General features: G+C 44.4%; 1 protein-coding gene across 1 annotated transcript; it reads right to left on the minus strand.

Moving 5' to 3' along the window:
• Positions 1-11,011: 11,011 nt before the first annotated feature.
• Positions 11,012-32,775, minus strand: CDC42EP3 (CDC42 effector protein 3). Its single transcript, XM_054727986.1, has 2 exons — positions 32,490-32,775; positions 11,012-13,053 (listed from the first exon to the last, which is right to left on the minus strand). Exon 2 carries the CDS (start codon positions 12,816-12,818, stop codon positions 12,048-12,050), a length of 771 nt encoding a protein of 256 aa, XP_054583961.1. The 5' UTR covers positions 12,819-13,053; positions 32,490-32,775; the 3' UTR covers positions 11,012-12,047.
• Between the last annotated feature and the right edge of the window lie 39,314 nt (positions 32,776-72,089).

Genomic DNA, 72,089 nt, shown 5'->3' on the forward strand with positions numbered 1-72,089 from the left:
ACATGTTGGGTCCATGTGTTGGCTATCACCCCTCCATGTTCCATTATATGATAGTCCCTGGTCTATAGCACCCCAAGGCAGCAAAAGTGGCATCATACACCCTTTATCCTGCTCACCATCCATGACTGGCACCAGAATGGTCAAACCCCTTACCTAAGCAGTCCTCCAGAGGTGGCCAGACCCTTCTCCTCAGAGAGCTTTTGAGCATGACTCTGTGAATGCCAGCAGACCCTTCTGACTAACGCATTGTGTAGGTGCCAATCTATGTGTTGACACTGAACTCCATGTTTAAGACAAGTGGGTGAGAGATGGATATTCCTTGCATAATGGGGCCACTCTCCTTTGTTTGCACCCCTCCCTGTGATGGGGTTTGTGGAAGGCAGAGGTGCTGTCAGTGTTGAAAGAAATCACATTCTAGGAATTCAGTGATTACCCAAAGGAGTTCTATAGAAGATATGGTTGGAAAACGTGCTGTTCTGTGTTTATTCTACAAAATTTCAAACAGTGCATTTCACATAATCAGAAAGTGAATTAACATTCACTTTTCCCTTCATGCTCTGGGTAAGGCTTGCCTTTCTGACCATCATCCATGATGCCAGTAACAAGCCTGGAGAGAGTCATTGGAAGCTGGGATTCATGGCGGCAGGATGGATAATGAGGCATCATGAGCGATGACATAACCAGCATTAAATAAATGGTGTTAGGGAAATGCAGAGGCAAGATCTATGTTGTTTCAATACACAAATGTTCTGAAGAGCCATAGTGTTGTGAGTGTTAATTATAGTGTTGTCACCCGTTTCTCCCAGTGGGAAGGTGAAATGGACACATCTAACAGCAGAGAACACAGATGGTTCTGACACCTGCACAGGGAACGATGGTGCCTAGACACAATGAAGAATCTTCACTTAACACTGATTGGACAATGAACAAATATGAAAATACCTCTTCCCTACCCATTATCCTAAATCTTCATTGATAAATCATTATGCCTCATGTATGCCCATGAATTTTGTAAAACATTTAAAAAATCAAATTGTTTATGTTGTCAGGGACCCAGCAAAAAATATTTGCCCAGTACATACCCCAGGGACAAGCCTGCTTGTGGTCATCTTGTTTTCTTTCCTCTTAAGTTACTCTTACTTTCATTTGTAGTTTCTTCTCTCTGTTTTCAGGTTTGTATTTCCTTGTACGTTTTCCACTCATTTAGGTTGCTCTTTCTCTGTTGTCTCCTTTTCAAAAGTCAATGTATGCTTTGTAATATTGTGTACTCCTCAGCTCCTTTCCAAGCAGATAATTGCCACGCTTTCTCTCTGTCTCTTTGATCATCTGCCTGTCTTAGTCAGCCAGGCGTTTGTTCTCTCTCTCTCTCTTTCTCTCTCTCTCTCTCTCTCACACACACACACACATACACACACACACCACTATGCACACATACACACAGCCGATGCACATAATGCCTTAATATATAGGCAACATGTTGGCATAGAATTTGTTCCTTGCTTTAGGAACTATGAAACTCATGATATAAAGAGACCCATATTAACATAGAAAAGAGAGTCAGGATCATTCTCAGACCTGGCATCTGGACAATCAGGTCATAGTATGCTGAGAATGCCAAGATGCCCAGGATGGCACAAGTGGAAATTCTTTGAGATGTCCTGTTGTGTGCGCTCCTGTCTGTGGTTAGAACTTGGCTCTTTAAAGCTTTGGTTGCCTGTTGGATCAAGTGTCCTGAGACTGGTGACAGCTGCCGTGTTGGATGAGATAATGGAGTGTTATGTATAACTCATGCCTATGTGTCTATATTTTTACCATAGAAAGCTAGTAAAGTAAAATCACATTAAAAAAATATTTGGATAGCCTAAGATGCAATTTTTGCCTTCAACCAGGAGCCAATATGGGCAATTTTTATATGTTGTTCCTCTTTGTTATTATGAATAATTTATATGTCATTATTCCTGATACTATTTGGCTACCCTAGAAATGACCAATGCCACCATTTAGGACATAAAATCAGTTGCTGCCAACGTACTGCCTTCCTGTGTGTTCATGTAGCAGTGGGGTAGGGCATTTGAAACACATTTGGTTTAGCTCATTTAGATAATGTCTGGTAAAGGTGACAGGCTTGGGTGCTGTTGTTTTTTTGCCAACTTCTACATTAGTGTCTCTTAAGTGGCAGATTAAAAATGTCATAAAGCACTAACGCTGATTAAAAATGTGTGTTTAGGCTTGTTCAGGACTCTAAGTGCTTACAGGCTCCAAAGCACATTCCTGTCCTTTATTAAACCAACGGCATTTTTAAAGCTGTAATGGTTCTATCTTATTTAGCAAACAATAATACGTTCCTACAGGGCTATATTCTTTTATAAGGTAAATAACAAAAATGTGTAAACATGAAAAGCAATCCACATCCATGGAGACATTTGCAAGTATATACATGTATATATTTGAAAGGATTCAGTCTTATTAGTCTCAATATCCTTTCAGTACATTGGAGACATGCATTGTACCTTGTTTTCTTTTCCTCAAAAATTCTTTCATAGAATTTATGGCATCTCTTGCATCTCTGGTCAAGGCTCCTGAGATGTCTTAACTTCTTGTGGATTAATGTGTTGTGGGCCCATAAATCAATTCTTCTTTGGTGAGTATTAATTTTAGTGTCTACTCTTTATCCATTGATTCATTCTTTCATCTTTTCCTTCATTCAACAATAACTCTGTGCCTGGCTGAGAGCCGAGTCTGAGGACTGTGCTGTGGCATTAGGAGGGTGGACGTGGTTATAACACCATGGGAGAGTTACTGTGTCAAGTGTGTTGGGGCCAAAAAGAAGATAACAACTGATTCGAATGCAGGCTTCCCAGAGGAGGCAGAAGTGGGTTCAGAATAGAGAAGCTCCCGCAAAGACATACAAAGAACTGGAGACAGGTGTAAACTACCCTGTGAAGGCTGAGCGTGGGCCAGGGGTTCGAGGCAGGGCTCCCTGGGTTTCAGTGGGAGAGACTGGAGCGCATTCTCTGCACCACGTTCTTCAATAGTCACTGACATTGATAGACTGTTTTAGCCACGGAGGTCAGAGGCCAAGTCACAGTTCTGCCCTTCCTGTCCGAAGGAAGATTTTGGCTACTTTGTTATTTCTTAACTCATTAGATGGCTCCTGGGCCTCCCAGGCTCTCGGTCCTGGGTGCATTTCCTGCCCACTGTCACAAGTGATGGGTTTGCCCTGCCCTGCTGCGGCCGCCACCACTGCCACGTGGCACTCAGGCCTCGCCTGGTGGGTATCACTTTCTCCAAAGGTATCATTTTCTCCTTCACCTGTTTGTGTCACATTGGGTTGCAGGACTCTGGTTCCTCTGAAGAGCTCAGGATAGTCCCATAAATGTTAGGGGGCCAGTGAGATGATGAGTGTTCTGGGTGAGACTTCCCACAATGCAATGGTTGGACATTAAATGCCTAACAAGGGCCCGGAGGTATTGAACCCTCGGCCCCAGGAGCGGGTAGGTGGGGCTATGTCAGCCATAACAGCCCTTTCATTTCCCCAGGTGTCCTCCAAATATCTCCCTTCCCTTTGGCTGGCTCCGCCTCCAGCACCCTGGCTGCTCCTGGGACTCAGTGAGCCCTCTGGCCTCTTCTTTGATTTGCCCTCCGCATCCCGGGCAGGCTGATTTCACTGTGCCCGGACTGGTGTGGGAAGGGACACTTCTGAGGCAAAAGCTGCTGAAGAGTATCCCCAGCCACAGCCCAGGGCCCCAGCAGTCTTCTCGGCTTTCCTCTGGTTGCTATCTGGATGACAGGGCTAATCTGGCCCCTGCCCACATCAAATGCTGTCTGGGGCTGGAAACAAGCCTCAAAACATGTTTCAAATTTTTTGTTTCCCTCCATCTCCCCCAAGGTGGCCCACCATGGACACACTTGACTTGCGTTACACCAGCAACAATCAGTTGTGAGTGACAGTGACAGGTCAGCCTGGAGGGAGCCGCTCAGCTCCCACGGGCAGAGGTATCACACCTGTGTCTGATTAGACACTGCGTTGCCCGCCTTGGACATGAGGCACATGGAAGCTGCTCTCTCTCGTGCACTTGTAGGGGACGCTTTCTGGAAAAGCTACTGCAGGGCTAGACGTTGTTCCAGTGGATCTCCTGCCTGCAATGTTCTCTTCTACCTCAACACCAGCCAGAGCGCCCCTGAATCAGTGTCAACTCCTCATCTAACAGTGAAGGCTGAGGTCCAGGGAGGTGGGCCATCCTGGTCTTATCTCCTTAAAGAACCCAACTCTTCAAGGAGGTGTTCTTTATGAACTCTCTGTATTGGCCTGCTGGAGCCGCTATAACAAAATACCACAGACCGGCTGGCACCTTCGTGCTGTGTACTCATGGCTCTTTCTCTGTGTATGTGGAGAGAGAGAGAGAGAGAGAGAGAGAGAGAGAGAGAGAGATATTGATTCTCTTTCTCTTCCTTTAAGGCCACTGGCCCTACTGGATTAGGGTCTACCCTTATGACCTGATCTTATTTAACCTTAATTACCGTAACGCCGGAAAATACGGTACACACACACACACACACACACACACATACATATACCGTATTTTCTGGCGTATAAGACAACTTTTCAACCCAGGAAAATCTTATACGCCCAGTCGTCTTATACGCCAGAAAATACGATACATCTTTAAAGGCCTTATCTCTAGATACAGTTACACTGGAGGTTGTTTTCAACAGAGGAATAGAACATAAGGAGAACATAATTCAACCCATAGCATTTTCCATCCTTAAAATATTCCACTTTTTCTGATTTTTCTCCAATGCTTAGGCATTGCATTATTTTCTTACGGCTGCTTTAACAAATGCCTACAGATTTGGTGGCTTAAAAGAACAGGAATGTATTCTCTCACCGTTCTAAGGCCAGAAGCCCCCAGTCAGCTGACATCACTGGGCGAATGTCAGGCTGTCAGGAGGGTCACACTCCTTCTGGAGGCTCTAAGCGCTAAGGGAGAATCTATCTGTCCCTTCTCTCCTCCAGCGTGACCTGTGGCCACATCACAGCAACCGCTGCCTCTGTAGTTTGTTTCCTCTTCTGTGTGTCGGCTTTTTCTTTACCCCTCTCCTAAGGACAACTGCCATTGCATTTAAGGACCACCCAGATAATCCAGAATAACTCCCCATCTCAATTATGTCTGTAAAGATACTTTTTCCCAAATCACGTAACATGTTTAGATTCCAGGGATCAGGACCTGATAGTTTTGGAGACCATGATGCAACCTACCGCAGGTACACTGTTCATATGCTATCATACGGTGTTATAATAGTGACCTCAACCTTGGAGAGGAGCCCTTGTTGGAAGGGCAAGAGACCCGGAGGAGTCTTTCCTGGTCATGTCCAGGCAGGATCACACCCTTCCAACCATTCTCCAGATGGGCTGGCTCCTTCCTTTCCCATGACCTTCTCCTTGGACCTGCAGGGAGGAGTGAGGTCTGGGAAGCCAAGGAGTCTCCTGGGGAGGAGACACTCGGATGGTCAGGGACAGGAAGAAAGGAGAGTGTGGAGAGTGTCTCTAGGCATTCCTATTTGGTGGCTGGTTAGAGGGGTGGGTACCTCACTCCTGAAAGCCATTTCACTGGCAATCCTTTGAGCAACATCCAGGAGTGGGGTCTTGGATAGGAAGACTTGCTTCCCCTTCTCTTATACAACAAGGCCTGACCCTCTCTGTGTCCTCTTATCATGACACTTACAACTTTTTCTCTCAATTACCTAGAACACCTAATGAATTTTAATGTGCTTATGAAGTCCAGAGAGCCAACTGTGTTGAAAATGAGCAATTTAAATCAACAGTGAAACCACCACTTGAAGCAGAAGTTACTGCTGAGCGAATCTTCACAGACAGTGCTTTATTAGGTCAGAGGGGCCGTGGTCCGCTTCGAGAATGGGAGAACTTCATTGGATCCTAATCTAATATCTAAGATTGTGTTCATCTGCTCTTCCTTCTTGCCATTTATGGTGAAAAAATGTGAGGCCAGTGCACCATAAAGTGTTTTGCTTCTCATTTCTAGTCCCATCCCAATTTTATTTTCGTGCCATGAGAGTAGAGGTTAAAAGATAATTAGCAAATTTCTTCTCCCACAGTGAGCAACGCCTCTGCTTACTTTACAAAGATCTGCCTGAACATTACTGCTTACTCTGAAAAAACTCAATATGTAGTATTAAAGCTGTCTCAGGCTTTTCAAAGTTTCATGTGTTTCTGGGACATGGTTATTTACCTTAGAATGCAGAAAAACTATCAGAAAAATGTCTTCAGGATAAAATGATAATCTCTTCAAGGAAACTGTGTCACTCAGATACCATAGTTAAGCGGTGGGGTGGGGGAGCTAGAGGGTAGGTTAGACAGAGATTTAAAAATATCACCATTTGGCATGGAGCCATAATTAATGCCTTGATACTTTGTGGCCTGAAGGGAGAGTGGGATCAAGTCAATCACTGAGGGGTGGATATTAACCTTCTCTTGTACTATCTAATGTGTGTTGATTCAAAAGTAGATTTGATTTCAATGGTTGCATGGACTCCTCTGGCACCAGGGAGATCAGCCAACTACAACCTTCCTTATCTCCTCTGGTGAAGGCCACCTTTGGGGACAGGTAAATCTCTTAGAGAAGCCGCTCTTTCCACCCCATTATTTTGGGTCCCCGGCAAAATTTTGCATTAAGTGAACGCACTCTTCAAGCTTTTCCTGGTCTCACTTACTCTCTGTGCCTCCCTTGTCCCAGTCCCCTTGCTAGAGGCTGTGCTCTTAGAGTAGGCATCTGGTGAGTTCACATTCTGTTGTTGATGGCTTTAAGATGCTGCTGCTCCTAGGAGTATTCTAAGGGGACTCCATCCAAAGGAACCCATCTCTAAGGGTGGATATTTTGGCTCTGGGGCAGCTACATAGAGAAGAAATTGTTCTCAGCAGGTTTGTTTTTCCAGGGTCAGTCAGTGACCCTGAAGACAGGGTCCCAGTTCTTTCAGACCTGGAACCAAGGCGCTGCCTACTTCACTTGTAAATAGGGCTGCTCATGATATGGGACATCCTTTGGGGGTTTTAATGTGCATTTATTGTGACTCATATTAACCACAGAATTTTCCATGGAAGTGGTACCTCAAGGACCTCTTTGTTCAAGGCCCAAATGTAATGAAAGGATCTTCCCACTTCTCAGTGTGGGTATTTGCAGTGTAAATGTTGGAGACTTCGTGCCTTTGTGCTGCGATGGCCAGTTTCCTGATGTCCTTGTAGGGTAAGGGCTCATCCTAAGAGTGAACGTGGTCTTCCCTGAAGGGTGAGCGGCCCAGTAGTCACCCCTGGGAGGAGGCAGATCCTCATAGAGGAAACGGGACTCTGGAAGCTGGGGACTTCTAAATCCCTCTGGGCTCGTTTTGTGAGTTTGGAATTCAAGGAGAATGTCAGGGGCTATATGCTTCTACTTCATTGAGTTCGTTTTCCTGAGATTCTTCTGTGACATTTTGACTTCCTTTTTTGTGTCCTAGGGTGCTTTCTCCTTTAATCCTGGGAGTGCTCAATCAGAAATTACAACCCAGCCAGGGGGTTAGGTAGGGGAGTGGGTTGAGAGGGGGTGTGAGGAAACCACTGGTGGGAGAGCTGTCCAAGGGTGTTCAGACCGGACTGTATTATGAACTTGCTTCATTCAGGGCTGTTTCAGGAGATACCTGTTCCTCTCACTTCTTTCATCATCACAAATGACCGTCCCTGCACACCCACTCACTGAGGCAGTGTCCCCAGTCTGCCGGCAGGCTACACTGCAGGCACCATTGAATAGGCAAGAGCCTACACAACATGGTGGCTTATTGCATACCCATCTCTAACCCTGGGAACCACCAGTTCAGCAGCCTCAGATTCCAGTCTCTTACTCCACTGGGAGAGCCTTCTCAGGCATGGGCCCAATTCTTTCAGGCCTGGCACCTAGCCTTTTCTACTTTAATTCCTGTTCCCAGACTATTTTGAGTAGAAACCCTACTAGGACGCAGTGTATCCTTTTGTTTGCTCATAATCTTCTTCCCCCTGAGTATGCCCCTCTCCCTAAAAGAATTTTACCTCACCAGTCCTCTGAGCTCCCTGTTGGGTCCTCCTCTTCCATGAAGTCACCCCAAATCTTTCCCTCCCCAGAACTCAAAGCGCTTTTCCCCTGATGAATTTTTGGTAATGAATCACGCATGCCTAATGACTTACTCCAATAATCATTTCATGGTGAGGGTAATACCCACTTCACTTAGCCTTGCGGGGCAGATATCTGTCTGCAGATAAGTCTCTGGAATATTAACTCTATTCTGCATAGTGGCTTTGATTTGGGCAGATATTTTTATCTATCTATCACCCATGTCAAATGCTTCCCATGAGGAAATCTGGCTGACCTTCAAAGGATGAAGAGCACAGAGCTCCCTTGGAAGCCAATGGAAGTGAATTTACTATCAGATTTTTTTTTAAAGTAAAAATGGGAGATAAATACAGTGTAGTTGTAAAACATATTTCATTGTGTTCTACATCATTTCATAAAATAAGCATAGTTCCCATTCTTCCATATGAATTTGTAACATTTTTGACTTCCTGATAACTCATGTAAGAAATGTTCAGGCCTACGACTTAATAAGCACTTGTTCTAAGAATAAGGTGAAAATGAAACACTCTCAGATGAAATGCTGCGCCATCAGAATAAAGCATGTGACATTCCAGGTACCGTCAGATGAAACAAACATGCAAAAAATCTGTCAGGGAGACCATCTTCTTTTTGAGAAAACAAATGCATTGCCTACCCAGAACCAGTAAGTTAGTGTGTGAATATAGTTTTGAATGTTGTGACATAAGAGTCCTGCACAACCAAACAAACCAGAAGTCTATGCATCTGAGTCAAAGGTAGCTTATCATTCGGCATCTGGAAATGTCTTATTTTGCTGAATCTGACCCCAAAGTATGGGAGGAGACACAGGGCAGCACCCAATAACCCTATTTATATAGCTTATTGACTTATCTAAGAAAAAAAAGCAAGTTACTCATTCATATTAGTCTGGTGGACTAATTCTAAAATCTGAGAATTTTGTTTATTCTGACTATTATATTTGGGACAAGGCTGGTAACATAATTTCCAAAGGAGAAACTCTTATTGGAGAGAAATAGAATGCATCATATGTTTATGCATTCTATTGTTTATATAATTTATAGTAAAAATGATTGTCTCTCTAGGTTCCGTATTAGGAGCATCAGAACCATCACCTAATAGGTAATTTTATTTTGTCTGATTTAAAATATTTATCAAATGAATTCACATACTCATGGACTTCCTCCAGTCCATGACTTCAAGTGTTTCATGGGGAGACTTGAGAAAAAAATGGTACATTTCAATAACATAAAAAAGGAATAGACTGTGATTCTAGAGCCCTGGGTTCTCTTTTCAGTTCAACCAGGTGGTCTTTTGTGTTGACAGTGACATTTTGACACACTGAAATGTGATCATTAATGACATTGTATTTGTGAAGAACGAAGTACTCTGATGTGTTTATCTTTTTAAGCAGATGATTTTAGCTGTAACATGAAGGGTCTCAACTTACACAAATTGCATGGTCTCTTTCCTGGTCACTGGGTCACAGGTGGCTTGCCATTTTGAGTTTGCAAATAAAGTGCATCTTGATAATTAGGTTAAAAGTAGACTGATCGCAGGCTGAGAGCACAAATTCAGCTCTCAGCAGGTGCCATCAAGAGTGCCCTTTTGCAGGAGAAAGCCACCAGCTTTGCACCTGCTCCCCACTCCCCCCGCCCCCCCCCCCAAGAGGAACCAGGTATTTGAAAGGCTGCCACAGAACTGACTCAACGAAATTGTTCACAAACCGGATGTGGCTTTGTTTCCTCTCTACTAGGGGCATGTATGTTGCCATCTCAACTGTACCTAACCTAACAGTAGAGACTGTATGTGAAAGGGCTCAGAGGAGCCCTTTTTAATAGCCAAGTGCCTGCAAGGATGCATTATTGCTTGAATTCTATCAGCAAACCCAATGCTGGCAGAACTGTTCTCCATATGTCACAGAGGGAGCAGAGGAAATGCAGACATCCCTCATCATTTTACCTAATAGTTCAATCTTTTCCTTGAGGTAATGCTGCGTTTGAGAAGTAAAACAAGAGAATGACTATAATCAATCATAAGATGGGGACAGTTGAGAGTCTGGCTAAAAATTATGAGCTACATCAGACTCTTCCTCATTCACAAAATGGAGAAATGGCTGGGAAGTCTATTTGGAACGGTGAACTGTGAGCGGGGTGTGGTCGACGGAAAAAGAACTCTGAAAATTATGGGACAGAAATACACCTGGGAAATTAAGGCAGGCACTCAATGTGCTAAACAAACAGGTTTCCTCTTCTCCTTAGTCATCCTGCTGTGGTTGGCCTGCAGTTCAAAGGTTCCTTCAGATGATCAGATGATACGTAGAATTGCAACAACTCCAAATCCTGAGAATCACTGAAGGGTTTGGGAGAGGAAGTGATTTCAGGGCTAGAAATGCAAGTTATTGTGTGCAAGGGTTGGTCTTTGAAGGGGAAAGGGTGGTTAACAAAGGGCCCGGAATTAGTGTGTGCATTTCCCGTTCTTACTTCCTTAAGTGACACCCTCAGGGCATCTCTGGCTGCTTGGGGCGCAAGTGCTCTCTTTTTAGCCTCCTTAATCTTGTCTACATGGCACCTGCCTCATGGAAACACCTGTCCTGTAGAGATGGGCTTGGGGTGGTAAGGTTTGCTGTAGAGTGTGTTAAAGTGAGGGAGAAGAACCAACGAAATGAGTTTTCAGAGATTGGCATCAGTAGGGGCCCCGTTTGGGGGATCAGAAACCTTTGGGAAATAATTAAAATTACAGACTGAATGGAAGTCACTTCTTATCTTATTTTAAAGACTCATGTACATTTAGCAAAGCAGTTTTTCTAGCTCTGGACTATATAATAAGAAAATATTATTACTCTTTTGTTTGTTTATTACTATAAGCATGCAAGGTCATTTTAACATTGACTCTTTATTGTGTTGTATGAAGTACCTATGTAATGCAGGTATGTACTGTACTAAAATACCCATATTTCCAAAGAACATTACGTGGTGTAGCCCACAGTCTCTGCAGAAGCGCCATGAGGCACCTGTGCCTTTACACTTGACCATCCATGGTTGGCTGCTACGAAGAGTTTAACAGGGGAAGAAAAGAGAAAATAAAGCTAAGGTATGAATACACTTTTCCAGACATACACATATGCAGCTTACAAGGGAACCACAATGGAAACAAGTCAAATGACAACATTCGATGTAGTATCTATAAAATGCAGACTCTGCAATAAAAAAGCCAAAGGCACATAAAAATATATTTTAACTTTAAAAATAACTTAGTTACAGTAATACTTTGCTTGTCCTACCAACATGTAGCTGACAGTCAAAATTCTGCAATATTGACATAATATATAGGTGTATATATAAGAGCTACAAGAAAACCCCACAAACCCATAAAGTTGTTCAAATGTGAAAACAGAACAGTTTTAACACTGAAGAATCTGCTACGGTGAGCCCAAACAACAGAATATAGAAAAGAGTCTAGAAACAAAAGGCTTAGGTGTTAAATAAAATGTTGACGACTTCTCGCTCAGAAAATGCCGAGTGCTGTAAAGTCCCCCCTGTGACTGCAGCCCTTGGTGGCTGGTGCCATCCTGGCCGAGCCAGATTCCTATGTGTCTACAAACGAAACCTGTGAGCTGAACATCAGCCATGCCTGCCGAAACGGGTTCTCACTGACTCACTTCCTCTTTTGGCCAGGGCAGGTCTTTTTTTTTTCTTTCCTTCTTTTTTTTTTTTTTTTTATAACTGTTTTTGCAAACAGGGCATAACAAGTAAAAAAATACTCTGTAGGAACATTATTTTAGAAAACCCATCACATAACTGCAAATATAGCCAGTGAAGCTCTTCTCCTCGACTGTGGCTTGTTGTTGTGGTTTGATTGTTGTTGTTTCTGGATACCTTTCATCCCAAAGGAATCGCTGGAGGTGTCCTGCTACTTATTTTTATCCATGACATTCAGCACCTCATCCAAAAACGAGGGCCCGAGATCCAGCTGCAGGGAGAGGAGGGAGCCCGTGAGATCCGAGAGGGACTCCTCTGACTTAGTCTTTTCCTTGACAAGCGGGCTCGGGGCCGGGTGGTCAAACATGTCCTCGGCCGGCCAGTCGGGGTACTGTTCGGAGAGGCTGGAGGAGTGGCTGTCCCTGCCCTGGCTGGACTGCGAGACGGACGCGGACCCGCTGGAGCCCCACGAGACATCGCCCTGGTGGACCATCCCGTTCTCCAACAGCCGGCTTTTCTCCGGGGCCTTTTCCTCCACCACCGGCTCACAGTGAAGCCTGGGCAGCTTGGCCGGCCCGAAGGACTCCTGTTTGGCATGAAATGTCACCGGGGACAACAAGGGCAACATGAGTGCTTGGGACCCTCCGATGGTGGGGAGGGAGATGGCGTTTTTGAGCACAGGGGAGGGCGTGTCTGTGAACATGGAGTCGGAGGTGCTGTTGGCCCGGAAGAACTCGCTGTGCCCAGGGAACGGGCCCAGGGGGGCTTTCTCCTGGTTCCCAGGCAGAAGCTCGTAGTTCCCTTGGAGAAAGGAGATATCGCCGAAGACGTCGTGCTGGCCCTCCTTGCCGATGTGAATGGTGTGGCGAAAGTCTCCGAGGGGAGGGCTGATCATATCAGGAGACAGAATGTCCCTCAGTTTAAATTTCTTTCCTTTCTTGTTATTGGCAGCCTTCAGGTAAATGGGGGTCTTGGCTGGCATTTTGGAATTTGAGAATGTCTCTTCTGCGAAAGGGGAAAAGGGCCACTTTCTTCACAGGGGTTCTGTGTGCCCGACAATCCTTTTCGGTAGGACACTGTCACACCATTTTCCTGCAGTGGCTGCAGACGGGGCCGTGAGAGGGGACGGAGGTCGAAGAGACCTTCCTGGAGTTACAGCCAAGTGGGGCTCTCTGGAGAGCCGCTCACAACCTCCCAGCCTTCCACAGCATGGAAACCTGGAAGAGAAAGCAGCGCAGGTTACAGGAAGTTGGCCCTCCAGGCTCCCCCCGCCTGCCTTTTCACCAGAGCCTGGGAATAAGGGCAGGAGTTTTGTTGTTTCCTTCCATGAAATAGGATAAAAACCTAAAACTTAACAAGCGTCCACTAACCTTAAGTCTTCAGGGGGAAAAAAAAAAAGAAGAGAAAGAGAGATATTAAACCCCAAACCTGTGACATCAGCACTTAGGAAACATGGCCATGGGCAGAATTCTTTGGACATGCCTCAGATTTTAGTCCTTTCATGGCCAGAGTGAGTGCAGCTCCTTACATACAATTGCTGAGTTTTATGGGTTAATACAATTAATGGGTAAAATAAGTAGTCCTACAAGAAAGGGGCTGGAAATATCATTTACTAAGTGACGGTGACTATATATGCTAGTGTCCAACCACATCTTAATGACATGAATTCTTCCAGGTGAGAAAACTCTTAAGATTCAAAGTAAAAAAGACAACAATTAAAAAAAGCAAAACAAAAAAAAGCACCTTTTCTCAATAACAGACAGCCGAGAAATGGAAGAGCAGGAGCCGGAATAAAGTGGAGAAAGAACGTGGCTGGCCGGGGTGTCGGGACTTGGAGGCTGTCTGAGCTGGGAGAAAAGAACAAACCTGCTTCGTTTCAAAGAAAAGCGTGTGATCCTACAGAATAGGTTGGGCCTTCACTTGGAAATACTTTGGAAACATTTACTGATAAGCGTGTATCCTCTCCCTGAGGCAGGCAGAATTCCAAGGTAATCTTGTGATCTGCCTCCCTCCTGGTGTTAAGGGCTATGTGGGCGGAAGCCGTGACTTGCTTCTCACCAACAGGATCTGGCAAAGGTGATGGATGTCACACCTGGATTAGGTTACATTATAAAAGAGTCCACCCTCTGCAGACTGGAGGTGGGGACCCCCATTAGTGGTTTGAACCTTGCTGAGAGAGGGCCTCTGGAGGTGAATTTTGCCAACAACCTGAGGGAACCAGAAAGTGGATCTTTCCCCAGTCGAGCCTTGAGCCTCGGATGAGTCTACATCTCTGACACCTGGTTCACAGCCTCAGCCTCAGCCTCAGCCCTGCCTGCATTCCTGACCAGCAGAAACAGTCATTACATGGGTATCCTTGTAAGCCACTAAGGATTGGTGGCAATTAAAAGGAACACAGCCTCCCTGCCGAAGGCTACATGAGGGGATTAGAGGTGATGAGCTACAAGAAGGCTTGGGGGCTCTCATTTTACAGATTGTCACCCTTGAAAAACACCCTCCAACTCTTCAGTCTCTTCGGTCCCATCAGCTCCCAAGGAAAAGCTCCAAGCCCTTCCCGCTGCGGGAATTCCTGCAACAGCTCCACAGCCACCTCTCCCTGGCCACAGAGCAAGTAAACAAATACATATTGGGAAGAGCGGGCTAGTGGGCTAGGTGGTGGCTTGAACAGAGCCACACCTGCTTTGTAGCAGCTGGAGGCTGGCTTACATCTGCCCCATATTTTTCTTTTCAGCAAGAGTTTTAAATTCACTTGCCTGTGGCAGGTGGTGAGAACTGTGCTCCAGCCCCCACTGGCAAGGTGACAACTGGCTCCATTGGGAAGCCACTTGCAGCCAGGCCTGAGCAGGCAGAGAATGATGGGCAGGAGAGACCCAGCGCCACCCGGCTGAGGGCGTGGGGGGGAGCCGAGGCAGCATGACCGGCTTGGCACCCACACTGGGCTCACCTGGAAGCTGCCTAGTAGAACCCCGCAGCCACTGGCTCTTGACTTCTCTTTAGTCCCAACCAAGGCACTGGCTCAGCCTCCCTGAGGTGCTATTTTGTGGCCCTGGGGGTCTGCTTTCTCACTTCAGGTTAGTAATGCCTGGAGGCTGTCATTCAAAGAGATGCTCAAGCAAGAATACGGGGAACCCAATCATAGGAAGACATTCTCTGTCTTAGCTCTCCACTGGGTCTTGCAGCAGTTACAAGTTTAAACACTGGGTCTTCCTGCTTTGACCTCAGAAGTTCCTTCCCCTGTAAGTGCACCACAGCCTAGGGCCTTGCCCCCCAGGGGCCTGGCGCTGCCCTCCTGCCCACTGGGCCCAGTGCCAGGGCTGCCTGCAGGAGCAGCTGGGGCGCCTCCTGCAGAAGGTGGGAACAGCCCTGAGGGATCGCTGCCCACTGGAGTGGTGACTGCCCACACACGGCTGGGAGGACAGCTTCCATGGAAAGATACAGTGTGTCCTCCACCCCTCAAGGGCATGCCAGGGCTGCTGTGCTCAGCTGGTGGTGCCAGGGCTTTGCAAAGCCAGACACTGAGACAGGCCGTGTCACATTATTTAGGAAAATACTAGTAAGAGGCCAGAAAGCAGCAGCAGCCAGAGTGCAGTTCTCTGTCTCTCGCGCACTCACTCACATTCACCCCTTCCTTGAACAGCTGGGGACGTTGAGGAGGAGCGGTGAGGACGGGGAGAGAAAGCGCTTGCTGCCCTCGGAAGGCTCCAGGAATGCCCGCTCCACGGTCCCTGCCTGGGCACGGGCCCTGCAGGCCCTGCGGCAGAGGCTGGCACAGCCTGGGAGAAGCTGGGTTTTAGGTCATTGGCATGGACCCAAAGATGGCAGGGAAGTGACAAAATATAGAGGAAAAAGTAAGAAAAGGGCTGGTGAGTAGGCTCGATAAGCTGCCTGCAGTGAGATGCTGGAGAGTGGGAGAGGAAAGAAGATACCTTAAAAGGCATTTTTCTTTCTTCTGAAACTATTTACCCTGTATTTACTGCATAACAGGAACATAGGCTTCTAGACTTCAGTAATTTGTATTGAACGTCTGCTCTGTGCCAGTGCTAAGAGCTCCCAAATAAATTGGATGTTTTTGTTTTTCTTTTTAAGGAATTGGGGCAAAATGTCAGTTTTATAAGTTTAGAGGGAGGAGTTGATGTTTTCAATGCGATATGAGGAAGATATCTGAGAGCTCAGACACTACCCGGTCTATCTTATCTGTTATCTTTCTCCTCCAGCTCAGGGCCAGGGCCAACCATGCTTGCCTCTCCACTCAGAGTTCTGGGCTCCCTCGCTATCGGCCAGGGGACATCCACGCCCTGCTTCCTTCCCAGGCTGATTTCTCTTTCAGGACCTCCCCTGCCATCGCTAATGCAGAAACCCAATGGGCAGTTTCCTCACAGGTAACTAGGCGGCTGGTCCTGGAGAGGGTATGTGTGTGTCTCCTGGAAATCACCAACCCTGAATACAGCAGCGAGTGTTTATGTACCGGGCACTGCTCCAACCTCTGCCACGTACTAGTACTAGCTCACTCACAGGAACCCAGGAGGCTGCTACTGCTAATATCCCCATTTTACAGCTGATGCACTGAGGCACATACTCAGTGCACGGCAACCAGGCACTAAGCCAAGTGGCCAGGCTCTAGAATTTGAGGTCTTGACACTTAGTAAGCACACTCCCTAGGAATTCAGTCAGCTCCCAAATTACGAAGGGGAGGCATCGCAAAGCCTGTTTAAGAGACAAGTGTGTGAGGCATTGGGGCTGGGAAGGGCAGGGAACAGGCCTTGCAGACACTGACAGCATAAGCTGAAACAGGTCTACCCTCATTGGAAGTCAGCTTAGCAATATCTATCAGAACTGCAAATCTCATGCCTTTGACCCTGGAATTCCACTTACAGACATTTCTGGAGATTTATCCAACTTACATGTATGTATGTGTATAAGGTTACCAATCCAGCACCATTTGTTACAGCCTAGAGTTGGAAAGAACCTAACTGTCACAGATATAGAAATTAAAGTGAATCCATACAAAAGAACATAACACGGGTCTAAAACACGATGAAGCAGCTCTTTATATGCTGATATGGAAAGGGCTTCAAAGATACTTATCTTAAAGGAAAAAGAGATAGGTGCAAAGTGTGTTGATACATTTGTATTGGCTTGTATGTCTGGAAGCACACACAAGTAATGTGACTGCCCACAGGGACACGAAGTAGATGGAAAGGGATGAAAGGGAGAAACATCGACTGGCTGCCTCCTGGGATCAAATCCGAAACCCAGGTATGTGCCCTGACCGGGAATCAAACCGGCAACCTTTCAGTGCACAGGGCGAGGCTCAACCAACTGGGCCACTCCAGCCAGGCAATATCGAATTTTTGAGTGAGTTGTAAAGTAGGTATTTTATTAATGGTTTTATTGATTTTCTTAGAGAGAGGGGAAGGAAGAGGGCTAGAGAGACAGAAACATGGATGAGAGAGAAACACCTATCGGCTGCCTCCTGAACACCCCTTACTGGGGATCAAGCCCACAACCCGGGCATGTGCCCTGACTGGGAATTGACCAGTGACCTCTTGGTTCATGAGTTGATGTCCAACCACTGATCCACACTGGCCAAGCAGTAGCCCTGGGTTGCTTAGGGCTCAGATTGCATTTTCTTGCAGAGCCGATTTTATACACACGACCTGAAAAATCCACTGACCCTATGAGTTACTGACACAAGGACACTGAGGACACCGGAGGGATGGCCACTGCAGGGTGTCCCTGTGGAGGAAAGCACAGGCAGCCGGAGGCGCTGGGCCTACGGTACACAGCTTTTGTTTGGGAGGTGACCAGTGACACAGATAGGCAACATTTTATGGTGGGATGGTCCTAGTGCCACAATACAAAATCCTGTCCTTCCTTGCCAATTTCAAAAACTGGCAGGCGACCAATGTGGTAGGAGAGTGAGGGATGTAGCAGAGTGGGATTGCCCAAGTCAGGGGGACACTCCAAATCTTTGCTCTTTGCCCCCAAGGAAGCAGGATGTTCTTGTTATGGGGTGGTGGGGGGAGAAGAGGCAAGGAAGAGCTAAGTTCGCAGGGCTTACAGGCCAGCAGTGAACTGTTAGAGCAGAACTAACAGCTCTGCTGAGCGAGCCCTTGTGGGCGTCTCCCAGGCCAAACGAAAAGAATGTCTAGCCTTGGTGTTTCAGTCAGGACTCTACCCCATCACTAACTCCCAGGCCCAGAACCATCCTAGGGTGCAGCCTGCCCACTCGGACCTCTCCTGTTCTCCACCTTTCCTTTCATACCATTAGTCCTCTACTCCCACTACCTTCCTCAAATTAAAAGAAAAAAAAAAAAGAGGAAGGAAGGGAGGAGGGAAGGAGAGAGAGAAATCAAGAAACCTTCCAATGTGTAGCCCTTTCTCAAAAACCCTCCCCATGACCTTGAAATCTGAACTCTCCACAATCAATCGATAATCCCTTTTCCTGAGTTCTTGGATCACTGTTGCTCCTCTTTCCCCGTCTTACGTGACACTCAAAAATAATATTCACCTGCAGGCCTTTGAAAACAAAGGCCCGAGTTCCTGGGCACTGGAGAGAACAGATCCGCCAACAAAAGGGTTCAACTCCCCAGTCAGGTGCTTGTCACCTCCTATCAAGGCCAGAGAGGATGTCTGGCAGATGTGCAGGCCTGGAAGTCCAGCTGCAAATGCACAGACTCCCACTTACAGGAATTTGTGAGAAATCCAGGGCACAGAAGGCCTGGAGAGGAAGTGAAAGCCACAGGTTTGATAAGAAAGACAAGTGCCCAGTGGTCATTCCTGCAGTGGGCTAGCCAATTCTAGTTTCTTACTGGTGATACATTTAAGCCTAAGTGACAGGGTTCATCAGAGGAATCACCACAGCAATACTAATTCAATGAAGGAAAGACGGAAGTGGCCCCTTGCTTCATTTCCTTGTCATCCTTTTGGTAAACAGAGTGTCGCTGAAAAGACCAAAACAAGGCAGTGGCCAGGAGGAGGGAAAAAACAAGGGGATGTGACAAAGTGACCCACCAAAAAAGCAGTTCCTCAATTACTTAGAGTTGACTGTTTTTGGCAATTCACAGGGCTCTGAAAAGGAACAAAGAGGTTGGAGTTTTCTTTAAAATTCCATTTATTTTAAGAAAGGAATGTTTGGTTTGTCTGCTATTTGTTTTTAGATCAATTCTTAGTGGAAAGAGAGGATGAAAAATTCCTTGCCTCCTACAAAATAGGTTGCAATGTTAATTTAAAACACACATGTATAAGAACAGGGGCAGGTGGAGGGAGGGGGCAGGACCATCCTGAGGGAGCTGCGGCCCTTTGCCTTCTCCTTGCGGGAAGTGAGCCTACACCGGACGTCCCTCTTCTTGCTTAGTTGTCACATCCTTCAAGGACATCCTAGCTCCTGCTCCCGTTTCCCTGTCTCAGCGTTGTACAATGTGCCCTTCTTCCTGGCACCCGGACACAGCATCATCTGGGCCCCCAGCAAAAATACTAAATGATTCCTCCAACAGTCCCAGGGAAGGATAAGGAGGTGGCAGGAACCCTCCACCACCTCCCTACCCCAAGCATCTGTGACTTATTTCTTTCTCTCTGCTGCCAAGAAGAAGACAATTCCTCCGTGATACGTCCCGGAAAACTGCCTTTGACCCCGGGCTCCCCACTTTAGAAGGGACAAAGGCTACCTGGAATGCGTTCCTACATGCTCTGAGGGGTCCAGCAGAAGACATAAACTAGGTTGTGACACATGAGAAGCAGCTGAAGGAGTGTAGCAGCTCAAGAAAACCCAAATATGTAGGGGCCATGACGCTTCAGGGATCTGAAGGATTCATTTCCCTGTCATGGAAGAGGCCTCAGGGTTACTAAGGAGAAGCCACAGGGAAACAGATCTTGGCTCCTCCCCTTTGCCGTGGGGAGGGGACCTGAGTAAGGATGAGGGTCTCACAGGGGGCAGCAGCCCAGACTCTGGGCCCACCCAATGGTGCCCGAGGGCGGCATTTATATACCTGTTCATCCCGAGTCTCCTGTAAGGGAACACTGTCACTGCTTATTTCCTATGTCACAGTCGCCTATAAAAACACTCACAGACTTTCCCAGGAGGACTTTCCACTTGAAGATAGCTGTGTTTTTACTAATATAAGGATGACCCGCCGCCCTTCGGTATCAGAAACAGTAAAATACTACTTCAACCAGGACACTCATGCCGACCCTTTTGCAACCCTCTTCTCTTAGTCACACAAAGAATTTTAAAATCCAAGGGAGGAAAAAATCAGAGTATTAGAAATCCAACATTGAACTTCAGTGAAAATCTATGTAACGGGGAGAAGACCCAGTGAACAGCATCCTGAAGATGCTTTTCATAGTTTCAGTCTGTCACTCCCCCCATGAGAAGATAAGGAGATGCCTTTTCTATTTTTAGATTCTCATCCTCTCCTCATATCATCTAAACTGAAGACAGAGCTATATGCCCTGAAACTGTGAAACTGCATTAGCCCAGGTCCCAGCTGCCCAGACGTCATGCAAATGAACTTGCAGACGGACGGGCCAGGCTATATTTTATAGACCTACTCAGGAAGTCTATGACATGTCTCACCTTCAATTATTTATAAATGGACTTCTCACTTATGATTCAGCTACAGCTTGTATTTACTTTTCTTTTACAACCCTGATTATATAGAAACCCACAAAATACCATATGAGAGACTCACTGCTAGTTTGTGTACACTCTTTACATTTATAGGATCTGACTGTACTACTTGAAAGACTTCTTAGACGCAGAATTGGAAGACAGAACATCCACCTCACAAAATACCAAGTCTGTACTTTTGAAGAGAGGCCATCGGACCCTTTCTCCCCATTAAAATGAGTGATTGGGGAAGGACTCGATATGGACATTGATCCCTGGCAGTTGCCTGGCTCACTCATCATGACTCGTTTTACACGGGACTCAGTCCAAAGGACCAAGGCAGGCACTCGAGTTCGGTGGATATGAATCAAATAAGGCCACGACTGTAAACTGCTCCCAGCTTCCACAATCAATGGGTCCCACTTGATTTGTGAAGCACCAAGGACTCTATCAATACAGGAAGAGAGCCTGAAGTTTTGAGCAATATTCAGCCAGGATATTCCTTCTAAACTCTGCTCAAAAGAAAGTATCTTGTGATGTTGCTAAGTTGCTCACAAAATACCCCTTAATATTTAGTCAGCAATTATTCTCTGAAAACTCCTGTCCAGTGGCAGTAGTATCAAATGATCCAAAAATAACAGGTTTGACAGGTGTCCAGAAATTCAGGCTGTGGTCACTTGGCCCATACCACCATGGAAAGCCAAGTTCCCTGTCCTTTGCCTTTATAGCGTATCCTCACATTTAGGCTCCTTGAACATTCTGATTTCCTAGTGGGGTGAAGGGACATACCTGGGACTTCCATGCTATTCTCCCATCCTGCTAGGGCCCTTGGCCAGCATCCATGTTCATTCTATCGGCTGAAACATGGCTTCTCCGCATCAAACCAGCACTGAGTATATTCGGAAACACAGTGGCCAATCCACTCTCAGCCCACCTCCATGGCAGGCTCTCCTGTGTCATTTGTACATAAATATTTGTCCAATGATTGGAAGAATATCCCCTCAGACCAGGCTGAGAGCTCTTCTGTGAGCATGAACTGGGTCTTATCCATTTTTTTTTTGGCCTCCCACAACACATGGCACACAGTGAACTTCAAGGAGTGCTTGAATCCATAACCCCTGGTAGTCCTTCCATCATGAGAGAGGAGCTGGTTTGCCCCCCCCGGGGGCAACTCCCAGTCCAAGTCCACAGAAAGTAGCAAATTTGAAATGCCTAGTTCTCTGAGGAATTTACATTGTGAAGAGTAACGGCTAACCTCTGAGTAGTTGCTGTGGGCCAGGCAGCAAGTATTAGAACACACTCCTTAGGAACCAGTTTTAGATTAAGTCTTAGGTCAGTCGGCCCAAACTAGGAGCTAGGATTTCAGCCATGACTGACTGGCCTCCAGTCTGTGCTCTTAACTGTCACTGCCTGGTTAACGTGAGGACTGCCCTGGAGCTGGCTGAGAATAGAGTGGCCCATTCCAGACTATGTGTCTAGAAGTCTGACAGCACCAAGAGGAAATAACGCACTATAATCTCAACAGTAATGAGAGGCAGAGGTGGTAAATTGGCCTTGTCAGAAACCAAGAATGAGTAAAATGGTCCCAAACACCAGCTCCTCCAACTCTAACTCACGAAATCTTTTCAATATTTGTACTCTTGTCAAAAAGAATCTCAAAAGGAATTTGACGTTACGAAAAGAAAAGCCAAAAGATTAAAAATTTGAAGCAACAAAAGCCCCCTGAGTCTTAAGGAGAAGAACAAACATCCTGCTCTTAGAAAAGAGGGCTAGTGCTGTTAATTCTTTTCCCAGAGGAAGCTCGGGCACCGGGCTGTGTGCAGCACAGGGCTTCCACAGGGAACAATAGCTCCCTTTCCTCACTATTGACACTTCACTTCCCTCCTACCTTTCTGAAACTCAGAACCCTGTGTTCCTTACATGGACTAGACTTCCACCTTTTTACCATTGACCACTGTTCATAACATCCTCCAAGACTGCTTCAGTCACTTCCTTCCGGAAGGAATTCTCTAGCTCACCTCATGCAACCCAGGCTCCATACTGCCTGCTTGCAGGTTTTCTTAGGGCTCCTGTAGAGCTTCCACTGGACTACATTCTGTTATTTCCCTGTTCTCCTTTTTTGTGTGATTGTATGTCTGATATCCCCAGGTAGGTGGTGCACAGTGAGAATAAGTGGGCAAAGGAGCTATACGTAAGACCTGTTGATAAAAATCACTTCCAGAGCCTCCTCTCGGACTGGGAACACAAGAGACCCTCAAATGTTATTGAGTAAGCCTGTTTAGTTTTCCCTTTTGTCCATCCCTTATAACAAAGGTCTGAAAATTACACAGTGGGTGGGCCCCATTTCCTTCCACTTTATCGTCCACTCTGTATCAGAGTGGGCCATCTAGATTGCTCTAGTAATCTTGTCACTTTTCAATGGCAGGCCCACCCTTAGGCTGGGAAATGAGATAGCTGATGAGGTCCACTTTAGCAATCTGGGTCCCGTCCACCCCTGTGGCTCTGTCTCCTTCCAGTTCCCCCAATGCCTCTCAAACTTGTTTACACCTCGAACCTACCAACTATCACACTATACTGCAATCACTTCTTGTCTCCCAGAGTAGACTGCCTTCCTCAGGGGAGAGACACGATATTTAATTCACAGTTGGTACTGAATAAATGTTTGTTGAATGAATGAACAAGTGAGAAAGTTTGAATGTGATTGCCTTAACTTCCTTCCTCTTCAACCCTGCCTGCCCTCCTGGGAATGCAAGAGGGAATCTTTCTATGACTCCTGCAAGAAAAAATGAACTCAATACAGTCATTTAACAAGGAGTTGTAGCCTCTTTTCTTGTGACAAAGGCTTTCTCTAATTTTTCCATCTATAAGACATTCTAACCTTTCTCTATCCATGCAGGGTTAAGAATTTAACAGTCTATCAATGCAAGCCACAGTAATTCTACAGGCTCTTACAGGTCTTTCATATTAAGGCAAATAATATTTGATTTGAAAGGAAAATAACTTCTATCCATGACTGCAATATGTAAACAGAGTCTCAGCGAGACAGGCAAGCCTTAAGAAAAAATTCACAACACATTCCCCTGAACGCAGACTCACTAGTGATATGAAAGTCACTCTTAAAGAATGAGGCCCTGGAGAAACAATAAGCTTGCTCTCTTGACCTTTCCTTTCAAAAGGAAATGAGTTAAGGGGAGAACTTGCATTATTTGGCACAAGATGTACAAGGGAAACTCAAGAAACTCTAATGAACATTCTATGGAAAAGAGTTGTTTTGAATCAACGTCTGACTAGCATAGATCAGGTACTTAAAGAAAAACACCTATCAAATGATTGACTGCATGGGCAAACAAAACTGTCCATAGAACTCTCACTGCTGTTGTAGGCCTTAGGGAGGAGAGGCCTGGGCCAAAACTTTGACCAGCCTGGTAGGATCCTTGTAGAACTCCAGACACATAGGGGTTCCAGTTACCTCCTGTGCAAATGGAGATAATTACCCCAAACCTGCCTATCTCACAGGTGACTGTAAAAGCTGAGAGTGAAAATCTTCATACCAATAAAGCACTGATGCAAACACAAAGCATTATCTTTATCCCAAATGAAAAACCAGAACATCTACTGAAATACAATATGAAGAAGGGGTAACAGTACAATGCTTGTAGATGGGGATAAAATGGTGTGTGTCTGCCCTGTGAACAATCTCCACAATTAGAAGGGATTCCTACCCTCCAGAGCTTGATCAGAGGATAATTCCTTCTGTCAACAGAACTCATGGCTAACGTCTATACACATACATGCATCCTTTATCTCCAGGTGCAATTCTTCCAGCCTTGAGAACAAATGGGATTCCTTTGAGTTGGGAAAATTACAATCAACCATTATTGGCCAGATAAAGAAAATTTTAAGGGCATATGGTTAAGGTTCATGGGGAGGCCAGATAGGGCTAGATATGAAAAACAATTCTAAAGCAACTCAGTTAATGGGGAGAGGCCCATTGCAGGAAGCTTTCCCCCACTGAATCTGAGATTGCTATGGGGATTCCATAGGCAAGGGAATGAGGGAGAAAAGCAGGCAAGCACCCCTGCACTAGGACAGGAGTTAGGGCAATACATATCCTCTATTCCATGTTCCTAATTTAAGGTAGTATCCCCTGGTATGTAACCTACACATACACACAGAGAGGTGATAAAATCATAGACTTGTGCTTAAGATTTATTTTAACTGAATATTACAAAGTGCTTTAGGACAGTGGTTACGCACACTGCGTTCCCTGGAATCCCAAGGGGTCAGCATAGGCACCTCTGGGACTCTGGTGAAGAACAGGAAGGCCTAGAGAAGCAATGCCAACCTCCCTATCTGTCCCCTCCCTCCTCTTTAACCAAAGAAATCTGCTATTATTTTAGTATATTGGAATTAAATTTTTCTTTCTTTTCCTTGGCTAAAAAAAATAATAATTTGAAAAGGAACTGGGCCAAGAAGGAAATGTTAGGGTTCTATGACTGTACATGTTTGCAGAAACATCAGCTTCTAGGGAATTTTAAGAAAAAAATATAATACTTTTAAATTAAGACTATCCTTAGACTCAAAATACCTTTGCCAGCTTTTTTTCATCATCTTGCTCATCGTTCCTGGTATTAAATTAAGGGCACAGGGCAATGCCAGTGACTCTCTGGGAGCCTCAGTTTCCTCATCTGCAGAGTGAGTAACGGTGTCATCTTAGGAGTAGACACCACACATAAAGTCCTGTTGGGCACTGAGCTTACAATCAAGAGAAGGGGCAATTATTGTTAATTACTCTAAAAAACTAAAGCTGCATAAGGAACAAGACAGGCTGAAAGTTCACAGTGGGTATTTCTTCCAACCTTATTTCTTTCAGACCTTGGGATCTGAACATGTGAATGATCGTTATAAATATAGTGTGAGTATCCCCCAAGATGTTCTGGTTCCAAGCATGATTTCCCATTCTGAGAAAAACGGGAATTGGAATGAAGTCACTATTTAATTCCACATGCCCCCCACCCCCCCCACCCCACTCCCCGCCGCCCGAGATATCAGGCCACGGAACTCCACCTACCTGGCCCTCAGGTAAGCCTATAACTTAAGGGCTTCTTCAAGAGGAAGCAGAACAAAATCCACCATAAACTTACACTAAACTTAAATAAGGCCAAAAATCAACATCATTGTGGAAAACGTTTCACTCGTCATCTGGGAGCAAGAAAAGTTTCCAGTTTGGTACTAAGACATGCCCACCATGGGACATGTGGCTTAAGCTGATTCACTTAATAGGAAGCAGGCTTTGGAGAAAAGCCTTCCATGTGCCTTCATCTGGCCCCTGGCGAGTCACTCACCTTCAACATCTACTGAGGGCCTGCTAAGGGCCAGACAGTATTCTAGGAATTGAGGCTACAGCTATGATGCACTTACAGAGCTCACATCCAGTGTGGACAAATGATCAAAATGCACACCAATACCTGGCTCATACAGTCATGGCTGAGGATTCTAGGCAAGCACTAGGAAACACAATGACCCTTACTCTCCTCAGCAACTGGGCTGCCCAGACTGTGCTCCGAGTGGACACGTGGTGCCAAGCCGCCACAGTCAGACCTGGGCAAGAGAAAGCTGCTTGTGGAAGTTGCAACTGTCCAGCATAGACTTTGAGGAAGTTTCTGGTGGTGGCCTGGTTTTCAGAAAAACCTTGGATGATCATAAGGAATGTCAAACCACTGGAGGGGCCTCCCTTTGAACTTGAATGTTCTGTAGCCCGGGAAGGAATGATTTTGCTATGACAGGACTTAAATAAGCTAGGTAAGTGATAACAATTTCTGGCTTGACAACACTAAAATGTTGCCACAGGCAGAATCAGATAATATGGCTAGGATTAGAGTGTCCGCTTTTTCATTAGGTCCTACTGGAAAACAGATGAATGCCCAAGTTAACTAGGTTTAGTCCCTACTCTCAAGGAGCCAATAGTTTAACTAGGCAGCTACAAGTGTCAATAAACCATAATTTAAATGCAGTTATAATAGGAGACGGTATAAGACACTATAGAAATGCCTTGGATACAAGGAATCAGTAATGGAATTAAAGCAATTTAGAGCCAGGAGAAAATCCATCCCTTTCTCTGCATCCTCAATCCCCCTTCTCCCCCCACTTCTTCACCAAGGAGGGATTTGCCTGGTGACATAGTTGGCAGGTTAAGGCCTCAGAGCCTCATCTCCTGCTGTGTTAAAAATCACTGTTATATGTCTGAACTGACCCTTGGCAGAAAAAGTTATAAAAAATAAATAAATAAAAAGGAAAAGAAAGCAAATATGTTCCAAAATAGCAAACCCACATTTCACCAAAAATGCCTTTGCTTGTTTAAAAAAATGTGTGTAGCCTAAGTGATTATAATGGATTTGAACAGAACAGGTCTTTTTCAGCTAAACACACAGTGATCTATCATTGGCCTGGTGTGTCTACAAATAGGACCTTCAAGTTGTCACCAGAACATGACGGATTCCCCAATGTGTAAGCTGACTAAATAGAGGCCTGACTTTGAAGTTCCTTGCCTTCCATGCTGGCTCAGGCTGCTCTGCGCTGGTCCGTATTTTCAACCCAGGGTTTTACCTTATTATTAATAAAATTGCTATGCTAATAGGTGCCACTAATCCTGGCTCACCGGATTCTAAAGCAAAAGATTATCTGAAATCATCTAGGGTCAAATGCCTCATCTTAGGAATGAGACAGTGACCCTGAGAGGTCAGTTACAACTTGGGTCAGAGCTAAGGCCGGTCCCTCTGTGACCATCTCCATTTAATTCTGCATTGATTGTATCAAATAGCAAGTGACGGGGTGTTTGCCAGCATCTTCTAGTGCGTTCTTGTGGCTCTATTCCTGCACACCTGGTGGTTCTCTAAAATGTCTTGGTGCCTTCTGCTCTGTAGGGCAGACTGCAGTGTGTGACTACTGCCTCTGGCTCGGGGGTTCCCCGAGGGTTTCTTGTCAGACTCGTCCTGCCAGCTGCTCTGTGGGCACAAGGACTTGGACACTATCTCCCTGTGAGTCACCGTACACAGTGACATGCTAAATGCTCGGCAAAGCCCTGCACAAAGGGGCCTTAATCAGACTGGCTTCCCAAAGAATCGGTTTCTGATGTTTCAGGGCACACGCTGGGCGGTGCTGTGTTAGCTAACTGCAGGTGTGTTGTCTAACAAACTATCAAAGGCTAGAAGGCCAATGATGACTCTTTCAAATATGCAAGTAAAACCAAATCACTGAATATATGGGTGTTTTTAAATGTGCAATTTCAGGATTCTGCTGTTAATTCATGACTTAGGAAAGCAATAAGGATCAAGCATATATTAATTTGAAACTTATCAGCTGTCAAATTCATCAGTTTGCTTGACTTACTCAGAAATCATGCTTTGTATTATAAAACTGTATGGCTCATTTTCAAAACTGCTTTTGCACCAGTGGTACTGTCCATCATCATGAGACTGGTACAACTTGGCAATGAAGAAGTATATCAAGGTCAGGAAGGCTTTTTTTGTTTGTTTTTTGTTTGTTTTAAGTAAAGAAACATACTATTCCTGCTGAATTATTTGGCCACTTATTTTATTCCTGCGAAGGCAGAAGGGAGGTGTCTGAATGGAGGGTGGACAGCACTAAGGCTATCGCCCTTAGTTTTGAGGCGCCTGGGTTATTTCAAGCCATCCTTTCCAGAACCCCAACTTCAGTCTGAACACAGTCTCCTGAGCAGCTTCCCACAGCTAATCGCAAACCCACAGTATCAAAGGCAGTGGAGGCCGGGCAGGTCCCCTGCGGGTTATCCGGGGCATCCCTCTAGTTTCAAAGGCCTCCCTCTATCTCTCACACCAGAAGCTTATCTGGCAGGGACTGGGGCATGTGCAGAACTGTAATGAGGCCTGACTTCTGCCAAGGACAGAGCCTTCCTGCCCCGCTTACTTGGGGCTCCTGCCTCTTGCTTTAGCGCTTTTGAGGCAACATCATTATGAAGCATATATAACATGTCACCGAATGCCAGGGACGGAAGGGCCATGCACTGTGGATGTGGTCACTAGGCTCAGGAAGGCAGCCATCCCGACTGCTGACTGAGCCCTGCCACCCCCGACTTTCTAGAACTTAGAAGCAAGGATACAGTCTGTAATAAGCTCCACTTCAGCCCTGGCCCCTGAAACCCACTGTTCTTGGCTGTGGCAGGGCTTTATTATGTGTTCCAGAGTCCTACGTGTTTACCTGGTAACCCTCCTGATACAAATTAAATGGTGTTAACTCTAGCAGTTTGATGCTGGATCCTCTGCAGAAGGCTGCTGCCACACCCAATGGGACTGAACCAGCTTCAGTAATAAAATATTCTAATGGTACACCCTAAAGGTTGGCAATTACGGTTATCTTCCTTTGGACCTCGTATTGCAAGATACACAGTACTACGAAATAGCTCTCTGCCAGAGGCTAAAATCCCTAACATGAGTCAGATGTAACAGCTTCCCTGCCCCTCCGTGAGCTTTGGCATTTTGCACAAGCTCAAACAGACCTGAATCCGCTACTTAGGTAGCTGGGTGACCTTGGCCAAGTGACACGACCTTCCTGAGCCTGTGCTGTCATCTGGAAAATAAGAACAATACCATCTATCTCAAAGAGTAGTGATGAATATTAATGATAGAACCAGTATTAAGTACCTAGGAAAACAACAAAAGCATCAATGAAAGCATCAACCGTTTCTCGTGCCTACTCTGGGCCAGGTACCATTCTGAGTGCATTATATTTGAACTCACTCAATCCTCAGAGTAATACTATTATCTCCATTTTATAATCGCCAAACTGAGGTAGACAGGCTAAGTGACTTGCCCAAAGTCACACAAGTAGTAAGCACCTGCGCTAGGACCTGAGCCCAGGAGGTTTCTTAACCTCAGGATGTTTTTCCTTCTCCTTACCCCAAGGAGGTGCTGACTTTCATGCAGGATTAGCCACTCATATATGTACCTATTGGGTTGTGAAACTGCATACAAGTTGGGGCAAAAGTAGGTTTACAGTTGTTCATATGGGAGATAATGAAGTAATTAATGAATAATAACAAGAAGAAACTATTTCACATACCCATAACTGTAAACCTACTTTTGCCCCACCCTGTATTTGTGTTTAGGTATGTTCCTTGCTGTGTATTTTGGGGCAAGTTATAGAACAGGTCTGCCCTCAGTTTCCACATCTGTAAAATGTCCTTCCTACGTAGGACTGTCAGAAATAAATTTTCAAATGACCCTACTTGTTCTCTGGCAAACATAGTGCATTTAAAAATAGATTTAAGTTTGATTCAACCAACGAAGAGACAGGTCCACAGGATTCTGGTTGGAAAGAAATGAGGCCAGGCCTAAGTGAAATCAGACTGGAAGCAAGAATTTTAGTAATTAAAATAGTCAGAACAGTCTGGACATCTGCTGGAGGTTTTCCAGGTCATGAATTGTATTCCACCTACTGGATAAATGTTATGGCTCCTAGCCAAGGAGCTCAAAAATTGTTTTTGGCCTGGTAAAAATCTTTGGGTGACATGGGTTAAAACCTTTTTATTCCCAATACTGTTGAATACCACAGATTTTAGAAGTGAAAAGGGAAGCTTTTGTGAACATGCTGGATAGAAAACACCACATTAAAGAAAAAGCTGTAGAGCAGATAGAACACACTAGCTCATGTGAGCACTTCTGCAATAAATGTTATTTACAGCTTTGTATTTACTCATCTTGCATTTAAATTTACACTAAAATGCAAAAAAAAAAAAGGTGCAATACTCACTATTCTAGCTGTCTTTACGTGTTCCATTGGGATACAAAACAGAACTGCACTGCTCAGATTTTGAGGGAAGGGGGAGCTACTTATTTCTCATCTGTAGCTGCTGCCACAGCCACAGCACCACGTTCTAATCATGGCATTCATATATAAACCTCTTGCAGGTGATACCCACTGGAAAGCTGAAATTGTCATGGGTCCTGAAATGCTTCTGAAGTTCTGATGGGTGAGCCCAGAGGCTGGTACTGGGTGTTGCATTCAATGAATGGGGCCTATTGGGAAACCTACGTTCTTTGGGAGACTTAGTGAGAAACTTTCAACCCTTCCTTGACTAGATAGTCTTTACCACTGATTTCACATGTGACAATGCCAAACATTGCACAACTGCCCCAACTTCTACCTGAGTGTTTAAAAATCTATTCTGGCCCGGCCGGCATGGCTCAGTGGTTGAGCAGTGAACCTATGAACCAGGCGGTCACAGTTCGATTCCCGGTCAGGGCACATGCCAGGGATCATTGATGTTTCTATCTCTCCCTTTCCTCTCTAGAATAAAACATAAATAAAAATAAATCTATTCTGAAAAGGATTTGTCACACAATACTTGGGTAGCTTACTCTTAATGACAGTAAGGGCTCAAAGAGAAGACCTCTGGAACTGTCCAGAAAAGAAGTTGTGTCTTCTAGTGGTCAGATGAAAGAACATTATAGGAGTCTTTTAAATTACTGTAGGGATACCCTTGGGCAGTGGTCTGCAAACCGCGGCTCTCGAGCCACAGGCGGCTCTTTGGCTCCTTGAATGTGGCTCTTCCACAAAATACCACGGCCTGGGCGAGTCTATTTTGAAGTGGCATTAGAAGAAGTTTAAGTTTAAAAAATTTGGCTCTCAAAAGAAATGTCAATCGTTGTACTTTTGATATTTGGCTCTGTTGACTAATGAGTTTGCCGACCACTGGTCTAGGGGGCATCATCAGCGTGATGTTAAGGGAAGTGCCCCAACCTGGCTTTGCTATTCAAATCCGGACAATCTGCTGCTCACCTAATTTCTGTCCTCTTTTAAAGGCAACACCGCCAAGAAACTCTTTGATATTGTGAGGCCTAAGAGTTGGGGGTTGGAGCAAATCTTAGTCTCCTTAACATATTAATCAGTTCCCTCCCCCACCCGGCACCGCCCTCCAAGAATGCCTCACACCCTCAGCACACACCAGGAGCCACTTTCCCAAATAAACCAGGACTGGAACAATTCCTATTGCAATACCGTCCTGACATTCCTACTCCCACCCTCATTTTAATTCACTCACTCACTTTTTTTTTTTTTAAACAAAATGTAATTACTTGACTGTCAGCCTGGGTTGCACTCTGGGGCTTTTACTCCTTTCAACACAGCTGCGCTGCCGGCTTTGATGCTGCTGTCCACGCAGCTTGTCCCAGCCACAGCCCGGCTCTCAGTAGTGTAACATTCAAGTGCATATTTATTTTTAAACTGACCTCTCCTAGACTGTGCAGTATTAAAGGAGGTCCTGCCAAAAAATATGCTACTCTCTATTTATAAGATGAAACACATGCCTTCCAAAGTCGAGGGGAGAGGGATGGAGTATAATAATTCATAACAAAAAAACGGACTGACCAGATCCATTCGTCCTCACATATCTGATACTTGTCTGCGTCAAGACACTTCGTTTCAAGAAGAAAAACATCTTGAAGAAGCTTCAGCTGTTCAAAAACCACGGACCAAAAAAAAAAAAAACACCCCAAACCAACTGCCAGACCTACAGGTTGGAGCTCTGCTCACAATGCCCGCCCCCCCGCTCTCCGCCCCCCCCCCGCCCCGCCCGCCACCGTAAAAGTGAGGAAAGGGCTCCCGGAGGGTACTGCCACCGCAGATCTGCAAGGCGCACCCATGTGCGGCCCTGGTGCCAGTCCTCGATGGGAGGCGAGCGGTAGCCTCGTGCGGCTTGTTCTCCGATGGAAAAACGCAATACGCGCCCAGAGCGGCTGTCAGTAGCTCGGAGGGTGCGGGGAACGCGCAGCCCCACCCTGAAAAGTGGTGGGCACAGACGGCGGATGCCTGCGTCCGGGCACTGGCGCCCCTCTCTCGGCGTACTTTTAGGTCCCCTTTTGTCCTTTGGACGCCAGCTGGAAGGTAATGCCCTGGTATCCTCGTCCCCTAGGGGCTTCCAAGCCTAGTACCACCCCGTGCACGCCGGAAGCGGCCGCGGCCGCCGGTCGGACAGACTCACGGACAGAGAGGACGCAGCAAGCGACTCACCAGCAGCCCCCGGGGATCGCAGCCGCTGTCCGAGACCAGACGCCCCGCACGGACGCCTCCGAAGGCGCACGCAGTCCCAGCCGGCTGCGCGCAGATCCAGCGGGTGGGCTGGCGCGGGGCCTCCTCACTGCGTTATCCGCTCCCCGACTGCGAGAAGGCGCCCGAGGCCGCCGGTCTCCAGGATCGCCTGCTGCTCGGACCCGCCACTCAACGGCCGCCCGCCCGCCGCTGCCACACCAGACAGTGAAGGTGCGAGAGAGACTGAGCGCGCGGCGGCCGGACTCCGGGACTGAGCCTGCGAAGGGCGAGGCGGGGCGGGGAGGGGCGGGGCGGCCGCTCGGGGGGCGGGGCGGGGCGGAGGGCGCGGGCGGCCGGACTGACCCACCCCGAGGTAGGTACCTGCTCAGCGCCTTGGGGCGGGTGGACGGGCGAGGGGGTCACCGGCGGCAGGGCCTGCGAGCCCACGGAGGACAATGGGCACCCACTTTTACCTCCCCATCGCTACCTCTAGGGAGGTGGCTTCCCTCGGAGTAGGTGCGTTCAGCTCCCTCCGCACAAAGAGAGGTCGCGGGACGCCCGGTTCGAAAAGGGACCCCGGGGTGCCAGCGCCTAGGTACCCAAGGACAAAGGGACGCCGCCTGCAACGCAGACACCTGCACTAACCCTCCTGCGCCCACCTCTCCTCGTCCCCACGAGCCGACCTAGCCCAGCGACGCTCGGGCACGGCGGGCGGGTGACTAGCACGGAAGAGGCGCCCCCCTGACCGCACCTCCCTACCCCGGCCGCGGGTCCCCGCACCCCTGGGATTCCGGGCTCCGTGGAGGGTCGCGTGCTGTCAGTTTCCAGCTCGCTCCCCTTGGAGCTGTCGCCAAAACCCGGAGAGTGGATTGCGCACCCTGGAGACGCCGAAGCTGCAGGCTGAGGAAGCGGGCACGCGAGCAGCCAACACTGCAGGTTTTTCCAGTCCGCAAGGAGGTGTTTTTTTTTTTTTCCTCCCGCGGGTCCTAAGGGACTTGGCCTAAAGCTGGGGCGAGCGGGTGGCGGTTGCTCGCGACGCACGACCGGGCGCAAGTGGCGCAGCTGCCGGCTGGAAGCGTGAAATCTCGCCCTTCGCGACACCTGCGCCCGCCGGTCACTCCGGCGACCGCCGCGGCCGCCCCGCCCCGCCCCTCCCCTCCGCCCGGAGGCCGAGCCGGGACCTGGTTAATTAATTTTCTTAATCCGCCTTGGTCTCTTCCTCCTCGAGTCGTCGGCCTGGGGGACCGAGTAGGCGACAGGAAAGGGCGGTGTTTTCCGGCGGCGAGGTCCCAGCCTCCCCGCGGGCCTGGGCTGGGGACGGGAACCTGGGAGAGGAGGGCGCTCCGGGCCGGGGACGCCGCGGTTGGCTGGAAATCCTGGCACAAAAGCGGAGACCCTCCGGGGACCTTGACTTTCCAGAGCGGTATCAGCTGTGGGTCATCACCGCAACGCCCTGGGGTCTGTCTGAAACCTGAGGATGCCGGCGAAGCCAGCGTTGTAAACCGCCGCTGACGTTAGGTGAAGTGGGAAGGAAACGGACACAACTGCTCTGGAAAACAAAATACTAGGGTGGAGCGTGAAAAGCCTCAAAGAAAAATAATAGTTGGCGGGTCAAATGGCCATGAGGTTGGAAGTCAAATACAAAACTCTGGCTGAAGTGATGTTAGAAATCTGACAAGCAAAACAGCCCATGAAGATAAGAGGCCAGGCATTGTTTCCCCTCTGCAAATGGCAATTGCGCCCAAGTTTCCTTTGGCAGATACCTGGGTTTTACTCCAGATTCCTGAGAGTTTTACTGGGGGTTCATATTTCAAAATATATGTTCCACTTGGCACTAACGTATATATTTTATGTATGAATTTATTGGAAAATATTAAATGTTACTGACCCACTTAAAAGTATTTTTATAAATATGCATAGCTTTCATTGCATATGGCATTTTCATAAGTACAAATCGTATGTGTATATATATATATTGAATACCACATGAAAAATTTCTTTTGCACATGTTTTGTGTGTGGAATTGTTTTCATTTGCTCTATTGTTAACTGCTGTTAACAACACTTTATTTCCACATGACTAAATAGTAACTTCTTTTACAGCTTCTGCAAGCATAAAGTGGCAGGTTCTTTGAGGCAGCAATTTAATTCCAAAACCTTACTTGTCTGTACTGTTCCTCACTTTCTGGAGACTTTCACTGTCTGCCTATCCTTTATGAGGTTTCACATCTGGGCTCCAAACAGTTTATCCAGAACCTGCCCCTTCCAGGGCCTGCGGATGCTGATTTGATTTATCCGGGCTTCTTTGATGCTCTGCATTATTTATTTGTACTGAACATCTTTCTTGGTACCGAACATCGCCAGTGAGGGAGAATGCCCTTATATAGTGAATTATCCTTGCAGAGGAATGCCTTTCCTGTGCTACGATGGCTTTTAGGTTTAATGGATTTTTATTTCAATACAGAAGAGAGAGAAAAGCCTGGCTTTGGGGAAATTTTCAGGGTTCTGAGACGCTGCTCTGAATTATGGAAAGGTTTAGCCTTGAAAAATTGGTGGTAACCTTAGAAGCCTAAGTGAGACTAAGACAGTGGACCTAGAGAAGATATTTTTAATCAGGTTCAATCCATGCACTAATGTCTGTAGAGCAAGTAACTGTCAGGCCCAAAGGCGGGCTGTTTTTCTATTAGTTCCAATGGTGGGAGAAGTGCCAAGTAGCGTCAGCATTAAGCACCCTCGCTGTCCAGAAACCTGCAATCTGCTTAAGGGGCACAGAGAACATGCCAGCACAGGCAAGCAAGTGCTGACTAGAAATATTCTAGCCCCTTGCCACCAAATGTGGTCTTGGGGCAAGCAACACCAACCCCCCCCCCCCCCCCCGCACCCAGATCTACTGAATTGGAACCTTCGTTTTAATGAAATGTATGTAAATGGTTCCTGTGCACGGCTGATGTCTGAGAAGCCCTGCTCGAGAGTAGTGCTTCTCAATCTTTTAAAATCACAGACTCGTTTTAAAATCTCATGGGACTAGGAGCACAGGAAAGCACACCCAGAGAATTACACATAAACTCTTTCGCATTCAGTTTCAGGGTTTTCCTGAGCACCCCCATCTATTGATGGCGAGAAAGTCCTTTGTGAAAGCCTCGGGTCACAGAGCCACTTAGTGTCACTTAGACTGGATTTAGGGGAGGATTCTTACAGGAGGCGGAGCTTAAATTAAGCTTTGAAATATGGGAGAAATGGAATGGAGAGAGAGGTCCAGAAGGGCAGGAGAAATGCATGGGTAGATGGGCTCAGGAGACGAAACAACAAATATGCATTTTTTTTTTTTCTGGAGTCAGGGGACTGTAGCTTGATAGCAGGCTTTCCTTGCAATTTGTTGCCACTGTTTGAACCTCCAAAAAAAAATGAAGCTGAACTGGGGACTCAGTGATCCGTCCACTTCAGGGGCAAGGACCCCTTTGACAGAGGTTTTGTGTAGGACCTCATTTTCTGATTGCTTTCACTCTCTTCATTCTGCCCTGGTCACCAGTCCTTCAGGCCTTTCCAGGCACTCCAGCAGTGCCTGGGGCACTCCATCTGCCTGGCCCCTTCTTCCCCAGGTAACCAAAATAATCCATTGTCTTTATTCAAATGGGATGTCTGGCTAGAGGCTGTTCCTCAAATAGCAGCCCTTCCCACATTCTCTTTCCCAGCCTAAAGCAGGAAGAATACAATGTAAGGTACCTGACATTATATTTATTAATAAATTTATTTATGGCCTGTGTTCTATAAAATGTGGATTTGGTATACTGTTGTATTTTCCATAACTAAAATGGGGCCTAGCACATAGTAGGTACTCAATAAATATTTATTGACTAAATGGACCCCTTGACTACAACTTGCAATGAGTATAAAAGCTGTGTTCACAGACTCCATTGCTCCAGAAGTAATAATATATTAAACATTCCTGAAATATACCACATGTATGCTGAGACTGAATTTTCAACCACTTTTCTTTAGTCTAGCTGAACAAGAAATACTAAACACATGGAACATTTTAAGTTATAAAATTCAAACATTTTTAAGTAAGGCTTACAAAAAATGTCTTTATAGTCCATGTATAATGCATAACTATTTCTCTTCTGGCAAAGCTGAAGCACACTCATGTGTACTCAGCTGGGATTTTCCTCCAAAATGCCACATTCAGACTGAATTTGTGTGTGCGTGTTCTCGATTACCCCCTGAAGTTAGCTTTAAGGAAAAATGTTAGAGAAAGCTGGAAGTTTCGAGCATTTTTGAATGAGAATGTCCTTGGAACTGGAGGATTCCCTTCTTTGCCACCCAATTAGAATTTCACCAATCCTGAAAATAATGAATGTGGTTGAACAATTGCCAAAACCTAAGGAATTTCTAAGCAGTGACTTCCTTATAAATAAAGGACTTCAGGTCACATCTTGGTTAGGAGATCAGTTTTGCCTAATCAAATGTAGCAGTTGATGTATATGAGACTGTGAGCAGGCGGAGCGCAGGCCCAGCATATAGTTCAGAGCAGGTTAGCTAGGAGCTCACAGTAGCCACCAAATCCTAGGGCTCTTGGCATTTGAATTAGCCTTTGAACTCAGGCTGCACCGATTTTATTTGTGGAGGAGGCCTTCACATATGATGCATGCCGGATCCTGATTGTTGACTGGAAACCAGTGACAGAAGTCCCTGTGCACAAAGGACAGGCCATCTCCTCAGAAGTTTATTACAGGTCACTTAATTTGGACTCCCACCAAGAAAACCAGCAAAAACAAAACAAACAAACAAACAACAAAACAAAACAAGGAAGGACACCCAGACCTGTCCTTGCTCTTTACTTCACTGAGAACATTCTATAGGCCAGTGGTCGGCAAACTCATTAGTCAACAGAGCCAAATATCAACAGTACAACGATTGAAATTTCTTTTGAGAGCCAAATTTTTAAAACTTAAACTATATAGGTAGGCACATTGTTATTAACTTCATTAGGGTACTCCTTCAATCGCACTGTACGTGTGCGCCCGCACGTGGTATTTTGTGGAAGAGCCACACTCAAGGGGCCAAAGAGCCGCAAGTGGCTCGAGAGCCACGGTTTGCCGACCACTGCTATAGGGGATGTTTGAAAACCACAGTTGATAATAGTCTGCCCAAGGTCAGATAATAGTCTGCCTTAGGCTCAGGGCCAGGACCTTTTGCTGCCCCTCGCCCTGCTGATGCACCGCACTCTCAAGTTTGCCTCTCCCAGCGGGTGTAGTAGATACTTCCAAGCCCATTTATTTGCCTTTGTTGTCCACCGTCTAGAAACAATGGCTATGGTATTTTCCTCACGAAGAAGAATAGGTAGGTAGGTGTGTGGCCTTGAGAGTGCTTTTGGCTGCCTCACTACTGACTGAACAGGTTGGAGCAGGAGTGGGGGAGGAGCCATTTCACACATTCAGTACATATTTATTGAATGCCCATTCTGTGCCAAGAAATTGGGTCAATCAGATTGGCACTCTTCTCGGGCTAGCCTGTATTTCTCTTATCTTTTCAAACCTGCTTGACTGAATGTGGAAACTGTGTTCCAAAGGCCTTCTTCATCTTAACCCTCCAGGCGGGACATCTGGGTGCCCCTGACTGTGGTCTGGTCACTTGTCTGAGCAGAAGAACATGTTCTGCCAATGAGGCATGCACACAGGAGTCAACACTTGGTAACCCTAAGCTTTGCACCATCACCCAGAAATGCTGTGAGATTTACATAACTTAATACTGAGCTTGTTCAAAGACAGTAGTCTTCTTTGTGGCCCTATATTAAAATCTCTGTTTCTAGGGTGATCTAAGACTTGCTTTTTGGTTTGTAAAGTCCTATCTTTAAGTTGTTCCTCATTATGGCTCTGCCTAGAAAGCAAAGAATTTTGCACATTCATTCCATTGTGTTGTAAATCTTAGGACCTGCTGCACAAATCTGCTGGCTAGTGAATAGGTCCTAACATTCTTACTGTTATTCAGCTTAGGTTTGTTGAACAGCAGAGTATAAAGCACCGTGACAGATACTCAAAACATGCAAAAAAGAATATGCTTCCTACTCTGAAGCAGCTTAAAATTTTTAGAGACCATTAAAAGAGCACGCAAATATTATTATAAGACAGTATATGATAAATGTCATCAAGTCCATGATATTTTCCAAATGTCAAATAGGGACACATATTTTGATATGTTCTCTGACAATGAAACATGTATCTAAATTGAGACCATCTGGATTATCTGGGCTAGATGGTCCAGTAATAGTGATATTTCACTATACATTAGTGGTTTTGAAGTTTTTCCCTTTTTAAATGGAATTATAGGAAGGTTCCTGATGTATGTTAGGGGTGAAGGCACAGCTGTTCCGGCTGAGCTATAGTGGGGATCCCTTCTCTTACCCTCCACCCTTTCACCAAGGAGTTTCTTGAAACTCCTTTCTAACTCTCATGGGCTCCAAGAAACACATCATCATGGTGAGATGATCAGTAAGTGGAGAAATTGCTTCTGGTTAGGGTGATCAAGATGGCCTGGGGGAGGAAGCAGCATTTGAAGAAGGTTTTAGTGCAGGGTGATCTTTGGACTTTTTATTGTATAGGACTGGGGCATGTGGTGTGAGTCCACCTATACCGGGCACAGATCTTCATAACCGGTAAAGGGCCCCCATAGAGGGTCAACACTTGATTTGTGAGATTCACGGTGCTGAAGGATCTGAGGTTTATTTCTGGCCTCCTCTGTCCTTCCTCACTCCTCCTCCTCTTCCTCTCTATCCCACTATAAGGAACTTTCTGCTGTCTATTTGTCATCTCAGAACTCCAGCAACTCTGGACATTTGTCCTCTGCCAGAAGCAGCACATACAGGGGATTCTAGCATTTATTTCTTCAGCAATGGGCCCCAGATGCACCCCCACCCCCTTCCCCCGGGCACTGCCACAATGGATGAGCACCGCCAGCCTCGGGGAATGCTGTACCTTCTTCCAAGGAGGGCACAATTGTCTGAAGGAAGTGCAGGATGACAGGGAAAGTAACTTCTCTGCACACCAAGTAGTTGAAGGACTTTCTCTTGGTTTAAATACTGACCCTGGCTCCACCTCCCTCTTCTCTTCCCCCACACAAATCTGTGTTTTCTGCTCATTCAATACATATATTTGGAGAATGGTTAATATGTGTAAGACCTGTACTAGGAAGTGTAACACGAAGTTGAATTAGACATACATCTCTCTGGTCTTCTCTCAAGGAACTGACAACCTAATAGAGGAGGTAACATTTGCACATAAATAATGCAACAAGGTAGAGCGTGATCATTGGAAAGTAGTATTACTGAGTAGATAGGAGAATTACTCCATTTCCCCCCTCCTGCCTCTTAAAACCTGAGTTCATTTGCCTGTCATTCACACTTTTGTTTTAAGCTCTCATCCTGTCTCACCTGGATCTTTCATCTATAACCTCTCCCCAGCTTCAATGAGTCACCAAGTCAAATAGATTGGACCTTATGCAGCTTATCATAGCCATCAGGCTAAAACACCTGGCTACAAAAACAAATCAACAAAACCCCAAAACTTTCATGCCCTGGCCCTTGCTTATTTCTCCAACCTCATCTTCTAACCCATCCTCAGGTTCCAAACATACTGAGTTACTTGTGGTATTTAAAACATGTTCTTTCACCTCTTTGTGTAGGCAGTGCTGCCTCCTCTTTCTAGAATTCTCTCCCTGTCTTCTATCTGACTGCCACCTCCGTATCCTTCAAGGCTCACCTTTCCTGTGAGGAAGTGAGGTCCTGTTGGTTGGGTTACTGTCTCTCTTCTGTGCTATTTTAGCTCCTTGACTATGGCTCCATCCCATTTTTTATTTTCTGGAATGTACCTCCCCTCCTTCATATACCCTTACTCATCATCCAAGACTCCCCTTTGATAACCCTCCTCCCTATAGTCAGAGTTAATCTCTCCTCTATGTACCTCTCTGTTATATAGTTCTGAGTTGCATCTGACTTGTGTTAGTTGCTGGCATGTTTTGGCTGGCTTTTGGCCTGATTGTTAACTATTTCAGAATAGGCAGTTAATCTTCATCTTTTATTTCAGCACAAGGTCTGGCACAACACCTGTTGGTTGTTAATTACCCTTTCCGTGGTTATTTGGGCCTCCAGGCAACCAAACATCTCAAGGCAGATGCCGAGGCGGCCCAGTTGGCCCCATTTCTGGACATTCTAGCCGGCAGGCCGTGCCAGTGTTTATGTGACTTAATGAGCCTCACACAACCAGGCAGTGTAACATACCGCGTGTTTATTTCTCCTCTCTAGATACCTGTTCTGCAATCATGGGCAAACAGAAAGAATAAATCCGAACCAGAGTCTGAAATGTAAAAAGGCTACTTGTCAGCGGCACCATTGTTTTCTGCTGGAGCTAGCCGAGCAGCCTGGGCCGCACATTCCTGGGACGTGAATAATATCAGTTGTGATTACACTTCAGTATCTCATCCATCACCAGCCTGCGAACATCGAATATAACCTAATTAGGAAATGTGAAGGGATGAGTGCTGGGGAAGCACAGGTCCACGTGTCTTTCCCGAGATGGAGACTTGTTGAGGTTCACACTCAGGCTTGGATCCTGCGGGGCTCCAGGGCGGCCCTCACCAGGCTAGTTCACATTCCTTCCATAATCACCAGTAAGCCACGATCAGACACCTTGGATTCCATCCTCTATTACACTCCTCCGCAAAGGAGATATATCAGGACTGAAAAGTCAGTCATTTAAGGTATTAACTAAGTGATGAACGCTCAGCCTAACACATTTTTTTGTTTACTAGTTTTGAGTGGCCTCCAATAGGAACTCTGGATTTGTTGACAATTGGCTTCCCATCTTTTATTGACTTGTAAATGTGTCTTTTCCTACACAGCTCTTAAAATGCACTTGAGGGCTGCATTCTACCTTCCAAAGTGTGGGGAACAGAGGACTAAGTAAGGATGCCTGCAGGCCCAACCATACCAATGAGACATCCTGGCGGTTCCTTTGCATGAACAAAACTACAGGCTCCTCTTTGCACAAAATGCTACTGCGTTTGAATCCCCACTTGTCACACACGGCCTTTAACTTGTTGCATTCATGATTCAGTCCTCATCTGACATTTGTACCTGCTGTGTGCTGACATGCCTCACCCCTATGGTGCCCTGGCATTTACATGGTAACTGGCCGGAGCAAAGAAGGCTGTGTCCCTGAAGCAGTGAGAAGGATTCAGCTGTTCTGGGGGTGAGCACTTGGTTGAGTGCACAGAGCCCCCAATAGACTGAGCTAACCTTAATTCTATTGGAAAAGGTTTTGTTTTTGGTCAAACCACCCTCTGCCAACTCAGTATACATTCCTATAACCTATAACCTATAACCTATAACCTATAACCTATAACCTATAACCTATAACCTATAACCTGCCTTGATGATGTGTGAGCTTCAATGACATGCTCCAAGGTTCTTTTGCTGCTGGGCATGGGGGTCTCAGGATGATCAATAGAATTATTGATCTGTCTGGAATCATAGTTAAGTCACCCTAGAGCAGTGGTCAACAAACTAATTAGTCAACAGAGCGGCAAACCGTGGCTCACAAGCCGCATGTGGCTCGCGAGCCGCAGTTTGCCAACCACTGCCCTAGAGCAAGTCCAGGCTGAGGAATGGGTTCAGTGTTTGGCAAACTGTGGCTCGCGAGCCGCGGTTTGCCGCTCTGTTGACTGATGAGTTTGCCGACCACTGCCCTAGAGTGTCATGATAGTTGGCCACCTGTTTCCAAGTGTCCTCTGTCCTCATTTCATGGATCAGGGCTTCCCTGGACTCCTAGGCATGTGGTCTATCTTCTGATCAAGTTTAATTCTTTATTCTGTTCCTGAGGGCTGGGAAATGGCTTTGGCAAAGATCCTCATGAAATACTGGGATAGTGGATACCACCCACTCCATTCTGTTCACCAGGCTCTGACCATGATTGGGGATATCCTGCTACTTCTGCTTTTTAACCTGATGTTTGCCTGCTTTATGACTGGACACTACTTAATTCCCTCGGTTACCATGCCTTACCTGCTTGTTGGAATCTCTATTGTCACCCTAACCTCAACTTGTCTCAACAGCTCCACCTTGCTCTTGCTTCACTGAGGAATCACGAAACTTGATAGGGAGGATATTGTCCTTGTTACTATTCTTGTCTTACTGTTAGGGAAACTGAGGTCCAGAAAGATGAAGTGACTTGGCCAACCAGATGTCTAATACACAGTAGAACCAGGCCTTAACCCAGGTACCCTGTCCCTAACTAGTTTGCTCCTTGCCCAAATCCATGCTATTTACTCTAAAAATCTTAAGGGAGGTTTTGAAACTTAGATGTGATAAAAAAAAAAAAAAAAAAAAAAAGTGAAAATATGCCAAAACCGGTTTGGCTCAGTGGATAGAGCATCGGCTTGTGGACTCAAGGGTCCCAGGTTCGATTCCGGTCAAGGGCATGTACCTTGGTTGCGGGCACATCCCCAGTAGGGGGTGTGCAGGAGGCAGCTGATCGATGTTTCTCTCTCATCGATGTTTCTAACTCTCTATCCCTCTCTCTTCCTCTCTGTAAAAAATCAATAAAATATATTTTTTAAAAAAGTGAAAATATACAGAAATAAATCACTTACTGTCACTCTGATCAGCAAGTGGGCTTCCACAGTTTGCAGCAATGTGTTTCTTCTGCGTCTACCCAGGTGTTTGAAACAGATAGGCTGCTGCTTCCTGCATCAGATGCAGCTTGCACGCGGGTGGGAAATCACGACAAGGTCTACAGATGCCAGGTAGGAACCAATTACCTTTCAAAAGTTTTTTGTGGTTATTTAGAATGGAGACTTCATATTCCCAAACAGAGAATGATATAAATGGTGGTTAGACTTTTGGGTTACCCCACAAAGGTTGTTTGATGAATGAGGCAGCTGGAGTACATATTTCTAGCTCATGAGGTAGCAGAAGTAATACATAGATTTTGCCATTGCAACATAGCCATCAAGGCCCTGATCAATGAAGCCCACGGAACTGTCTGCCAACAACAGTGATGCTGTCACCATGGGCTCTAGAGTGCGTAGGGGTGGTTGGGAAATATCTCGAATTTTAATAGCTGAGAGCTGGTGTGTTAGATAAGAAGTGAGAAAGTATTTTAAATAGAGGTCAGGTGGCTTGGGGGAAAAAAGGGGGAGATGTGGAGTAGAAAAGGGGCAAGAAAAGAGAAATTCCAGAAACAACAAAAAGGTGTGAGCAGAAGAGTTGGCAAAAGTCCGAGTTATCCAATGGTGGGAAATAAAACCTGACAAGGAAATGGGAACTAATAAAGGGACTTAGAGAATGTGGATTTAGAAGGTTAAGGATTTATAATGTGAGAGACAGAAGACGATTTGGCAGAAGGATTTTGAATGGCTTTGGATAGAGTAAGCTCAGCTTTAGAGAAATGTGTTAAAGAAAAAGCTATATAATAAATCCGAGGTGACCTAACTAGGTATAACCAAAGGGCTGCCAGGTCAGCCATGGATTCTCACAAATGGGGGCCAGGGTACAACCCAGGAGGGCTATGTGATCTGGGGAAAGGGCCCTGTGAGGAAGCTAACCCCAGAAAAGTAGGGAAAAAGCAATTCTGCAGAGAATGGCTTTGGTGGAATATGCCTCTCTTAGTCTGTGCCCTATTTCCAACATTAGAATGGGAGGAAAGTTTGACTAGAATAGGATTTGGTCCAAGATAAAGAAAAGCAAGTTAAAGGGTAGCAATTAAGTTGATGGCACAGCTTATTCTCAAAGATGTCATAATGGACTCCTTTGTTGGTTTGTTTGTTTGCAAAAACCTGGACAGGGTCTGGAAATAAAAGAATAGGAAAGGGAGATTGATATCTCTCTGTCAATAATGTAAAACGGCTATTTCCTTTGTGACCTGGAGCAAGCTCTGCAGATCATGGTGCCTTTAGGGAAATGTTTCTCTTCTTTAAAAGGGATTTTGAGTGGGTATTTGTTTTTCGAGGGTTGAGTGTGCCTGTTGTTTAGATGAATGTCTAAAGTGTTGTTTCACATTGAACAACTCAGTCTTGGGAGGAAAATACCGCTATGAGCTATATCTCATGGATTTCTCTAATTGGAGCAACCCCCTTAAATGGATTTTAACATTGGTAAAGCGGGACACCATTGACCGGGGTGGGGGTGGGTGGGAGGTGTGTTTCTTTCTTTTTTTTTAAAATATATTTTATTGATTTTTTACAGAGAGGAAGAAAGAGGGATAGAGTTAGAAACATTGATGAGAGAGAAACATCGATCAGCTGCCTCTTGCACACCCCCTACTGGGGATGTGCCCGCAACCAAGGTATATGCCCTTGACTGGAATTGAACCTGGGACCCTTGTGTCCGAAGGCTGACGCTCTATCCACTGAGCCAAACCGGTTTCGGCCGGGGGGGGTGGGGGGGGTGGTTCTTGATTAAAAATTTGGTCTATATTGTAATAGCTTTTGGTTTTTTTAATAAAAGGAAATTCACTTCTTAGATCATCGTTGAATTTGCATCCTCTTTTCTTACTCATTATGTTAAAAATCTAAAAAATATAATTTAAAATTATATTATAAATTATTATATATATATTGCTTAAAAACACAGTAAGTGGGTACATAATTATATGAACATATTTTATTGTTAGTTTATAAATTAAATTAATTTGATTGTTATAAAGTAACTATATTTTAAAAATTATTTTAATCCTATATTTCTTTCTAAATAATAACAATACTAACTTGTATTATTTTTCCTCTGAATTTGCAGTAACGTAAGTTGTAAGTGTCACTTTCAAGGCCAGCACTAGACTTTTTGCCGCCACTATCCTACCTAATACTAGACAAATATGCAAATTGACCGTACCTTCGCTATGCCCGCAATTGGCCAGGAGGTGCGGGGGGGCGGGACTCGGGGTGGCCGGGGGCAGGGGGGGGGGCGATTGGGCTGCACCGGAGGCTTCTGAAAGGCCTGGTGCACCAGCAGACAGGCACCCAGCTCCCCCATGATCAAAAGTGAAAGCGTCTGGGGGACCCTACACATGCAAGATTCAATCATGCACTGGGCCTCTAGTAAAATATAAATAATACGAGTACTGTCTGCTAAATTCAAGAAAATTTGTTTATTTATGAAATAAATAAATAAATTACTTACCTAAATTATCTGAATAGCTGATTTGTAATGATATCACTTGTTTAACTAGCTTACTAGTACGCAGTACGATGTGTATCGTCTGAGAGACAGTTACAAAATGTTTTCATCATTGCCAATCCCCAAAAATGCCATTGTTCATTAAGTCCAAACAATGGTGGTCGAATTCTAACAACTGATCAACAATGCGAACTTTGATAAGCAGTTCTCGATAATCAGTTCTCAACAATTATTTGTTATTATTAAAGTTTAACATTATAAAATTAACAAAAATAATATAAAACTCATATCCTGGCTAAATAGCCACATGGCCGCCGAAAACCGTATATTCCCTTCCCGTTCTTCCGCCGTTCCCTAGCTTGTCGTGCATTCTTTCCAAAAATCGGGACTTTTTTAAAACGCCGCGGGACGTGGGACAAATTGCTAAAAATCGGAACTGTCCCGCCAAAAGCGGGAAGTCTGGTCACCTTATCCTAGACCAGTGATGGCGAACCTATGACACGCGTGTCAGCACTGACACGCGTAGCCATTTCTGATGACACTCAGCGGCCGCATGCCTAGGATGAAACATTTGCGAAATAATGTTTTTTCCTCAAAGTGACACACTACCCGAGTTATGCTCAGTTTTTTGGCGAAGTTTGACACACCAAGCTCAAAAGGTTGTCCATCACTGTTAGAGGAAGATAGAAATTTGCAACACAAGGAATTGAAGAATGTTTTTTCTCTATTTCAGAGGAGGGACAGGGCAGCAAGGCTAGGAACCAGGGACCCAATGACAGGATCTATGTAAAGGATTTAATTTGCTCTTTAATTTTTTTCATAGAACTTGGGTACAGTGATGTTTAGGGTCATGGTTAATATTAAAAATTAAAGTGATTGCCCAGTACATGTGGCTCAGTGATTGAGCACCAACCTATGAACCAGGAGGTCACAGTTCGATTCCTGGTCAGGGCAGATGCCCAGGTTGTGATGTTGGTCCCCAGTGGGCGGGGGGTGGGGGGGTGGGGGGTGCAGGCGGCAGCCGATCAATGGAGGCTTTTCCATCTGCCTTTCCATTAACATATTGGAAGAATAGATTTCTCAGGATCCTAGAGTGTTGAGCACATATGTGGCTGAGGCTTTCTCGGAAATGCTATACATGTATTCTAGAAGGGTTGAAAGGAATGGAGAAGGTGGGAGCCAGGAGGGATCCACCAGAGGGACCCTCACAGAAGTCAGTGGGGAGGCCAACTCAGGAAATATCTCCTCCTCGGTCACTATAAGGAGGTGGGAAAAAATGCACCTATGAAGATGTAGAATTTCAGCAGGACTAGGTAAACCCATTTTCAGTGGAAATTATTCTGCTGCATTAAATATTTATTAAGCACCTAATATGTTCCTGTCACTTTGACTAGGAATTGCCATTTGACAATGACTAGGTATTGCCATTTCCATTCGCCATTTATGGATATTATTTATTGTGTGTTGCTTCCTATTAATTAAACTTGCATTAAAATAACCTTGCGGTGAGAGAGTTGGCAAGAAAAACATCTTTTCTTTATTTCATTACTAGGCAAGTTGGGGCTGTTGGCAGAATATCCCAGCCAAAGTAGTATTTTATGAAACTAATTATCTGGAGAACTTGTGGAAGGATTTACTGTGGTGGGTGTTACACGTAGATGAGGAATTCTCAGTGGCTGTGGAGGTCTCAGAGGATTTACTTTTGAGATGGGATATCTGAAGAAGTAAGAATTAACAATTTGGGGTGTAGGGAGAGGAAACGGAGCCTGAGATAGTGTTGTTGTTGCAAAGTTAGAAGGTTTTGGCAATGCTTCTAATCATGTCATATAATTAGGGCAGGAGGCTTGGTGAAGGGAACAGCTGATAATTTGGCCTTCATTTTATTCCATTTGAAATGTTGGTTTAAATTTCTGTTGGGTTTGCTCCATCTACTCCTCTAGCCTTTGAAAATGGAGTCATTTAACTTCACACGTGAGTCCAGCTCCATCAAAACCTCCTCTTCTTGTTGGATAGGTGGGGCGGGACCCTAATCCAGTCTCACAGACCCCATATCTGGAATGATGAGTATTGCTTTTGGCAGATTGTCCTGGCTTATAACATCCACTAACACCACCGTTTAAGTGACTTTTATCTCATACCCTCTTTCTAATCCTACATCTCTATTTGCCTGCAGGACAATGTTATTTGAATGTGTTTATATATATTGTATTTAATTTATTAAATAAACTCAAATAGTTCTCTCCTAATAGTCATATCTATCTATCTATCTATCTATCTATCTATCTATCTATCTATCTATCTATCATCTATCTATCTATCATCTATCTATCTATCATCTATCTATCTATCTATCATCTATCTATTTATTTCTGTTGAGAGAACTACTTGGCTTTTTCCAGTTCCCTGAATAAAAACGTAGCATCTTTCTGACATTCGTTATCCAAATATTTATCAATTTTGCTAATTCCTTTAAACATAATTTCCTGTTCTTATATCCTAGCTCAGATTTTGTAGTTCAGTCAAGCAAACGACTTACTGTTTTCTCATTAGAGCTTTTATCCTCTTTCCTTTGCTCATGTTATTTTTTTAACCAGAAATACTATTTTCCTATTCTTTAAGCCATTCATGTTCACTGAGTCTCTACATTAAAGACCTTAACGTCCGTAGCCAGTTCTTTTATTAAATTAACCCAGTTCTGACCTTTTTCTCTCTCTGAGTTCTCTAGACATTTAGGTATTCAGTTTATGTGTTATTAATAATTGGCATTTGCTGAAAGGTTTTTAAAAATGCTGTATAGTATTGCCAAATATTGCAGATGTATATAGTCAGGTCAGACTGTAAATTCATGGGGACACGGGCTACCCTAGCTTTGCCTCTTCCCAGATCACCTATATCAGTTATTTTGCACAAGCCAGATTCTGTAGTTCAGAAGACAGTGCTGAGTGAAACTGAATTTGAGGCATTTCAAGAAGTTACAATATATCTAAACAGCAGAGAGGTCAAGAATGCTAGATAAATAGGATATAAATATTTAGTAGGTGTTGTATTATCGAATGAGTAAATGAATGCCTACACGCCTGAAGGCCACTAGGACTTGGTAAATCCATTTTCAGTGGAAATTATTCTGCTGCATTAAATATTTATTAAGCACCTAATATGTTCCTGTCACTTTGCTAGACCACAGATGGAAATGTGTGTGTGGGGGGGAGGGGGATGGGGGCGGAAAGTAAAAAATTCAGAGTCTCTGACTTCTAAGAAAATAGGTACAGAGAAAGATACACACACACTCATATGGTTAATACAAACCAAGCAGGGGATACTGGGAGAGCACAAGGAGGGTTACTGAGCTTGGCATAATCCCTTGGGAAATGGTTCCTAGATAAGAGGGCAACCAATCAAAACTGATTGTGTGAGAGACAGCCAGACAAAGAATGGGGTAAAGTTAGAAAGGTCATTTCAGGCAAGGGGAGCTACGCGAAGAAAAGCACAAGGGTGGTTAGCTTGGTGAGTGCAGTGAGGGACAGGTTGTTTACAGCATCAAGTGGGAGGCAGCAATTTGGGGGAGGTAAGAATGACAATAAGAATAATTTTCCCTGAAAGGGAGCTTAGCCAGGCTTGGGAGAGTCACTGAACCAGTATAGGGAGAGGAATAACATGGTCAGCTCTGTGTTAGTGAGGTCCCTCTGACAGCCAGGTAGAAGATGGACTTCCTGAGTGAGTTAAAAGCAGAATAAGGGTATGACCATCTGGATGGGAGATAACCGAGGCCTTGAGCTACACTTAGAAGCATAGGAGTAGAAATGGGTTAGAAACGTAATTAGCAGGACAAATGGGCACAGCTTGGTGAGTGATAGAATGGAAAAGATAGAAAAGTGACTTTAGGTTGACCCTCAGATTCCTAGTTTGGGTGACTGGTAATTTCCGTGTCATTGCCTCATGGAGGCAGGGGAAAGAGAATGAATGATACAGGGACAACGACAGTTTCAGTTTTGTTCTTGCTGAGTTTGAGGTACCCATTTGGATTCAAGTGGATACAGGAATTCCTTCAATTAGAGAAGGATGCTTAGGAGAGCCATGTCTCAAGGGAGAGCCCAGTTTCAGTTCAGATCAGAAAGTGGAGGGAGCATCTCTGAAGAGGTTGGAGACATAGGATGGTTGAGTTTCATGGAAATGGAGTTCAGAAGAGTTCACACACACACACACACACACACACACACACACGCACGCACACACACGCACACGCACACTCCTAGTTTATAACTCCACAATTCTACTATGATTAATTGTAAAGTTCATTCCCAGAGTTTCTGAGAATCACACAAGTAGGCAGGAGAGAGAGTAGCCAAACCAGCTGTATTTGCTGAAGCTCATTCAAAAATATTACACTTTATCTCTGTCAGATATAGGGGTGTCTTGACATTAGGAACCTAACATATGAAAATTAATCTTACAAATCAGACAAATGACAGAACAATTATTCAGTTCAGAAAACCTGACTTTCCATTTCTTTTAAATTACCTGTTGCCTAATTCATAAGACACGGGGTTGTATAAGGGAAGTGTTTTGAACTGGAAATCAGGAAACCTGAATACAAATACTAACTATTCCTATGGAATTGTCAATTAACTTTTATGTTTTTCCTTTAAAAGATATGTTTTTATTGATTTCAGAGAGGAAGGGGGGAGAGAGAGAGAGAGAGAGAGAGAGAGAGAAACATCAACGAGAGAGAATCATTGATTGACTGCCTCCTGCACGCCCCACAGTATGGGATCGATCTCGCAACCTGGGCGTGTGCCAATGAATACTTCAGGATTTTGCATGCTTGGAGTGGCTCCACCCCCTTTGGTGAATTATATTTTTCCCAGGTTAGACTAATAAGCAAGCACCTTCCCTGTGTCACCCTGACTTCACTGCACGTGCACCCATCTTCCCCTTTGTTGGATCTCTTTGCAGGGAATAAACCGGGGATTCCCTGGGGAGTGTAAAGTTGCAGCTTCCTGTGAAGCTGCCCAGATGACCATGCTTATAATATCTGGCCTCCCCTTTGCTTTCTTCCTATTATTAATGTTAATAATTAGCTAGTTATAATAGTAACAAAGAGAACAAATAAATGCTAAGAAGCACACAAATTAAACGGAATCAACTCCTGCTTTGTTACTCAGACATGATTTTTGTAAAAAAAAAAAAAGATTTTTGAAGTTATTTGCAGTAGAAAATGAGTTTCTAAAAGTTTTTTTCTCATACACTCCAACTTCTCATAACTTCACAAGCCTTCTGACTTTTTTTCTGAGTGGTTTTTCTCATATGGATCTTGCAGCTGGGCATTTGACAATTAAAAATATCAACAACAGATAAATGCTCCAAAATAGAAAGCCATCTTAGCACAGAAATAATGTGTTTGGAAGATCCAAGGCACAAGGCATAAGAAGGGAATCTTCTTAAATGTTCACCATGGCTTTCTCCCGGGTTTAACCTCTTACCATGACCTCCTATAGCCCTTACATCAAAGGCTCAGCATTTCTTCCTTTCTTTCAGCCTTCAATAATCTGGTTTCATCCTCATCTATCAAATAAGAATAATAGTTACCCTATTTATCCCACAGGTTTTTTTAGTCAGGACAAGAAATTATTCATATGTATTATTTCCATGTGAAAGTGAATTAAGAGATGTAAATGCTATATATATTTAAAAAGTATTTCCTTTATGGCTATGTTTTTGCTTTATCCTCCTTTGTTTAGTGCCAGGACTTCCTTTTCCTAAACCCCAGACCCCCTAATACTTGGTAATCCCAACTGCCTACTTCACCTCCACTGATGACCAGCACCACCTCTGCTTGAATATTCCCCTTCCATCCTAGACCTCAAAACATGGTTCTTAAAAACCAGCATATCCTTGTCTTTATAAACTGGCTTATCTACTTCAGACCCATCTTCAACCTCCTCTCCTATTTTTCTGAGCCTAGAGTAGCAAATCTACAGTCTCTTTAAGAACAAAAGAAAAACAATGATCTCTGTTGGCCTTTCCTGGTCTGGCTTATTTGACTTCCACACGAGTTGTGTGTCTGAACCATTCTCTCCCGCGAAACAGCCTTGCTTGTGATGGTACTAGGGATCCGAGTCTCACGGAAAAACCATCCCACCTGAAGCTGCTGGAATATTGTCATCAAGTCCTGTGCAAGAGTAAAAGTCTAGGTGGAAGCAGGGACCAGAGAAAGTTGTCCAGGAAAACCTTCAAGATAAAGAGAAATAAGACAGATAATGAAAACTGAGGACTGAATTGGGAGGCCTGGTAGATCAGGATGAAGAATAGAGAGTGGACCACCGCCTGGAACAGGCATGTTTGGCCAGCTGCTTCTACACATCTGCATGGTACTTGGGTATGCTACTAACCTCAGTACCAGGGCCAGGGATGGGCAGAATCCTGGTTGGAGGGTGACTCTCTCCTACTCCAAAAAACCTTCATTGGCTTCCACTGTCCATGGAGAAAGTCCAAAGTCTTTAATCTGGTGTAACCATTGTGTTCAGGTCTCACTAGCTGGGAGACTAAAATGCTCACATTTTATTTAATGATCAATGATGATGACATGCTTAACGACCAGCAGTTCTGCTTGCTCTCAGTTCTCTGCCCTTTGGGGCAAAGCTCTCTCTTCTCTCAATTTCTGACCTACTATTCAAATCCTCATTTTCCAGCTCTACCTCTTCTCAGAATAAATCATAGGGGGGTGGCCTCAAAAGATAGAGTCCTGCTTTCTCTTGGATTCAGTTTCATTCCAGGGATGCTTTGCTTTACAATTTAGCTCCAATTTGGCCATGGAGCTGAACACATTATGGCAATACTTTCTGCCTCTTTCATGCTCATTTCTTTAAACCCACATGTAATCATAGACTCCCAGAACTGGAAAGTACCTTAGAGATTGTTCAGCCAAACTTCCTGGTATTTTAAACTAAAGAAACAGAAGTATGGCCAGCATGGTTCAGTGGTTGAGCATTGCCCTATGAACGTGGAGGTCACGGTTCAATTCCCGGTCAGGGCACATGCCCAGGTTTTGGGATTGATCCCGAAGTGTGGGGTATGCAGGAGGCAGCTGATCAATGATTCTCTCATTGTTGATGTTTCTATCTCTCTCTCCCTCTCCCTTCCTCTCTGAAATAATAAAAACATGTTTTTTAAAGAAGAAACATAAAAGTTAATTGATAATTCCATAGGAATAGAGTTAGTATTTGTATTCAGGTTTTCTGATTTCCAGTTCAAAACACTTCCCTCATACAACTCTGTGTCTTATGAATTAGGCAACAGGTAATTTAAAAGAAATGAAAAAAATCAGGTTTTCTGAACTGAATAATTGCTCCTTAATTTGTCTGATTTGTAAGATTTAATTTTCATATATTAGGTTCCTAATGTCAAGACACCCCCTTATCTGACAGAGAGAAAGTGTAACATTTTTGAATGAGCTTAAGCAAATATAGCTGGTTTGGCTACTCTCTCTCCTGCCTACTTGTGTGATTCTCAGAAACTCTGGGAATGAACTTTAGAGTCAATCACAGAACTATGAAGTTATAGACTAAAAGTGAGAAGTTGTACTTTTTTTGCGCCTGTCTCCTCCACTGACCTGAAGGTCACGGAAAGCAGGGGCTGTGTTCTAGTCATCCCAAGTTGCCAAAGGCTCACAGAGTGCCCAGCTCAGACGGCCTTGGGAGGTGTGTGTTGGACAAAGAAGAATGGTTAAATGAGTGCTCCCTTTTCACAAACAGAAATGATGGTATGGAAAACAAGCATAAGAGATGGTCCTGACATACTGGGTTGGTACAGTGGGGAGGCCGGAGAGTGAAGGAAGAGGATGTTTCATGTTTTGATTCGCTAGTGCTGTGTAGCAAACTACCTTAAACCTTAGCTGCTTAAAACAGCAGGAATTTATTATTTCTAATTCTCCTACAGGTGATTGGGCTCGGCTTGGAGTACAAGGTCCTGTGAGTACAAGGCTGCACTCAGTGGGGAGCTCCTTCCAGGATGGCTCATCCTCCAGCGCCTCTTTTGGTGGGACCTCACATCCACCAAAGCTTTAGTCTGAGTTTCTTAAATAGAGGCTGAAAGGTAGAACTGCCTGCTTTGGGATGCAAGCTGGGAACTGGCGAGGTATCACTTCCATCACATTCTGTTGATCAAAGCAAGTCACAAGGCCAGCCCAGCTCAAAGGGAGAGAAAAATCAGACTCTACCTCTTGGAGGAAGGGGTGGCATGTGAGTATAGGAGTGCGAGAAGTTGTTGCAGCTATGATAAACTAGGACAGGAAAGAAGAAAGACTATCTATACTTAGTGCCTTGACTGACTAAGGTACCAGTAGCTACATGCAATGTAGACACCTAGGCAAGTGTCTATCTTGAAGGCAAATGCAGTTGTCCATGGTTATTAAGGAGGCAAATAAGCTGAAATATGATTTGCTCAGGTTACCCATAGGGCTGCTATGCATGCTCTATCACCTCAAGTCTCTGAATTAAGACATGCCTTATCCTGAACACTATTGTCTGCAGCCAGTGTAGTTTTTCAAGAACATTAGCTCTAAGGGTACAATAAAGATATTCAGCTACTGCAACTTTCCTTCAGAGAGTACTGGGGCTTTAAATGAAAGCAGTAAATTTTCCTCTTCTGCAATCATGAGAAACCCTCAAACCATTTATGTAGCATAATTCAGAAGTTGTAGGACAGTTTACAATGAAGCATTTTTATGAGCAATCAAGTGCAGCGGTCAAAAGATTTCCCCCCTTTTCAGCTTTAAAATGCTAAGACTGCCAGCCACACTGTGAGCCAAGCACAAACAGGAATGGCACACACAGGGCAAAGAACGGAACCGTCTGCGTGTCTTTGCTATTCACTAGCTCACGGCCAGGGCTCGTCACCCAGCTGCTTCCTGTCTCTGCTTCTTCTTTTTTTCAAGTCGAGGAATAAAATGGGGCTGCCCTACCTGGCCTTCTGAACACTGAGAAGGTTATTTGATCTCAGTGAATGAATAGGTAGGCATTTATATAATAAAATATCTATGTTGAATATTATTGGTTTCTTTATACAGGTATTATTATTATTTTAATTCCAAAAGTCACACATGAATGTAAGCTAATTGTAAGAAATTCAAACATAAATAAGGTAAAAAAAAAAAAAAAAAAGATGAAACTGTTCTTACATCCCAATTTTCACCCCATGTCTCTCTCTCTCCTCATAGGCAACCACATTTATATTTGGTGTGTGTCCTTCCAGATTACTCCCATACTTTTAAAGTACTCACAAACATAGATACCGACAGTTGTTACCAAAATGGTCTTGATTAATGTGGATTTCAATATAATATGTAGATAGCTTCTTCAGAAATCAATGACATATTTTTCATATTTTCAAATTAAAGTATTGGCTAAAGGCTTTATAACCTTACTGCGATACTTTTTGCAAATCTCGTGTATATAAATTGTTTTTCTCACTTTTATTACTTATTTGAATCACTAAAGAGAAAACCAGAGGCCCCAAATGGCATCATTCATGCTAAAAGCCCTTGGTACCAAACCTAGATGTAATACTGGATCCAATTGCAGTTTCAAGCTGTCCCAGAAACATAATCTTAACCAACCAGTCCAGAATCTTCTGGTCAGCACCAATGAGGTAATCTGTCCTGTGGGCCCTTTCTATCCCCCTGTACCCCTCCACACTGCCCCTGCATAAAAAGAAGAAGCAATCTTCATGATTAAAAACTCTCTCTTCCTTGTTATCTTGCCCCCCCATCAAAAGTAGGATGTTCAGGCCTCCAAATAAACCTTTCTTTTCTTTTGTTAATAGTTCTCTTGCCCCACCCTTCTGCATGGAAAACCTTCCATTTTGTACAAATTCTCTGAGGCTCTGCTAGATGAGATGCTACCTGATTCATGGATCATTTAATAAAGCCAATTAGATCTTCAATAAGAATATATTTTATTTTACTGTACTAGAGGCCCAGTGCATGAAATTCGTGTATGGGTAGGGTCTCTAGGCTTGGCCAGTGATCAGGGCCCATCTGCTGGGTGACCGGTGGGGTGATCCGGGGTCTCCTGCTCGCACCCGCCTTGGTTCGCCTGGGGCCTGTGGACCGGGGGCAGCTCCTGCATTGAGCATCTTCCCCTTGGTGGTCAGTGTGCATCATAGCGACTGGTTGTTCCACTGTTTGGTCGATTTGCATATTAGGCTTTTATTGTATAGGGTTGTATGCACCTTTGTAAGAGTTCTTGAAAATCTTTGAAAACAAGATTTTTGATTCATTAAAAAACTTACCAAATGTTGGTTACTTCTGCTTCCCCTTCCCTTGATTGCTTCCTTTTTTCCCAAGAAACTCTCCAGCTGATGGCAAGTGACTTTCCCCTCCCCTTGCCTTCAGTATTTCTCTGGGTCATTCCAAGGTCAAAGAGTGATTTTAATTCAGACAACGCCTTTCTCATACCCAAATCTAAATCTACCTTTGAATTCCTCTAACATTCTTTCATAGTTACCTCAGGAAAATATTCACTCTTTGGTTCCTGCCAAATTCACTCACTTGGCTAAAAAATATGGCCCCCTGTCTGACTTGCTAGTGGTAATTCTGTATCAATGGGAGCATGTGTCAGGGGCCTGACCCAGTTCAGGGACCATAGAAGGCTTCTCTGAGGAAGTGTGGACCTGAGGTCTGAGAGAGAAGGGGGAAGAGGTAACTACATGCTCAGTGTGTACTTGTGATGGGTGGGAAGGGAGATCTGATAAGATTTGCACTTTGAGACAACAATTCTGATTTTAGGTTAAAAACAAACAAACACAAACTGGAGGGGTGCAAACATGTTATAAGTGAGCCAGGCTAGTAAACCAGGACAGGTGGAATAGGAAAACTGAGACAGATAGTTAAACAGCTAAGCAGTTTACAGCCATCTAGTAAATCACAAAATCTTATCTTCCCTAACCAAGGACACTTAGGAGCAAATGGTTTACAGTTCTCCTCCCCAACCAGAGTATAAACAGCTTAAATCAGCCTAATCAGGGAGATAGAGAATAGAAATTCAATTAGTGTCATTTGTGCCAGCCACACCCAGGGACAAATGAAGTGAGGGGAATAAGTTTCATTTTGGCACATTAGCATAAAGCTGATACATATGCTATTGTGGTCCTCCCTTAAGACCTCCTCTAAACTTCCAGCCTTTAAAATCCACAAACTGAGGGACCCCCAGCACACTCTCCCTCCCTGGCCTGTCTTCCCTCTGAGGCCTGAATCTTTAATTTCCTCTCTTAAAACTCTAAAGGTCCCCAGAAGACTTGCAACCAGGGGAGCAATGAGCAGTGGCAGCTCATCCCACAATGATCCCGGAACCTGTCTCCAAGGCCTCTTTTCTCTGAGTTTTCAGTGAGCCAAACCAGCCCCGCCTAGGCTCTCTCCTGTTGCTTCTTCTATCCCAAGCCCTTCCTTGTTTCCCACTGTCCCCAGCCCACCTAAGGCAGACCTGCTCCAGGTCCATCCGGAGACCAGTTTCAAAGGATTCAAGTAAGAATTAATAGTAATTTATGAGGATGAACAGACTCTGATAATCTTGAAATGACACAGGCATTCTCTTTAAATTCATAAATGTTCATTTATCACCCATCCTCTAAGAGTTAAATCCATTTCAAGCATTAAGTATTTTTAAAGATAAAAATCTGAAAAACCTATTTCTCAATTATGGTGATTCATATTACAATCAGAACATTTTTACTATTTTTGGTATAAACCTATGACGATCCTTGCCATTGATGTGAAGGGGCTGAGTGAGGCAAGGGAGGGCGGGCAGGATACAGTCTCTGTCTTTAAGTCCTAAAACTTGATTCATTGCCTTCCTGCTTCTACTGCTCTAGTGTTTCCCAATTTCATTCAAAGTCATTTATTCATGATCCATATTTTTAAAACAGTCATACTTATCAATAAATACTCAGGAACCATTTGTTGGGAGGCAGTGATAAACAAATATCTATGCAGTATGAGCCAGAATCCCTAAGGCATATGATTTGACAATGTCAAAGGCATATAAAAATCAGGAACATATTTCATTCTTGTCTCCAACAAAAGGCTCAACAGAGAGATGTTAACTATCATGGAGATGAGCAGACTCTCACAAACACACATCAGCTATTGCCATTTAAGGATCGTCTCTGAAAGGAGGATTCTGTGTTCTAAAATTTACTGATGCTGATTTAATCTGCACTTTACAACACTTAAAAATAAACCCCACTGGATAATAGTGAGACTGGGTGCTGTCAGGTGACACTGTTAAAATAAATCTTCATTTACCTTCGTTTAATGTGTTACTGATTTCTATCTTATTTTTAAACTATAGTTTGATATGTTTATAGTTTTCAGCCCTCATTTTTGTTTCCTTTGGGTGGTATTTCTGAGCATCACCTTCCGGGATGCTTGAATAAGAAGCAGATTTCAAAAATGACCAGAAGACTTTAGGTTGGTGAAGGGGTCTGCTTGGAAACACATCCTCTATTGAGGTAGGAGAATGATAAGAGAAAATAAAAACACTGAGGCAAGAACCAGAAACAAGACATTATGGATGAGTAGCAAACAGTTTCATTTACAGAGAGACATGGATAATTTTATGTGCTTTCTGTAGATGTGACCAACTAGGAATTAACCCATTCCTAATCTTGCCAACCACGGATGTGATAAGTCCTAACTAGAGGGGGGAAAAAACTAGTTTGAAGCTATTACACACAAGAATTCAGCATCTGAGTTTCTCATTGAAACATGGAACAGAGATGGGAGATGGTGGGGTAAAGAACAATGGCTTCGGATATTAGATTAATAGATTAATAGATATGTACATAATCAACTATCAATCTTAATGAATAAATACATATCTATATAAAATTATCTTTATCTCTATTTATCTCCATCTCTACATTTATATGACACTCAATGGTTAGATGCCTTTTGTTATTGTGGTTCTTGAGGAAAGACTGGCATAGTAGAGTTGTTGTGGTAGGCTGAATAACTGTCTCCAAAGGTGTCCACATCCTTATCCTTGGACCTTGTGGTTGTTATCTTATATGGCAAAAGGGGCTTTGCAGATGTGATTGAGTTGAAGCGTTGGAGATGGGGAGATTATTCTGGATCACCAAGCGGGCTCTATGAAAACACAAGGGTCTTACAAAAGGGATGCAGAAGGAGTCAGAGTTAAATAGCAAGCTATGGGAGAACAGCGCAGAGGGACAGAGAGAAAAGAGTTGAAGGTGCTAGATTTGAAGACGGAGGAAGGGGGCCATGAGCCAATAGGTGTAGGCCGCCTTTGGAAGCTGGAAAGGGCATGGAAACAGATTCTCTCCTGGAGCCTCCAGAAGGATTGCGGCCCTATGGGCTCATTTTAGATTGTGACTTTCAGAACTATGAGATAATAAAGTTGTGTTGTTTTAAGCCTCTAAGTTTGTGGTAATTTGTTATAGCAGCAATTGGAAACTAATACTGTGGTGGTTGAAAAGGATGTGTTGGAGTTCCCCCCACAACCACCTCTCCCTGGGTGGTCCCTCTGGGAAGACTCAGAGCCCCAATCCCACAGGAGCTGGAGCTTTGGCGGGAAACCTGAAGGCACTCTGAGGAAGGCTCCCAGAGCTGTGCTTGGGGACTTGCAGGCAGGTGCCTTGTCTTTGACATCCCCAGCAAGCACTTGTACCTGGCCTTGCACCTCCTTTTGAGCAGAGCTGAGAATTTAGTGGGAGCGCAGAGGAGCCAAGGAAGAGAGGGAGAGGCAGGAGCCCACCCACACACATGGCAAGTGGTGGATTGCTGCTGTGGTTTTCCTGAAAGGCTCTAAAATGGCTTTCAGAACATTCTTTGTTGGGGCCCTACATTCTTTGGCAGGGCTGTCATGACCCAAAGGGTGTGGCCAGCAACCCACATCCTTTGGGGTGCTTTGTGGGCTGCTCTGCAGCGTGGCATAGGGACCCTGGCTTGAGAGACCTGCTTCCTTCTCAACCTATCACTCAGGAGGTCTTTGGCCCTTTTCTATTTATCCCTGAGATGCAAAAGTCTCTCCTATCTCCCACTGTGAAAAAGAGATTGTCCTTAATTTTTAGCAAATGGTTATTTAGAGCCCTTACACCTGCTAAAATATCACCCCAAGTTCCAAAAACCGAAAGTAAGAGACAACATCTCACTCTCTCCTTAAGCAACGATTTAGCCACTGTAGTCAGAAAACAGACCATTATCCTATTCTGTAACATCTCCCTTTCTCCTCTATCCTCACATACACAGCTCTAGTCAATAGCTGTATTAAAGCATTTGTTCCAATATTTTGGATTCACTTTTCCCTCCCTTCCTCCAATCCATTAATTTTTCTGTGCCAGAACCAGGTCTGATAGAGCTTGGTATTCCCAGAGATGAGCACCTTGCTTGGCACATAATAAATTACTGATAATTTTTTTTGGATGATCAAACTTTACCTTATGTAGTTGATACCTACCAGATGTGGTTGCTTTTAAAAAAACCGAAGCACAATTTACATACAATCAATCAAAAAGGATTCAGTATTCAGTGATTTTGACAATCAAATAAAACATGCCAATCGAATACACGAAACAAGAGGCAGTTACTATTCATGTGTTTTTTTCACCATGTATTAATTTTGCCTATTTTTGGATGACATACAAATGAAATAATACAGTATGTACTTTTTTGTGTCTAGCTTCTTTTACTTACCTTAAATGGAAGTCTTAAGAGTCATTCATGTTTTTGCAGCATCAGTATTTTTTTCTTTTTATTTCTGACTGGTATTCCAGTTTATGAATATACCACAATATGTTTATCTATTTTCCTGTTGATGAACATTTGGACTAGTTCCAGTTTGGGGCTCTTAAGAATAAAGCTTCTCTGAATGTGCTTGTATAAATCTCTTTGTGGTCATATGTTTTCATTTTTGGGGGGGAAATACTGAGTAGGAAATTCCCGAGTCATTGAATAGATGTAAAAGTAAATTTTATAAGAAACTGAAAAACTTTTTCTTACATTTTTGTGCCATTCTCCATTCCTACTAGCAATATGTGAGAGTTCCAGCTTCTCCGTATCTTTACCAACTTCTGGCATTATCATACTTTATATTTTACCCATTTTAATGGGTATAAAATGATATTTCATTATGGTTTTAATTTGCATACCTGTGATGACTATTGATGCTGAAAATTTAGATACATATTGTTTAACTTTCAAATATTTGCTCGCTGTCTTTTCAGATATCTCATTGCTATTGATTTCTATTTAATGCCATTATGGTCATAAAATGTACTCTGTGGTTTTAATCCTTTTACTTTTAATGAGTCTTGTTTTATAGCTCAGCATACTTCATCTATCATGGTTAATGGTTTATGTGCAATTAAGAAGACTATATATTCTGCTGTGGTTGGGAGTAGTGTTCTAAATGTCAATTAGGGTAAGTTGATGGATAGTGTGTTTCAACCTTTCACAATTTTACTTGTCTTTTTCCTACTTTTTCTATCAGTTACTGAGAAAGTGATGTTAAAATATTTAATTATGATTGGAGATTTGTCTTTTTCTCCCATTTTCTGTCTGATTTTGCATTATATATTTTGAAGCTTTTTTTTTCTTTCTCTCATCTCTTTCTGTTCCTTTATTCTGCCTTTTCTCTCTTGTTTTGGGTGAATCAGTTATTTTTTAAGATTTCGTTTAATCTATTGTATTGCCTTTAACTTCTCCCTCTTTGTAATACCACTGTGTAATTTGTTGGAGTTGTTTTAGATATTATAATATACATCTTTAAATTACCATAATCTGTCTTCCAGAATATACTACTTTATAATCAGTGGAGGCCATCCTCAGCAGCTTCTCTACATTTCCTAATGCTCCAGTCCCATGCTCAGTCCCTACGTGGGGCTGTACTGTCTCAATCTATCCACCTGCTTTACTCCTATGTTTCCTTTACATCTGTATACAGTTCTTATAGCCCATATGTCAGAGGACAGAAAATAGTTCCCAGCAATGCTCTGAACATCTGCGACCAAAAAAGGTGTCCACTCATGTGACCTAGGCAGTATCTACTTTCTTGTTTCTGTTCTGTGGGGGAGCCTTTCTCAGTCCTGATCATCTAGAACAGTGGTCGGCAAACCGTGGCTCGCGAGCCACATGTGGCTCTTTGGCCCCTTGAGTTTTTAGCAAAGGCCAGCTTAGGAGTACCCTAATTAAGTTAATAACAATGTATCTACCTATATAGTTTAAGTTTAAAAAATGTGGCTCTCAAAAGAAATTTCAATCGTTGTACTGTTGATATTTGGCTCTGTTGACTAATGAGTTTGCTGACCACTGATCTAGAAGATATCCTTCTCATCAAATTGAGCAGAACCCAGACGCAGCAGGCTGGATGGGGAGCACTCAGAGCAATAGAGAAAGCTGTAGGACAGACCATACACACTAATAGGGAAGCCTGCCCTCTGTACCCCCTAATTCAGAGAAGCATTTTGCAGGCACATTGGAAGGCAGCAAAATTCCTCACCAATGTGATTGACCAAGATTCAAAAGTTGAGGTTAGGATGTTTTACAAATAGGACCAAAGGCGCTGATGCAAAGGTATAGTAAGACTGGTGTGAGAAAAGACATTTGTGGAGGACTCAGAAAAGTAATACTGGGACTTGGAACATCTCAAGAAGATGCCAAAATGGAGAAAGTTCTTTGAATTTCACCATTTCTCAGTGATGGGAAATTGGAAATATATAGCAGGAAGCCAGTAATCATTTATAGTTTGCTTTAAATAACGATGCCTCAGTGGCTTTTTATCTCTCTTGAGTACACTGGCACCTTTCCCCACCCCCTACCCCCCAGGGCACTCTCCCTCTGGAGCACTGCTCCCTTTTTCTTCCCCCAGGCTTGTTTTCTTTGTCTTTTGTTGTCCTAAGCTCCAAGGGCCAGTCTTTTGCCTCTATAACTTGTTTCCTGAGCCCATGCAGCCCAGCTGGCTCACTTCTTCCATGGATCACTTCTTCTACCTCTGTGACTTTCTAAATAAACTTTTTCAAAAATAGATGATAGATAGATAGATAGATAGATAGATAAATAAAATTACTCCTTGCTTTAACTAAATAGCATAGTTCTCATTCTACAGTGGAGGGTGAAGCATTTTTTACGATCCCTTTCTATTGCTTTTATAAATTTCAACTTACAGCTCGTCCATGTCATGATGCACACAGGTGTTGGAGCTTACAGTGCCTGGCATGATTCTTGCAGCCAACAGTGCATTGCCCAGAGATGGAAAACCATGCGAACAGTAGAGCCCTTACAAGAAGCTGCTTTGACAAGGCTTGTCTCTGTCAGGGTGTGGTGCTCATTAGACTTTTGCACGCCTCCTGCCCAAACGTCCCCTCATTTCCTGTTACGAAGCAGTGTAACATCCCCTGTAGCAGAAGTTAATAGAGTTGCCTCCAACAGAGGCAATTACTAGATGCTCCAGACCACAGTTGCCATGGAGGCGTGTGTTACTTTGAAGCTGTGGGCAGAGCCCCCAAAGCTTGAGAACCCATTACTGAGTAAGAGGAGCTCATGGACTATACCCTGACACCATGCTGCAGGGGTGGCAGAGCAGTGGCAGCTACCAGAGGAGTGGCAGAGCTTGATTTGATCATGTCCTTTAAACCAAGAGCCAGAGTCTGCCCATAGTGACAAGTACCAAAACCTGGAAGAGCCAGTCCTCTTCTGGACTGGCGATCCCTTGTCATAGGGTCATTGTAGAAAGGGCAAATGACAGTCACCTGAGTGTAAAGGCTGACCTCAGTTCTCAGGCAGCAAGTCACTGAGAAAGAATTGTGTTTCCCCTGAGAGTGACTATTTATTCCTGGTCTATTTGGTTTTCTCTCTAGCTTTTCTGCATCTTCCTCTCCCTCCCCTGCTCCCCACTTTGTCCATGCATGATGACTAGTCTGGAAAGAGAGTAAAGTATAGGAGCCATCTGTTATTCTTTCCACTTTCTTTATTCCCTTATTGCTAGACCTCCCCTCTCTCATCCCTGACAGTGACCCCAGCCCCGAAAGGCATAAGGTCCATCCTAGACGCAGCCCACCATGGCAGAAGCCCCTTGGTTGTTGGTGAAGTTGTGTGGTGCTTGGTGATGCTTTCATCAGAGTTTGACTATAGGCTTGCCTGCTTGGTGTAAAATTATAGACTAATCTAGGAAAGACTACTGTGCCTTGTAATTATTGTAGACATTCATGAAATAGTCATTGGAATGATTAAAAAATTAAACAGCTTTTAAAATGTTTTGCAGACATAAGGCAATATTATTTGGGCCCCTCGCAGCCAATTCTATCATTCTAAGGCACCCGTGGTATACTGCCCATTAGGAGAAAACACTAGTGCCCACACCCTGGGTTCTGGTGTTGGGGAGTCTCAGAGAAACAATATGGGCACTCCTCCCATTTGTGGGTATTTTGGTATTTCCTATATGACTCCTGAGTCTACTTCTTAGTCAGTTTTGAGCTCTGAAAAGGGATGAAATGATGATATTTATTTACTCCTGACTTAAATGCCAAAGTTCCTTTAGGCTCAAGTTCAGTAAAGTTATGGAAACGATGGTCAGACTGCGCTTGAGTCTTCTTATCCATGGAAGGAATTTTTATCCCTCTGTTCCCACCACTTTCCAGCAAACAGCTTTTCTTGAGGAAGGCAAACCTGGGCCACTCTTGCAAGGAGGGCACCTGAGGTAACCTATTTGGTTCCATGACCTTGGGAGACTTGCTTAACTGCAACATGTTCAATTTGGTTATTATTGCTCTTGATTTTTTAAAATTTTTATTTTGCATTTTTGTTGTTGGCATAAGAGAAAAGAGAAGGTCAGGAGTACTGGCATTAGTTGGTGATTATTTCACAGGAAATCCTGGTATGTCTCATAATTCATCTCATTTATAGAAGGTAAGACACTTTAAAACTCAGACATTTTTAAAATAAAAATATCCATTTAACAAATATTTATTGAGTGATGTGTAGGAATTTTTCTATAGCTAGGGCTACAATGATGAGCTAACCAGATATAAACTCTGTCCTCATGGAACTTTAGAGGAGATAGGCCTTAGCAGTCACCAGAATGAATGTGAAATGCCTGTCTTTCATTTCTTGATGCCCTTAAACAGGCTGAGCTAATGGATCTCATATGAGGCCCTACAGAGCAGATAGTCTGTTGCCACATCTTATGCATGTGTTCTCTAGAACTAGCATTCGGCTAAGTATGTAAACATTTCATTGCTATGCTTTATAATGTAGTTTCAAATATCTAATGGGAAAACTACCACATTTCATTAAATCTAAGATACTGTCAATTTTAAAGCCATTATTTTATACTAGAGGCCCGGTGCATGAAATTTGTGAACAGGGGGTGTCCCTCAGCCTAGCCTGAACCCTCTCGCAACCCGGGACCTTTTGGGGGATTCTGACTCCCAGTTTAGGCCCGATCCCACAGGGATCCCTGTGGATCGGGCCTAAACCAGCAGTCTGACATCCCTCTTGCAATCCAGGACTGCTGGCTCCTAACCACTCACCTGCTTACCTGATCACCCTAACCGCTCTGCCTGCCTGCCTGATTGCTCCTAACCACTTGCCCGCCTGCCTGATTTTGCCCCTAAAACTCAAGCTTCTTCTTTTTTTATTTTTAATACCATATTTTCCGGCGTATAAGATGACTTTTTAACCCAGGAAAATCTTCTATACGCCCAGTCATCTTATACACCGGAAAATATGGTATTTATATTTCTTCTTTATTTTTTATTTTAAAAGTCAGGCTTTTTGAGAACATGAGGCATTTAACATTATTCCACATACCTTACAGAGAGCTAAGCATGGTAAACACAGCAAATACTTAATACTTATGGGCTTCTATACAAACACTTTCCAAACAGGAATGTTTTAATAGGCAGTCTCCAAAAACTTGAACTGGAAAACCTAAAAGTAGAGTGCTCAGATTTCAGGCATCAGGAGCTATTAGCAGGATTTTTATCCCAATTAATCTCTAATTCTTAGCTCTCAACAGTCTGGACAAACTGCCCTTCGCTATCTCCAAAGTTTCTTATTCGTCACTATCCCATTTTCCTCTGCTTCAAACCAAGGTAACAAATGAAACCTTTAATTCTGATCTTCCTCCCTGCAAATCTCAATCGAAATAACTTCCCGCCAGAAGTCACGTCCAAATACTGCGAGTGTGAGGACGATAGGGCTGACCGTGTACATGCGCAATAACAGGCTCACGTTCAGGCCTTAGGCGCCCAGGTGGCCTCCACAATCCCACAATCCTCTGGGCGCATACTTCCGGTTTTTCTAGTTCCTCCTTAAGTGGTGTTTCCTTCAGTCTCCTTGCAACCTCCAGGGCCTCTAGTTGGAGAGGATTTTTCTGTTCTTTGGCGTTGATAGCTGTTTACTATTTGGAATCTGTGAAGTTTCGGGAGCACTGCTGCTGCCATGAACATGTGGGTCGGAAGCGCACTCACGAAACAACTGCCCATTCTGTCCGTCCTGGTCGCAATGAGCAAGGTACTGTGCTGAGCCGTTTTCCGAGCGGATCTTCCTCTTCCTTCCCCAGCACACTCCAAACCTACTCCGGGCCGACCACCCCAACCCCACAGACCCTTAAGACCTGCCCCCCTATTTCTTCTACTTTCCCCCATCACACTCGCACCCTATCCCGTTGCCTAGGGGTGCCCCTAACCGCTCCCTGGGGGGCGAGGCCATGGTGTTCTGGTCTCTGGGCGTTCTGGGTGCTGGCTTTTTTAAATACAATATATATATATATAGATATATATATATATATATGTATAGATAGATAGATAGATAGATAGATAGATACTACTATGAATGCAAAGGTTTGTCAGTCAAACTGACATATCAACAATTTAAGACATAGCCCGATAGCAGAGATATTGAAATGTGAACAAGAAAGTTCAGTGCTCCCTATAGGGTGGTCTCCGGACCAAAATTACCAGCATCACCTGAACACTTGTTAGGAATGCAAATTATCCAGTTTCCCCCTAGGCCTCTGCGGGTGGGACCCACACAGTTTGGGTTTAACAAGCTCTCCAATCGATGCTGACGCATGGTAAATTTTTTAGAACCACTGAAATAGTGCATCTTAGCACCTTTGGAATATGATATTACAAAAAAAATTTTATAGAGTCAGTTGTCTCAGCAAACATTTCTTGGAAACTATTATATGCCAGGTATCACCGTGGATGCCCAATTCACACCCAGAGTGTAACAGGACTCGCTGTCAACCAGACGTTTACAGTTTAGAGGCAGATTGTCATTCAAGAACTAAACGATCAGGCCCAATGAGATGAGTGCTGTGGCTGGGATGCCCTCAACAGAGTGGGGAAGCCACGGGGGAAAAGCGGTCACTTCTGACTTTATTTATTTATTTTTTTTTAATATATTTTATTGATTTTTACAGGGAGGAAGGGAGAGGGATAGAGAGCTAGAAACGTCGATGAGAGAGAAACATCGACCAGCTGCCTCCTGCACACCCCCCTCTGGGGATGTGCCCGCAACCAAGGTATATGCCCTTGACCGGAATCGAACCTGCGACCTTCCAGTCCGCAGGCCGACGCTCTATCCACTGAGCCAAACCGGTTTCGGCACACTTCTGACTTTAATACTTAGTGAGGACTTCATAATGAAGGTGGCATTTGAAATTGGGCCTTGAAGAATGTACAGGATTTTGTTTTTAGATTGAAAATAAATGAGAAATAATATTCCACAGAAGGCATTTTTTTCCAATGCCCTTCTTTGTATGTGTATTCCTGAAAAGGTCAGAAATTAATTAGAAGGGCATATGATGAAGAAATAGGCATGAATGGCAGTCATGCCAGTCCTCTCTTTGGCTCTCTGGAGATATGTTCACCATCAGCACGCTGGTGCCGACAGAAATGCCACCAAGTGTCAGGGGAAAAGGCAAGCTTGAGCAGTTCCTTTTATCGGCGTGTAATGCCCACGATGGAAATGTTGTTGATGAGAGGGGGACCGTGTTCCAGAGCAAACAGCTGGTATGGAAGCTCAAAGTGAAAGAACCTACAGACCGAGAAGTCTGGGTACTGTGCGTTTTAGGCCCAAGCAATGGCAGCAGAGGCGTCACCCAATTTCACTGCCATGGAAGGTCTCTAGCGAATCTCATTTACATTGCACCCATCAATTTTTGGACACACAAAATTGGAAGCACAGAATATTTGTGTTTAAAAGATAAGTTTAAAGTAACAAGGATAAAGGAAAACAAATGTTAAACCCCAGCAGCAGTGCAATGGCCAACTTAGACCATAGTCTATTCCATAACTTAATTGATTTTTTACGTTATTTTTACCTGCAGAGCTCTGTGCACCATGTTTGTGCTGCTCACACCTTTATGTAGGAGAGTACAGCCTTTGAGTTTATTGGAGATGGCAACTACTCACCCAAGAAGTGTTTAAGACACTTCTCTTCAACAAGGACAGGAGTTCTTTATGTGGGAACTGCAAAAGGTGTTTGGAGTTAGAGCCGTTCCCAGGAGTTTTGATTAGTGAGAGTCACACACCCAGGCCTGATTCCAACTCCTGAACTCAGGAGACAAAGGGAAAGCAGATCTCTGACAAAAGGGAGCAAGGTGATCCTTGCCAAGCCTTCTGGATGCTTCCTTTAGCCACAAATGCCTCTTTCTCATTTCCGTTGGACATGCGACTTTGGGGTGAACAGTGTCCATCATCCCCTTCTTGGAAAATCCTTCTGACACGTAAGTGGGGTAGGGCCAGCCTCTCCTACCTGGTGTTCTACCACGTTGGAACCCCAATGAGTCCTTATATTAGACAATGGGACCATCGTGGACCCACAGAAGTATTAACTACAAACCGAACACAACCTTCTTGTCTGAAACAAGGCTGGGTTTTGAAAAGTCATGGATTCCATGTGTTTCTGCTTGTGGTGTCATTCTCGAGGCACCAGGAATAATTCTCCAAAGGCTGTTTAACATGCCAGTGGATGTGTTTAAGCTGTGTGCACCATGCCCCATGAAGATGACAGTCTGAGGCTCTCATTACTTGCCTCCGCCTGTTAAAATGCAATGGATAAGGGAACATAAGATTTCAACATGGCCACACTGTTTTTCCCTTGGGGTGAAGCAGAAGCAAGCAAAGGTCTGCAATCAGTTTTGGATATGCAGGGGAAAATAAATGTTCAGAAATTGCCCCGCCAAATTGAGCGTACTGCTTTTCAGATACAGTGATCGTTCACAATGAAGAAATCATATGTCTTAGAAGGAAGGCATTACTCCCAAGTATTGTTTTGATTCAAAAGTGGACTGGGGCCCTGCTAGGCTTCTCTAGGCATCTATGGGGATAGAATGGGGAGGTTTGTAATAATTGATGCAGAATCAGAGGTCTGCATTCAGATAGGCTTGGGTTTGAAAACCATTCTTCTGTTTATCTGTGATTTGGAAAAGTTGTTTGATCGCTTCTGTGAAACAGAGATAATGATGTCCAGCTTGTAGAGTTGTTAGAATTGTTTCTGAGGAACAAATATATTAATGTTTGTAAACACAGCACCTGACAGGTAGTGTGTTCTCACTGAATGGTATTTAAAAAATTACTCATACATAAATCCTGGGCACTATATTCTCATAAAAAGAGAAGACCTCCTTTCCTAGCTAGCAGGGAACAGGCTATAGAATCCTCCTCCATGGGCGGCTCACAGTGGAAAACGAGTGGAAGAGGTAGGTCAGAGAGTTAAAATCAGAGCGCATAGCATAGGGCATTCTCTTTGAGTGTCTGTCAAAGGCAGTCTTTCCCCCATAATGCTGGTGTAGGAAGTCAGGGCAGCGTAGGCTACCAGTGCCCTCGAGGGGCATGTACACAGCCATCATTGACAACCTCTCCATCACAAATCCTTGCTTGTCATAGATTTGTTAAATGGATGCTCTGTGAAGAAACTCTTAAGCAAACAAGGCTCCTAGGAAAGGCAAAAAGAAAGGTGAACTGTTGGCCACTGTGAGCAGGAGGTAAGGCGGCGATGCCATTTGCTTGCAAAGAAACAATGAACCCATTTTCCAAACCACTCATCTGTTTTGCATGTGTAAACCTGGCATCTGAGCATGTCCTTTGGCACATAATTGCAAGGCATTAACATTTTCATATGCGCCGGGGGAAGTATATAAAAAGTGAATTGCAACAATGGGAAACTGATATTGGCTTTGGTAGCTGGCCATTAATTGTTTCCTTCAAGAGGGAGAGCTGTGCTGAGGAGGGTGTCTACCTTGCCCTGATTTCCTACCCGCTAAGAGGAAACCATCACTCTGCATTTCTCTGCCCACAGGAACATCATTCTGATCAGATGTATCTTTTAATATCACAACCCTTGGCATGCCCTTGAGCCATTGTGTTCTTTTAGCCCCACAACTGGGTCACTGACACCTCTGAGCCAATGCATTTTTTTTTTTTTCAGGTGAGAGCCCAGAGTTGAGAGCACAAGCAAAAACACAGAAATAAACTAACCATGTGCCTCCTTTAGGCATCTGATCTGGTCTATGAGTGTGGACTAAAAAACCACTGGGTGCTTAATTACACTCTAAACTTAGTCCATGAATTTGCATGTGTAAGTAATCAGGGAAATATTTGCTTAGAAATGTGTTCCATTTCCTCTGTTTGCTCTAAATCAAATTGCTGAGTAGCAGATCAGATTCTGAAATATTTTTTAAAATGTATTCTAGAGCCCCACCACTTCAGCCTGGGACCCTGTCAGACCTCATGACGCAGCCAGGTCAGATAGAATGAGAACTCTCTTTGGGGAGGCTGCCAGTGGCAGTCAAGGACATGGGCCAAAGTAGGTCAAGTGATTAAGATGTGAGGCCCCTTTCCCTTACTCTTCTCTCTAATAGGACCCAGATCTCATCCATACTGATTTTCTCTCTTTTTTTTAGTGACCATAGTAAGGACATTCAGTAGGCACACAGAAGTGGCATTATGAAGGACCAGGGACAGAGCCTAGTATAGTACTGTCTGTCTCCATTCATTCATTTATCCATTAATTCAAACGTTTTCAAGTACCTACTTCTTCCCTCCCTCCCTCCCTCCCTCCCTTCCTCCCTCCCTCCCTCCCTCCTTCCCTCTTTCCCTCTTTCCCTCCCTCCCTCCCTCCCTTCTCTCTTCCTTCCTTCCTTCCTTCCTTCCTTCCTTCCTTCCTTCCTTCCTTCCTTCCTTCCTTCCTTCCCTCCCTTCCCTTCCCTCCCTTCCCTCCCTTCCCTTCCTTCCCTTCCTTCCTCCCTCCTTTCCTTCCTTCCTCCCTCCCTCTCTCCCTCCCTTCCTTCCTCCCTTCCCTCTCTTCCTCCCTTCCATCTCTCCCTTCCTCCCTTTCCTCCCTTCCATCTCTCCCTTCCTCCCTTCCCTTCCTTCCCTCCCTCCCTCCCTCCCTCCCTCCCTTCCTCCCTCCCTCCCTCCCTCCCTCCCTCCCTCCTTTTCCTCCTTCCTTCCTTCCTTCCTTCCTTCCTTCCTTCCTTCCTTCCTTCCTTCCTTCCTTCCCTTTTCCCTTCCCTTCCCCTTCCTTCCTCCCTCCCTCCCTCCTTTCCTTCCTTCTCTTTTCCTTTCTCCTTCCTTCCTTCCTTCCTTCCTTCCTTCCTTCCTTCCTTCCTTCCTTCCTTCCTTCCTTCCTTCCTTCCTTCCCCCCCCCCTGGACTGTCCTGTTCCGCTTCCCATGTCCCTTCCATCCCCAACTGACTCTGGCCCATTGATTTAGGGAATCCTCCTACTGGTCACCCTGGCCTGGGCCATAAGTACAGGGCTGGGGGATCCCCCCCCCTCACCATGTTTGTGGCTAGTTGTGCTTTGGGAAAAGTGGAGAGTTAAACAAATTTCTGTTGCTCTTTCTTTGCCACCATGCTAAGCCTTATCTGGAATATTTTTTGTTTCTTCTCATGCTAGAAATCCCATTTTTTCCCTACCTGATTAGAAGCATGATCAAGCCATCCCAAGCATCTGGCACCATGCACTGAAGGCCAAGTTTAACACACACACACACACACACACACACACACACACACACACACACAGTAGTAACTCTGTCTCTTCCCTCTATTTTACCCTAAACCTAGATTCTAAATATTATTAAAGATTTTCTCATCTTTTATTTTCCTTTGATTAAAGATTTGCCAATATAATTAATAGTCCATGTTGATTTGAAAGGAAAGGGATTTTAATTGTGTCCAAATGACCTAATCTATCTCTTTTAAAAAAGCATAATGCATTTGCTTCCTCAGGTTTTGGTATTTTCTCTGAAAAATGTGATGTTAGAGAAGCATTATAGACTTAACAGGATTAGGTCACCTCACATATATATTTCTATACTCTATAAAACCTACATCATATGAAATGGTAATAATAACAGCCATTTCCACTTGTAACACATACTGAAAATTGACT

The sequence above is a fragment of the Eptesicus fuscus genome, chromosome 16 (genome assembly GCF_027574615.1).
Source record: "Eptesicus fuscus isolate TK198812 chromosome 16, DD_ASM_mEF_20220401, whole genome shotgun sequence".
NCBI classification, from domain to species: Eukaryota; Metazoa; Chordata; class Mammalia; order Chiroptera; family Vespertilionidae; genus Eptesicus; species Eptesicus fuscus.

Coding starts and splice junctions, on each gene's coding strand:
- CDC42EP3 (XM_054727986.1), bottom strand. CDS start 12,818: ATGCCAGCCAAGACCCCCATTTACCTGAAGGCTGCCAATAACAAGAAA.